This window comes from Melopsittacus undulatus, chromosome Z (assembly GCF_012275295.1).
Source record: "Melopsittacus undulatus isolate bMelUnd1 chromosome Z, bMelUnd1.mat.Z, whole genome shotgun sequence".
NCBI lineage: Eukaryota > Metazoa > Chordata > Aves > Psittaciformes > Psittaculidae > Melopsittacus > Melopsittacus undulatus.
In genome coordinates this window covers 19,111,464-19,183,552 of record NC_047557.1, presented here as the reverse complement: position 1 = coordinate 19,183,552, position 72,089 = coordinate 19,111,464, and the positions used below count along the sequence as shown (strand labels likewise).

General features: G+C 39.9%; 1 protein-coding gene across 1 annotated transcript; it reads left to right on the top strand.

Moving 5' to 3' along the window:
• The first annotated feature begins 26,213 nt into the window (after window positions 1-26,213).
• ANKRD55 (ankyrin repeat domain 55) lies at window positions 26,214-70,448 on the top strand. The gene is made up of 11 exons (XM_031051647.2): window positions 26,214-26,253; window positions 32,376-32,498; window positions 34,369-34,499; window positions 36,577-36,686; window positions 39,904-39,964; window positions 43,454-43,582; window positions 54,667-54,851; window positions 56,618-56,785; window positions 58,337-58,989; window positions 63,870-63,971; window positions 70,180-70,448. The coding sequence occupies exons 1-11, from the start codon at window positions 26,214-26,216 to the stop codon at window positions 70,446-70,448; spliced, it is 1,971 nt and encodes a 656-aa protein (XP_030907507.2).
• Window positions 70,449-72,089: the final 1,641 nt, after the last annotated feature.

Here is a 72,089-nt window from a genome sequence, read left to right as displayed (position 1 = left end):
CTTATATACACGGTGTATGAATATATTGTATGCACTGGAGAGGAAGAAGCAGGAACAAACAATCACACATGTAGATCTGTTCATGGAGGGACGTGGGGAGAGAGGGAGTGAAGGAAAGCTGAGCAACAGCTGTGCAGGGGGCACACAGTCAGGGAGCCGCCTGGGGAGTCTGGTCCCTGGCTCTGCCCGTCTGTAACAGCACAGAAACAATCAATACAGTAAGTTTCAAGACCCAGGCTTGTTCTTCATGAGTGCTCCAGTCATCAGGCTGAAGGACTATTCCTTCTTTGACCCAGTTAGTCTTCAAAGATATCCTTCAGAACTTAGCAGAAGAGCAGTCTTCAGCCTGGGTTTCAGGACATCCTCCTCAGTGGAGGGCAGTGTGTCTTTTAGTGGCTTAGGCCTGAGGGCATTAAAACGTCATTCTTCACATGTCCAGTAGTTGTTCTAGCTGCTGTACAGCTGTATCAAAGGAACGTGCTCTTTCATAACCCCTCTTGTCTTTTTGTTTTATATGAAAGTTCTTTCTGCCACTGCGTTTTATGTAGAGCCTAACCTTGTGGGTATGTATTACTTTGTGCTTTGAGGCTACTTTCCAGTAACAGCAGATGAACTCCTTGTTTGTGCAACCCAGTGGCACACCAGTGGGATATCAGGGATGAAACTGTTCAGACTCCCTGAATCCAACAGGTTTTGAGACTGCTGGAGAAAGGGAAATTCAGGATCCCTGTTGACGTAAGATCTTCCATCTTAAATTTAAGACCTGCACAGATTTAAGCAGGTATTGGGTGGGGGTTTTGAAGCTCACAAACCTCAAGTACATTCTGTTCAGTGGTACGTACAGTTTTGTGAACATGGCCTTACCAGCTGCCTGCCTCACATCACTGTGAGTTAGAAGGTCCACGACATACAGGTGTAAACAGCAGGGCTTGGCAAATAGTCAGCATAAAAATGTTAGGAGAGAAAGCAGAAGTTTTGAAATCAAAGAAAACCCTTTTGTCTTCTTGTTTCTGCTTTCTAAGAAGAACTGAAAGTGTTGCAACAACTGCCATAAAGAAGACTGCTACTACTGGGGTCTTTAGAATCAGAATTAATGAAAGCCTCCTAAAAGCCTGCTGTGAAGCATGCAAAGCCAAGGGCTGCCGAAAAGGCTGAAGGCTGGCTTCCTGGAGAAGAACCTGTGTCCCTACAAGTGAACCTGCTGATTTGCAGTACTTGGATATGTTACGGATATAGAACACACAGCATGCTTGTGTATAAATGGCATACAAAAACTGCTTTTGAACAGGAAGTTTCCCCACTGTAGGAAGCATCTGGATCTAAGTCTGTGTTGCAGTCTAAATAATTATGATTTATAACACTACAAAGAAATGAACACAAATCTTTTGCAAGTAGGCTAGAAGAAATCTGGAGCTCCACAATCAGCCAAGTGGGAAAAAACAGAGGTCCTAAACCTCTCAGGAGATCTCGGTCATCTGGCAGCTATGTCTTTTGATCAAAAAAATGTGGATCTAGAGTAAACAGCAGACAGACTTTTATTTCCTCAAAGAGGGTACAGGAAATCAAGTGGGTAGGATCAGGAAAAATTAAGATCAGCCAGCAGAAGCTCTGTGCTGGTTTGTGTACTGGCCATCAGTGCCCCTATGTGGACATAGGGCCAGATGCACAGACCCACCCCACTGCTGTTTCTTGACTCAGAAAATCAGCTAGTGTGAGTATGGTAGTGTTTGTGCATAATGCTGACAAACTCTGTTTCCTTTCCTACCCTTCCCTCTCACAGCTCAGTCAAAGCAATGCTCTTGAAAAGAAAGTAAAAGGGAGCACTGATTTAGCTGGTAGCATGTTATTGAATTCATGGCTATGAATACAATGCAGCTAACAGTACAAAAGGTTTAAGTATCTCATAAGCAGCAGAACTACATCATAAGGAAGGCTTATGCATCACTTTTTTTCAGTGCAACACTATGTTCTGCTTCCTACATAATAAAAATAAAAACCAGAAGACTTGCAATGTAAATTTCCAAGCTGTGCAGTAGTATTGCTGCTGTTATGGGATGTATTATTTAAAATATGCATACAGAGCAGGGTAGCCAGAGGATGAGAATCTCTCTCACACATTGTCAAGGCTCTTAGTAACCACTTATCAAACGTTAACATTACATGCAATGCTTTAAAAATCAATGAAGAAGACAGAAAATGTTAGACCTGCTTGCCACAGCCTAATCAACCAAGATCATTAAACTAATTATGAGTGGCCAAAATAATTAAGAATTCCCTTCTCATGTGATACTGTTGGAATTCTCTGTTACAGAACAACTGCATGGTCATTAGCAAACACTATGCATGTGCCCAGACATTTGCTGGATTTGATAAACAACCCTTGTTCTTGAGAAACTTTGGTGGCCTTTGTGAGCAACAGTCAGTGACAAGTAAGTAAAAACAAGCAACATATGTTTAGGGAGATTTTCTTGAGAAATCACTTTTGGGGCAGGAGATAAAAGAGAAAATTATAACTGGCACACAAGAGTGTCTATAAAACTGCAGGGTTCTTTGCCAGACAAATATTCTCTCTATACTGTTTGCATAAAGGAAAAGTAACCCCTTATGATGGATTACATTAACTGGATGTCTGCATTCCAGGGATCTTTCCTGAGGATTTTTAATATACCAGGTAATTTGTCATATTTATGGTTAATCTAGAATAAACTCAGAAAACACCTTGCCTTTTTCTGGCAAACATCCAACAAATTCCTAGTGATACCAGTGCAGGTTTCTGAGTAAATTGATACTCATTCATTGTAAATCTGCACACAGATATAGCTACACATATTTTCATGTCCACACATGTCCACACAATCAGCTTGAACACTATTACACAAACTCACTCTGGACCGAAATGAGACATGCTAAATTCTTCATTGTAAGCACTGTGCTTGCTTTTTCCATGTAAAACACAGTTTTGATTTCAGCTTATCTATTATTTTCTGATGTAAAGATCCAGTTAATAACTTTTACCCCTTATGGGTGGCATTCATCTTTTTCTTACACCACAGCATCAAAATTTAGATGCAATGTATATGAAATTCAAAAAGGGTGCAGGTGCAGGAATTTGGCCAAGCCGTAGTCTGAGTCCAGTAAGTGTCTGATAGTATTCTTGACATATTAATTGTGGTTTATATTTTGGAAAAGCCACAGGAATCTCTAACATGAACTTCAGCTAAGTTCCACTGAAGTGGAACTTTCAGCTCCAACCCAAACCATTCTGTGATTCAATGTAAAACTGGCCTTACAGGACTGTTGACAGGATAAAAGATCAATCCAAATATCAGGGCCACTGTACAGTGCTTCAAATATACAGGACATGTTTTTGCTGAGGAAAATGCTACAATCTTAAAATGACTGAGAAGAGAGTGTTTCAGTCGCAGCCAAAGCCTTCTTGTAAATGGAGAATTCTCAAGCAGAAGATGGGGCTACATCTCAGGGTCCCAGTGCACACACCACGCCAAGCCAAGGAGCCCAATCGTATATCAGCTAAGCCTGAGTCCACTGTGGCTTCTTAACATCATTTTCACAAGCGTCAGTAACCGCTGTGGGAATTATGGAAGTTAACTTTTTATTTTCCTTTCCCCAGTTATTGTCCAACTAATGATTAAAGCAACTGCTGGAAAACAGGGAAGATGAGGGTTTCAATTCCTAGGCACTGAGGTGAGCCTACAGCCCTTTCCGGGGTAGTGCTGCTCTAGCTGGGATGAAACAGTAGATTTGCAGGGACAAACATAATGTTCACTTCAGTTTTCATACTAATTTTTATTAACTACATATGACAGACTAAGACAGATATTTTAAATCCAGAAAATACCAACTTAACAATGAGGTTTTAGACCACTTTTCTCTAGGGGTGGCAATACTTTATACAGCAAAGCCATGGTGCAGTGGATGTAAAGCATCCCAGACATCATGATCAGAAAAAAATCTGAATTCAGGAATTTAAAGTTAAAATGTGTTCAGTGTTTCTTGAACTTACAGGCCTGCTTCATACATCAGCGAAAGGAGCACATTTCATAGTTTATTGCAACTTTGGGTTTTTTTCTTCTGAAAAATGACCTTACAGGAAATATAGACAGGCTTTTGCAGAACTACTTAAAAATCACTCTTTATCTTTTGTCATATTTTCTAGCAGCTATGTTTTATTATAAACAGTATAAGTGGAATTTGGGAAACAATGTAGAAAGAGGAGACTGAATCCATGAAAGATTGATGAAATGTGCTATGAGGCACCCTTACAGAAAACTTTGACTTATTTTTGTTTTGCCTTCTTCCACACATAAGTTCATTTTGCCTGAGAAAAAGGGTGTCTCCTTCCAGCTGTGCTCTGACAAGCAAACCAGTCTACAACAGTGCCTCAGTTTTGAAGAAACTATTCAATGTTTACATTTGCATATTTTTTTATAATGGAATTCTTACCACTTTATACTAACACCTTAACACATCCTTAACAAATTTTCACATTCACACAGATCCTGCAGAAGTTAGACATCAAGCTTAGGACTATGTTGAGAAAAACTGGAATAAGCAAATAAGTGGATTATCATTGAGTTTCTTGGGATTCTTCTCTTTCTGGTGTAAAAAAGTAGAACTAGAAGAGGTAGTAGATGAGGAGAGGATCAGACTGAGCGGGATCTGTATAGGACAGTGAAGTACTCTGTTAAACCAAGCAATGACACGTACAAATACCAAAATGATGAAATCAGAAAAAGCTTTTGCAAGATTTAAAAGAAAATAAACACGTGTTTCATTCCACAGGCTCGTGCATATGTATGTAGGTATACATACATAGTACACCTAAAGAGAGAGACAGAGAGAAAGAAAGAGATTTGGTCCCTGTGCAAATCTTCTTGGCATGCCTATTTCTACAGAGTAAGCCGATGTACATGTGAGGTTTAATATTAGCAAGACAAACCACAGTTGAAAGGTATTCAACAGAGATGTCATGGACACTTGCCAATTACATTTCACTTGTAACTCATCAGTTCCTTTTCCCTTGCCCTCCACCTGACATATCTATTTATCAGCTATCTTCCATCGCCTCCACTTCAGCTTGGACACTGACCTTGCAGATGGGTTTAAAAAAATTCTCACATATAAAGCTTTTACATATTTTCTACATCCATCCTGCATGGCAAAATAAGAGAGGATTTGTAATTTTGGTATCTCACAAGTGGTTTAAATTATTTTTACATTATTTGATTCTGTGAACAATTCAAAGAATTATCAGTGTATCTGCTTTAATACAGTAAAAATATTTTGAGATTATGTGCAGTTCATGTATGATATCAGGATATATTTCTTGACCTACTTATACTTAGCCCAGAACTGACAATAAAATAAATTGAAGTAATTTAAAACTACCGTTTCAGGTTCTGCTTTCAGTTAGAAATAAAAAAATCTACTCTGATTATAAGTGCATATAAATTTTCTAAGCAACATAATAGCAATTATAACAAAGCACAAATAGTTCAACAGGTAAGAGAGCAAAGATAAAAGTGCTGTCACTAAATACTTGAGCATCTGAATTTAGTGGTCAGTTGAAAGTGCCCTGGAGATGTGATCCTTAAAGTGTGACTGTCTTCACTCTGCATGTGTATAATTTACTGGCACTGGTGCTAGCCCTTTAATAGACTGAGGAATGTGTTGCTCATAGTTTATTTGTTGACACATACTACTAGGTCAGAAAGGCAGCCACAGGGTGATCTGCCCTGATCTGGAGTGCCCTGGAGTGGAGATGTTCCCAGCCAGAGGATGGAGTTGCCTCCTTTTGCAGGTAGAATTTTCAGCTCTCATCGCTAATTGCTAAGACCAGTAAAACTGTCTGAAGCGATGGGCAAGATGTCAGCAGTGTGGGCTGTCACAAATTAACCTGACAGTGCAGAAGAGTGGAGAGACCTGCACTTTCTGAAAACACAGGCAGGGTTTTATTGTTTTTAGTGGCTTTGCTGAGGGCACTGAATCCTTTACTTCCTCTCTGAAGGGTGTTTTGCTTCCTTTACGAACACACAGAAATGTGTAGATTTGCCGCTTAAAGATATTCTATTGAGCTTCAGTAATGGTTCCATTATAGGAAAAATTTCTGCTTCCAAGGGAAGAGGCATGCTTTGCAGGCTGCATACATTCTTCTTTACCCTCTGTTCTCCCTCACGGGAGCACAAAAACAACGCACTTAGCCCAGTCCATTTTCAATAACACACACTCCCTCCAGCAGATGCTGTAGTGAACAAAATGGGAGAACAACGTAGCTGCAACCCCACAACCTTGTCTCAAGCAGGGGGCTGCACTGCACCCCCAGTGCCGGTGGTGGGGGAAAGGTCACAGCCCCCATGAACATTCAATTCTGGTCAACCTCCATCTCAAAGAGGCTTCAAGTGACTGCAAGCACACATGCATTTGACCATATGCTGGGAGTCCATGCAGCACAGATCTTTAACAATGTGTACAGGTATGAGTGGAAAGCGCAGAAAAAGCTTGAGAAACAAAGAGGAGGGCAGTGCAGCTGCCTGCATCCCAGTGCCACACACCAAGAAAGAGCAGTGAGCGAGAAAATACTTACCTGGGGAAAATTTCATTTTACAGGGCAATGAACGCAACATGAGAAAAGAGAGGAATGCAGGTTTTGACACATATGTCCATGAGGCTTACAAAAGCAGGTTGTAAAGATGCAGGTATGGTCCCAGCTGCTTGCCAGTTCAGGATACCCATGCTACCAGACTACCCTGGCTGCTCAGGACAGGACCTGTGGCTAATAATGGAGTCCTGCAGGAGATTTGGATGTCAAGACACAAGTTTTCTCACACAGCACTGCCAGAAAATCCTGTTTCAGAGCAGCATGGGCAAACTTAAATGAAAGAGTAATAATAATGGTTTCTTGCTTGGCAACCAGAACTGACTAATAACAGTGCATTCCTTTCAGCTTAAAGCTCTATTTTGAGGCTAAACCTATCAGGACAGAAGGAAAAGTAATACACTGAGGTTGCTTTTCTGAATTAAATCAATATTTATGGGTCAATAAAGAGCTAAATTATTACTTGCGGTGCCAGCACAATGCATATATTCATGAAGTCTCCAGGAGAAACAGAGAACAGAAGAACATAACTTCTACAGCACTGCAGTAGGAGTCCCTTAGACAGTATGGTCACACTGTAAAAGGTTTGGCTTCCTTCACCTTATCTCCCCCTCCAACAACACCAGTCAACTTTGTATCCTCACTTCAGTTTCATACTGGTGATGCCATTGGTTCTTTGCAAAACAGTGATCACATTACTTCAGATACCTTGAAACGAAAACCAAGAAAGCACACGAGGAATAATCCTGTGGTCCAGAAAACAGCCTGGGACCCAGAGGACAGAAGGGGCAAATAGTCTGATACGTAGCATGAACACAGCTGGTGGGGGATCTGGTCTAGACCATTCTCTATCTCTGCTTTCTTCACAATACAGACATAGCCAGATAAGAGGCCAAGCCAAAGCAGACATACTAGATCACTGACAACAACCCCAAGCAAGCACTGGGAAAAGGCTATGTGGCAGTAGTCATGAATGAAGAAGGATGTTAGGCACTAACTGAGAAGCATTACAATAACGGTGATGATGAAAATAATGATGCAGTATAGCAGTGCTAAAAAAAGAAATTATATCCATTTTTTTCAAGTAATCTCTTTACACTTAAATTTTGTTATTTAGGAAAGGTGACAAAAAAGTAAATGGCTGGGAACAAAACCTTTTTTTTTTTTTTAATTTGTCTGTTTACTAGGCTGTTTTTCACCTATATCAAATAGAGTATAGTACAACCTGTGCACAAGTCACAGGCATTTTATTTTTTTTTATTTATGGTATGCTGTGTCTTTATCAGTAGAACCATGTAGATAAAGAACCTACAGCGAATGGAACTTAAGCTAAAATATAGCATCTGTTTTATGTCAAAGTTATCTGCTTTTACATCTTTTATCTTTCAGCTAGGGGATCAAGGCCAGCATTTTTAATAACTCACACCAGGGAGAATAAAGTCTGATTCTGAGAAAACAGGAGGACATTATTAATTTGTCCTAAACAAAGAGTGAGTTATAACAGCTCTTTAATCTGAAGAGGATAGATTCTGAGCTGGAATGAAGCACCTATGTGCCAGCCAAATTTGATGGAGAGTGAATAGTGTATATATCATAATTTTTCCTGACATTGTTATTTGTGATCTCTAAGAAGACATTCATTTTGCTGAAGGAACTTGAGAGAGATGGCAATTTGTGATCAGTTGGTGCAATTGCAGTATGTTCTCCCCTTTTGAAAGCCTGACTCCTTTTTTTTTTTAAACATTCTATTTTAATTTGCTCAGTTATTTAATTATGCTTAATTAATAGGCTTCAACCTATTAATTAAAAGCAGAATACACATTGGAGCATGCGTACCACCAGCCTGTATTTAAGAATGCAAATGTGCAAGCTGTTAATGCCTGGGTAAATCCAGGAGTTACTGTGATTAAGGAGAATATCTTAAGGTGAAGATTTAGAGTAGCATTTTTATGGATTTGGTAGGCATTTCAGGATTTGCTTAACCATTATTTGATAAACTAAGTATTCTCTTTCACGATAATTCCATGGAATTCTTTCAAGATAGTAAAAGAGCAGCAGCTCATGATAGTCAAAAGAGGATACTTAGAGAAAGACATACCAGCAAAATACAATGAACATTATGTTAAACGTTCAAAATTACATATATGCAATTCCAATGCATTGCTACCAAAAACGTTACAATCAGACAAAAAACCCCACAATATGACAACTTATGATTTTTTTTTTTTAAAGGAGCAACAAGTCTTCTTATGCTAAAAGAGAATCAAAATGTTTGGTTTATGTATATGTTTTATGGTTTAGTGTGAGGTATCCCTGCCCATGGCAGGGGGGTTGGAACTAGATGATCTTAAGGTCCTTTCCAACCCTAACTATTATTCTATGATTCTATGTAGTGACATACAAGGCATTGTGTTGGTCACTGAGGCCGGTGGTGAAATAAAGTATAACATGTAGGTCAATGAGCTTTTAGACATTCTGCAAGCAGCATGCATCATATCTCAGTGCCACAAAAGGCACTTTAAAGCCAAGTAGAAACACATTTCAAGGGATGTGAAAATGAGGCATTCCAATTTATAAAAACCTTGGCAAAAAAAATCAACCAAAGAACTGAAGTCACCCTTAGGCTGGCCATATCTAATGAACTAAAGTCATTCTTTCAAATGAGCCTTATTTGCCTTCAGAGTTGATGACTTCAGCTTCATTTTAGCAAGTTTCTATGTCTTCATGTTTTGAAAAGCCAAACCACAGATGAAATTGCTTCAGATCCAACCAGTGTGCTTTGGCTTGTAAGTGCTCCAAGCATACTGAAAGCCAGTTAACTCATCATGCCAGTGAGCCCTGAACAATTTCTTTAATGAGCTTACAGATATGGCTAGTTGCATCATCTCCAAAATCAGGGAAGCACAGAGAGTGCAAATGAAGTTGTAACAGAATGTGAAGGGAAAACAACAATACAGATATAATATATGGGTACATTAAGGTTCTCAGTGGTATCTAGCAAAATCCAGTTCAATAAAAATCTGAATAAGGTAGATTGCTAGTACAATACACAGAAAAATTAAGAAACAGTTCTGCATGCTAATGACAGTACATCACAATGAGCTTGCTAACAAACTTACCAGTTACGCAGAAGCAAGCAATCTAGTTTTAGCGAACTGATAAAAACAAATAGAGAAATCAGAAATCATTGTTTGATAAAAATCATGATCAAATACTTATAAACACAGTATTTATTATAAATACTAAAAGCATGCCAAAAATGTGATAAAATTATGAAACTGAACAAATGCAAGAAGAAGCTCCCACATATGTACTGGTGTAAGCCAAGTTTGCCCCTCAGAATTTGAGTTTCACATGAAAACAAGTAGTTTATTGACATTGTAGAAATTGCCTTCAGATATTGAGATCCTAGAACTTACTGAATTTATGACAAAGTGAAAAGGTGAAGTATATATATGAACTGTGAAAGCAAATACCTCCCGACAGATAAGATTACATTGGCTTGCACTGTAAGCTAAATTTAAGGAAACTTTTATCAAGCTGTTCTGGAAATTTACAATGACTTTCCAGTAGCTGCTTGTATTTCACATGTGACTTCAGTGATAACAGATAACATGCTTTCAGGTGTATTGGTCTTTCCAATAATCTTGCACAACTGACTTAACCTGATTGAGAGGCAAACCTCTATCACCCATCATCATTGATTTTTTTTTGTCACAGAAACTGGAACAACACATGACTAAAATACGTTCAAACAAGAAACTGAGAGAGAGAGAAAATTAGTTGAGCTCTACATTTCTCTGTCTGCACAGTGGCATATACCATCAGCCCTCACCAGCAAGTGACCTTCATTAAATCCAACATGGCTGTCTTAAAAAGGCATTCTACAGTCATTTCTGAGGTAAATAAAATAGAGACTTTAGAAGAATGGTAATCTTTTTGTGGCTTTCCTATTTATGTATGTACACACTAAACAGTCTAGTCTGTGCAGAATATTTTATTTGGAGCAATAATGTATGGAGGGAAAATATTTTTTTTCCCATAAAGGATTCGTAAAATGATCAAACATAACAAACCCCATGGTCTAAAGAGACTTACCCTGAGCAGACCTTGAAACTTGTTATTCTAATGTTTCTTGATACTAAAGTATTGCCCTGGCTATGTTAGATATTCTACCATTTCACACACCATCTCAAGTACTGGGAATCCTAGAACCAGACAACTACAGCTTTCTGATGGAACTGAAGTTCTCATGCCAAATTTCTTTTGAACACATTTCTTACCCATTGATTAAAAATTTTGAGCTGTCTCCAGCAATCTGGTACTTGGATGAGCAAGCAAGGGATCAGACAACGTGTACTGAAAATCTAGCAGATGCCCTGTGAGCATGTCAGCTCTCTTTGCCCTGTGCCCCCTTTTTTTGTTGTTGTTGTTCTGACTGCTATTTGGTAATGTGGATTTGTTGGGCAGGATTGCTGCTCTTTCACTGATGTGCACAGGAAGCAGTCACAACTGCCTGCAGACAGCCTGTTCCTCTTCAGACTGCTATTAGGTACTGAGGTCAAGGGCACATTTCACTCACCAGCTATTGTGTTCCAAACCCAGAGTGCTTGGGGTTTGCCCAGCTTTTCATTTTGAGTAAGATTATGTCAGTGATGCTATGCTGGTTTTCAGCATCTGAGGATCTGCCCTGCTTTGGTGCCACTGTTTGGTCAGGAGGAACAGTAAATATAAAACCCTCGAAATAAAATCAATTTGGCAACCTTCACAAGTCACTAAACCAGGTCTATCAAGAGTACCAGACTGACATCTTGCCATTTATGAGTTACAGCCATGGATCTGTATTTGCCCTATAGGAACTAGCAGTTCCTATAGAAGCCTGTTTTAATAGAGCATTTTAATTACAACACAAGTCTGGTTCACTAAGCTGATCTTTTTTTCTGTGACTCTCTCAGAAAGCAGCTGGGCTGCAACTCCAGTCTCCTGTGAGCATTTCCTTCTGAAATAGTAATGTCAGGCACATCCTCAGAGCTATTGAAAAAGAGACACTCAGCAAGTAAGAGCCTTCTGATAGGTATTGGAAGATGTTTTATTAAAACTAATGTAAACGTGGGATTGTTTCAGATATATATTTTTATCAGTCTTTCAGGAGCAGTGGTTCACAGTGCTTTCAATGTCAGCAACCATGGAGGAAGGAAGGAAAAACCTCTATGAAAACTATACCAGTTTTGGAAGACCTGCGGTAGCCAGGGAATGTATTTGTGCTGAAATGTGAGTATTCCATCTGCCCTAGATCAGCACACAGGAGAAATGACTCAGTGAACAGTTACTACTGCCCCAGGCTTGCCGAATGTTCATGGTCACTGTGTGGCAACTGATGTGTGGGTGAAGCACTGAGCATATACCATGTCCCTGCATCTAGCCTGAGCTTCCCAGTGAGGCTCCCTCCTTCCCCCTGCAGCACTGAACAAACTGTGAGAAGACATGTAGAAAAACTGTGGCAGAGATAACAAGAACTGAAAGAGTCGTAGCAGGTGTTGAGCATTAGAGTACCATCTGGGACTGTCTAATTCCAACCCAAACAGTCTCCTCTGCAACTCAAAGGATGGGATGGCATAGTTTTTCAAGGTCAGGCAAGCAGAAAGGAAAGCAGAAGCACCAGCTCAAGTCTGCACATTGTTACAGGAGCCAGCAAGATTGTAGCTATGCTATTTATTACTAGGCAGCATTAATGCAAGTGCTAGCTCACATTCTTTCTTAATTACTTTCACTGATGTATTGTGACATCTTGAAATCACTCTTGCCTCTGACTATGTGAACAAGATTCCAGAAACATGGTGCAAACCACATCAGCAAACACAGGAAAAGTATTGCCCCTCCCTATCTGAGGTTAAATTAAGCTAAAATATTCTTCACCTTCTCAGGCAAAAGCTGAAAAAAACCTGGGGCCACCAGCACATACTGGAACTCAAGCACCTCTCAAAGTCCACAGCGTAAGGCTCGGCAGGTTCCAATTAACCTTTTGAGAGGCTTCCAAGAAACACACACAACTCAGTACAGGCTTCACATCTGCAATTTTGTTTGACAAATGTCCCCTGAGTCTGGCATTATTAACTTATCTGTATTCTGTATCAGGTGCAACTTCCAAGGCAATTTAGGGATCCTCCACTCCAGAATATGACAATTGCTAAATGCTTCTCAAGCAATGTTCAACTGAAATGAACACATTTTGAGGCTGGCTATGCCATGACAAACCGACCAGGAAAAACACCTGTAAATGAATTCATCTGCTTCTGGGGCTAATCTTTTACTGGAAAAGCAAGAACAAATCAACAAATAATTTTCAAGGTATCTCATGTGTTCAAACTAAAATATAGTGAAAATGTAAAATTAGACTTGAGATAAATAGAAGATAATGAGGCTCAGAATTACATTCTTAGCAATGTAGCTGTGCAGTTTTTATTAGGTAAATAAATGCTGCAAATAGTGAAAAGCTAACCAACCATTTTGTACTTGTAGCTCAGAAAGCTGAAAGTAAAGTATTATGACCCCAAATGAAATGCCCAGATGAAGATGAGAATGGGTAGCCGATTTTGGAAAGTAACTTTGTGACTCATGCTTCTGAGTCATACAGCAGAGGATTTATCCAGAACAGATGATGGGTGCAATGACCCCCAGCACATGCCGTGTCTGGCAACACTGCTGGTCATTCACAGTTTCCTCAGGGCTCCAGAGCTGATATGGCAGAAATAAAGAAAGATACGCATTACTGTATGCCATGAATGAGACTTTAAAAAACATATTGTATGATTGCCTCCTAAGTAAATATATAACTCATACTGATATCAGTGAGAGAAGAGAGCTCCAAATTCAAGTGGCCAAAACTGTATCTAAGTTTTGGAGCTTTCTGTTTCATGTTTCTGAAGAGCTTAAGTCAGGAAGCAGCAGGCAAAGTCTTAGGTGGACTTCATGCTTACCTAGCTGTCTGAATGTGGGCTGAATGCTTTCGAAGCCTCCCCCATGTCACTGTATGATCTCCTTCCACTGTGAATACATAGCCTGGAAGTTTTCATTTCTTCAGCTGGCTGAGGTTATGTTTCATCTCCAGTTCTTTGTCCTCTCTCAAACAGATTTTACAGAATCAATTAGCTTTAGGGAAGGCAAATGTTCTTTAATTATGTTCTCCTCATACATGTTAGGTTTTATTTGAAAGAGAGGGAACCAATGTGAAGAGTGTAAGGAAATTCTGTGTGCAAAAATATTTTCTGCACACCTCTGATATTTGTAATTGCCATGTCTGCAATGCTGTGGGTGAAATATTGCTATAATATTATGAGCACAAAAGCTACAATGAGCTACAAGCTCATTCTCATGAGTGTTGTGCATTCAGGCTAGCAGCTAACAGTACTATTATATTGATCACAAAGTAGGCAGAGGCTACATCTTCCACTGTAAGACCTTGTTGTTAATTCTTATTACACTAGAAAAAGGTGGATGTGTTTCTGTCTTATAACTGTGGAAAGGATAAAGCCCAAGTGCTACGAAATCTTTTTTCCATATATTGTGAAAACATACCATGCTTTATAAGTTCCACATGGAGGTTTCTATGGAGGCTTTGGATTTAGTTGTCAGTATCACAAAGTTAATACCCTGCTATTTCAAATCATTATGATTTTTGTATGATAACACGTAGGAGCCAACTGCAGATGGAGCACTGTAAGACTAACTTCTATGCAGATGTGGGCTCACAGTCAGATCCTGCTTCTTTAAGCATGGGATGTATTCAACACAGTAACTTCTCAGCTAGTGTTGCATCATTTCTTAGAGTTTTGGAAAGATTCCCTGTGACTTACTACATATACCTCTTTAAACTAAATCCAAAAGTCAGTGTCTAGGCTTAACTGGCCTACTCTCCACAAAAGAATGCCTTATCATGGATTATAGACATTAGAAAATAAATGATGGAAAAGACCTATGATATCATCTTGTCTCTCCCATGAGCACAGGCTTGTTATCTACAGTGTATGTCAGGCAGCTTTGTTCTTTCTAGTTTAAATGACTCTCAGGCTTTCATAAGGCTCCTTTACAGTCTAATTTATCTTACCATCATGACATCTATCCAGATATTCAGCATACATTTTACTATGCTGTAACAATTCCAAAACTCTGAATTGTTGTCCTTCCTTCTAAGTAAGGAATAAGGATCTCTTTGTGTTCCGTGTTCTTGGGAAACACAAAAAATTCTGGACTTGATAAGACACAAAATGTAAGTGGGTCTCGAGTGCATCCGTTGAAACTCTGTCAAACAATTATGATGCTCAGCAGAATGCAAATATCTCCAACTCAAAACTATTCAGGCAAATAAGTCAGCTATTTTCTAATAGTTTCTTTAAAATGAACTTCCTCATTGTAATTTTTCTGTTGTTTTGGTTTGGGGTTTGGATTTTTTACTGCACTCAGTTCACATCATCTCTTCAAATTCAATAGATACATTTGAATATCATTTGAACAGCAGTTGGATAGATATGATTACTTTTATAAAAGTATGTCTGGTGTGGGTTTGGGTTTTTTTCCCTATTTGTGCCTTTTTCATCAACTCATTTAAAAATCACTTGATGGTAACACTCATGCTTGCATTCCCATCTACCCCACAGCACCCCACCTCTGACCTTGGTCTCACACTGTCACTTGCCCTTCAAAGCATTCTGTCATGCAGCCACATGCCTTTCTGAAAAAGTTTAGAGGACACCCACCCTAATTAACAAGAAGTGTTATCTAACTAATCTCATTAGACACCATAATCCTGATTAAAATGTCCAGGCAACCAACATGTAATGGGATGAGTAAGAACATAGGTCCAGAGGAAATCTGCATTTTTAATTGTCCTCAAAGGATAAAATACTGCTTTTTACTTCCGAAGGCTTTTCACAAATAGCATTACCCAAAAGGAAACAGGAAAATTTAAAAAAAAAATTTAGGCAACTGCATCATATTATACACCCTCGATAGCATTTCAAATAAATGCATTATGTGTTAGACATCAATTGTACACATGTATTAGGTTAGCCACTATATATCTGTGTTTAAATGTAAATGGGGAGAAGGTTGTATACATATGTGCATACGTACATAGAATCATAGAATAGTTAGAATTGGAAAGGACCTCAGGATCATCTAGTTCCAACCTCCCTGCCATGGGCAGGGACACCTCAAACTAAACCATATCACCCAAGGCTTCATCCAACCTGGTCTTGAACACTGCCAGGGATGGAGCATTCACTACCTCCCTGGGCAACCCATTCCAGTACCTCACCACCCTAACATAGGCTAGCTGTTGTGTTTGTGATATTTGAGCACCCAAGAGAAAGAACTATTGTCTGGAACACGCATCTTTCATTCAGCTGAAAAGATTGAAGCTTGAGGAGTGCTGTATCCCATGAAACAACTGCTATAGTCTATCCCCCTTCACCTCTTGCCACTTTGACTCTACTTCTTTTGGCATTGTGAATATATGCTGTCTACTATACACAGTGTGTGGCCCAGTTGGCATATTTGCTCCACCTCTGGTAACAGCTCTATGAAACACTGTCTTCCCTACCTAGAGCAAAACATGGCAGCAGACTGGACAGAACTGGCCTTGCTGTAATCTAGAATTTGCCATTGTTTGCTAAGCAATTTTAAGTACACTAAACTTTCTGGCCCCTTTACAATCTAAGAAAGAACCTTATCTTTTCTCCTTTCTTGAGTATCCTCCCACTAGAAGAAAAGTAAACCTGCTCTAAGGTACTTCAGAAGCCTTTCTGGCATCATGACAGATACTCATGGAAGGACTACAACTTCTGGCTGCTATTTTTCACTTGTTTTAGTAATTACTGGCCTAAATTCATCACTGACAGAACTTCACTGATTCAGCAGCAGGCTCTCCCAGGTAAATCTATCCTCCAAGCTTAAGCAGCTGCTATACCTGCTCTAGCTCAGCTCTTCGTTGACAATGTTGTCCTGAGAAAAATCTCATAGATATCTCTATCCCATGCCATCTGCTACACAAGTGTTCATTTCAGTAAGGCATTTTCATAGTTTCCTTCATTTTATCTCAATTCATGGTTCTTAGTTGTAAAAATCTGACAGACAAAACACATTTGTTTCTAGTGGAAGAAAATAACATTTTGCTGTTCTTCACTGTTACAGACATCCACCAAACATGAAACATCTGCATTACCTGCTGTCTGAGGCAAAATATGTGTAAAAGGAGCCAGACCCAGAACCTCAGAGGAATGTGGATCCCCGAGCACCGCTGACAGAGATCTATAAAATAAGAAATACTAGAGACAGCAAGAATTACTGTTTCTGAAAGTACAAGATCACTGGGCACAAGAAATTTAACCATGTAATTTGGGATGATGTAGAAGACAAAAGCATATGCAAGATCAATAACACAACAGACTGACTGATGAGCAAGAGGCCTACTGACTACAGTTATCTATGATCATCTGGCCACAGCCTCCAACACAGGCAGTCTTTGAAGCGCTGACTGCTAGAAGCTAGAGGGTCACACTAGAGAAAGGATTTTCTCTATCTGCTCTGTTCCTACGCTTGTAATCACCTGCTGCTCACTGTTTCTGAACAGACACTGGAGCAGATGGCCTACTGGTCTCATAAATATTGTAGATCCTATAGCATCCATGAAGATAAAGGCCCCCAGTACCTTTGTCATCATGTAGTATGGATTAGGCCTCATGAAGACCCTCCTCTGACAAGGTGCCCTTCCAGAGAGCCTCTCAGCAGTTTTACCAATTGCCCCAGTCTGTGTTTTTTATCTTAGTTTTAGACAATTGTTCCTGGCTGCAGAGTTTGATGGAGAGATTTAGCATGGTCCCACATGGGCCGAGTTATAAATCTCCCATGGATTAGGCAGAGATCACTATGGCCATGGAGTGGATTGGAGAGACTGCACAGCTGCTTCCCTTGCATGTGACATGAAGCATGTGCAGCACAGGAGGAACGGGGACAGTGTCCTTCCCCTTCCCCATCATCCACCCACAAATCTCCTCCTGGATTAAGCAAGTTCAGTAAAAGGTTGCCTATAATCTGGTTTTATTCCATACACATTTTTTCCTGTCTGAGTCCACTGCAGTAGCTTTTTTGGTGAACTTTCAGTTACAGTAGAGGGCTTCTAGCTGAACACTGGAAAAGGCCCTATTGCTTGTGTGGAAGTACGTGTGTTTGTGTGTATGATTTGGCAAATCTCAGTAGGCAAATAACTGTAAACTACTTGTTGTTCATCTAGTTTGAATGATCATCTAAGGGCATTACGTACAACAAAATTTACTTGCTAAAATGTTTCCTGGAAATTGAAAAGCTTCAGCTTTGCTTGCATAAATTTAAATCCCTGCATGGTCAGAGTTATACTAATATACTTATGTGCACTTATCACTTTAGGGAAAAAAAAGAACAAAGCAAAAGGTGAGCAAGCACCCAAAACAAGAGACACACGGTCTGACAGTAAGGGAAAGCAGAATTAATGGGGTCAGAGGCAACACTCACTTTCCTTTATATACATCCCTGATGTGCTGAACATGCTGTTGACATTTCAGCTCGGTGAAGAGTTTGTGCAAGCAGACAAACATGTGTGATTCAATAGCCCCTTCCTACAAAAATCACACTTCAGCACAGCCCCAGTCTAACGCTCAGGAGGAGGCAAGCCTGGAAGAGTGGGATCTCACTGAGCACTTGCTGGGAGCCTGGGCTGGCTGAGAGGTTGCACTCCTTTTGGGGTGGCTGCACAGCCACACTGCTGCCCTGGCACAGACCACACCGACACCTCCGGCTGCCAGTGCGCCTGCCAGCCACCCACTTGTCCAGGCCAGGCTGGGCCTGCACATATGGCATTGCCAACACTGACAGTTTCTGCCACGAAAAACACCTTCCCAGCCAGCTGAGACAATGCAAAGGCATTTCCTTACCAGAGCTTCCTTATCTTCTCCAAAGAAGCTGTGCACATTCATCTTTTGCTTAAATACCTGTTTTCACTCTTACAGGAGCTCTTTTTACTTCAAGCCCACCTAACCAGAGTGAAAAACATACTCCTTTCTCTAAAAAAAATATTAGTATCTCCATGCCTGTTTAAGCTTTGGGTCAGGATGCCTAGCACAGGCTCTGCAGGGCAGGGAGGAAGCCATGGGGTTGCCTACTGTGTCACAGAAAACCTAACACAATGCACAGCACTGCATTGCATCCCAGGACTGGTGGCACAGCTCCCTGTGCAGGCACTGCAACCTTTTCAGTTGAAATCGCTTGAGGTGCCCTTGGCACCTCCTCTCATCTACTCTCATACTCCTATTCCTGCACATCTACATGTGTAACCTGTCAATTACTTCTGACCAACATATATGGAGGCTTCCGTTACATTTGTAGAGGAAAAGTTCCTCCTTCTGCTTATTTTTAACATGTATGTAAGTGAGATACAGTGAAAAGACACTCCAAGCTAAAAAATGTGTGACTGCATTAGTACAATGCTGGGCTTAAACTAACAAATCAGGCTTGTCTTTGTGTCAGAGCACAAATCGAGTGAGTTAGTGCCTGTCCATCATATGCAGAATAAACACACAGAGTTTTCAAGTGGTCCCAAAGAGTTTCCAGTTTCTCTTGCCAGTTAAAGTATGCACATAGTTTAAGGCCACACTTTGACCCACTTGGATGGCTTTGTAATCTCAGGAAAGGTCCTCTGAAGTTCAAAAATTACTTCATGTAAAAGCCACTTGTCAGCAGCAAAATATGATTTCTACATTTCTATTGCACACTGATTCTACCACAGTAAGAAATGAGCAGACTTTACAACAACCCTCCTGCAAACATCCACTCAAGCATTTAAAAACACATCAGTTCTGTGTAGAAATCCATTGATTTCTATAACTAATACATATTATTACACTATTATTTCCAGTAAACTGGAACAGCAGAACCTATGAAAGCAGACTGCAACAGAACACAGCTATCTCCCAGTTTTGTGTTTAACCAGTAGGATCACCCTTTTTCGCACAGCCAGGATATTGAGTGACCAAGCACTAGCCAGCCATGGCCATTTGGAAGTCATTTGCCAGTCTGAGGACTGCTAGCCAGGTTTGTCACCCTGCTCTGCCCTTCCAAGTGACCTCTACAATGTACCTCACCTCGGTGACTTAGAAAAAGTTAACTTTTAATGTCTTTTCTAGGTAGGCTGGAAAACCTTGGCAGCTCAGGAGAGTTTCAGGTTGGGTTTCAGCCGTGCCTGACACCATGGGAGCACAGTGCTTGGCTGGTCCTCCCAGTGCTACCATAATTTCACAGTAATTACAGTTGTTATTGTAAAGGTGGAGGGGCATCCATAAAGTGGTCTTCTAACTCTGGGAACTATCCTGACTACATCAAAGCACTAATAAATGCCGTTGCAACCCAAAGTCCCACTGCATTGCAGATTTAGTTGCACCTTCAGCAGAGGTAGTAGTGTAAGTCTTAAAAGGATACTTTTTGCCCAGTTGTGCTTGGCTTTCTTCTGAACCTCCCTCTGGTGCTGTGGCCTGCTCAGTGCTGAAATTCAAATTCTGACCATGAGTACACTACACATATTGAGCTACAAATTAAATGTTAGCATTTTTGTTTGAGTTTCATTGGCACACAGTTAAATTGCACTTCTGTCTAAGTATAGTAATACCAAACTACAAACCTATGTGCCCCGTTACTATCGATGCACTTGTCACCTTGCAAGCCTGAAGTAAAGCTCATAATCTGGGTTGAGATATCAACATGAGTCCCACATATGCAAAGAATGCAGGACTAAACCCTTCCTGCCACAATTAGCAGTTTGCATGTTACAGACACCTTTTTTTCTTTTTATCTCCTGTCTGGGGCTTTAGCATATCTTGCCAATGAAATGTAAAAACTGCTAATCAAAGACTTAACAGACACTTACCTTCAATCATCCCAAACACAAAAAACCCAGAAGTCATCAGCAAATTCACTCTATATTACACACCTCACTGTAATCACACTGAAGAGGCTCAGAGGAGCAGCTTTTGCAATATTATGTAGCTATTACATGAAACTGAAATTGTTAGAACAAACATGATACAAAGATATGGGTGTGGGATTTAATCTTGGTTTTGCCTCTGACTTCTGCATTAAGAGGCAGAGAAGAGATTCAAATAAGGTGTGTGCTTTCTTGGCTTGCTGCAAAAAAAACAATATGAAGTGTGGCTGGCTGCTATCAGTATATTGTAAGCATTAATGAGGAACAGAGGAGGCTTGCATGATAAAATAACCCTATAACAAATAAATAGATTTCTGTCTTTTCTACAACAAAAGCTGGATACTTTTTGCCTTTCATATAGCATGACAGTGCTCAGAGGCAGGGGATGAACAGTTTCGTTTTTAAGCAGTTTCTCCAAGAATTGACTTGTCATCCAAATTCACTGTTTTCTGTATACTTGTTCCTAGTTGGATCTGTTACACTGCCAGTACTGTGAGTCCCATTGCAGAGCCTAGACACAGCACGGTTATGCAGGTAGTGCTCCCACAGCTGCTGACATTCCCTCCCTAACCTGGTTTTGGGTGTCTAACAGGAAAACCTTTACAGCAAACACACAAAAGGAGAATAGTGCCAATACCTTTGAAAAGACACATCCACCAGGTATTATAACCCTGAACCCAGTACAAAGATGAGCTGACTTAACTGTCCCAGCAAGTCAGAGGCACAGGGTAAGGGACTACCAATGTGTACATCCCCACCCACTGGGGAAGAGGCAGCTGCCTTCTTCTGATTAAGGGCTGCAAGGGGTGACTTTCTCCCTTCTCCTTTTAAACATACAGAGACCAGTCAGTCTGTTTTGTCCTTCTGATCCATTGCTCTTGATAATGTTTTCAGCCCACCTATAATTTGCTATCTAACTTTCTTGTTTAAGATAGAACATTTTGGAGCCAAAGAAGTAAAAACATGTGTTAAGCTTTTCCTGTATTTTACCAATGCAAATTTAGTGTCACAAAGGTTTACAGCAAGGCTTTCAAAGTTTACCATTCATAGATGATTAGTCATGCTCTGTACTGTTATTCGATATCTGGAATGGCACTTCATTAATTTGCAGACATTCTTAATGCACTGCATAATGTCAGAGATTACCGGTTTCCCACAAATGAACTTTTCTTCCTCCACTTAAAAGGATTTACTAGAAAAACAATGCAAGCATCTCTACTTAAGGGCTGCTTCTGCTGGTTCAAAGAGCCAAGTGCTGATCCCATCCCACCATCTACTGGAACTCTGCAGAATCGCAGCACTGCACTTGAGATTGCTCTGCAGGACACTACCTGAAAAAGGCTGGAGACTAGGGCAGAGCTCTTGTCCTGCAGTTAGACAGACAGCTGCTGGTGAGGGCTATTTAGACCCTGCAGTTACCTGGCTAAGTGAACTTTTAATATGATCTGGAACAGACACCTTTTTGTCTCTTTGATATCTTGTGAAATAAACAATAATGGATTTTTAAAATAATAAAATAATGGAATAAAAAAAAAACAAATAATAAAAAAGCAAGGATTTGCACATAGGTTTCCCTTTACTAGTGTAATACCACAAATGTGTCATGCCCCAGCTCCCCGGTATCACACAGGGGTGTGTACACAGAACACTCACCTTGACTCTCCTGACTGAGCATGTACCCCCACTCACTCCATCGGCTTCTCCATATGCACATCTGGCTTGCCCACTCTGTCAGGGTCTTCAAACCAGCCTTACACTATACCAGAGCTACTGAACACAGCTTTAGACCTGAAAATATCATGAGAAAGTCTTTGGAGGATAACAAGCAAAGCTACAGTATGGCAAGGGTGATAAACTCAGCGTGAGACTTCCCACTCCTTCTGAAGCAGGCACAATTGATCTGAGAAAAAGTATGAATTCAGTTTAGTTAATTACAAACCACTTACCATCTGGGAAAACAGTACCTGTAAAACCAGTTGCTGTTTAACTGCCCTGCTCCAGTTACAGAATGGACTCTCAGGTGTTATTGGCTTGCTACTAAAATTGTCTCACAGATGCTAGGGATGTCCCAGTAAATCGTACCATGGGAGATGCCCTGACCCTGTTGAAGTTAAGGACAAAAATAATATCGACTTAGCAGAGGAGATATTTGGCTTTATGAAGAAACACATCCTCACTTTGTCTTGAATTTCATGTGGGAAGCTCTAAGGTGTGACTGTAACTTTATTCTCTCAAGTCACTCTTATTTGCTGAGATTTCAACATAGATTTTGTCCATTTAGGTGTGCCTGAATCAGTCCTCACCAGAGAGCACAGCTGAATCCTGCTAGCTAGGGCTCTGACTTCCCCACACCTCTGAGCTTGGTACTAGCACTCCCAGTGCAGAGGATGGAGCTCCAAGTCCAGTCAGGAGTTAGTCTATACATAGCATGGTACTTTAAATACTTTATAATCGAGTTGTTATTACTGGATTTAACTGGGAACAAAAAGTGAAAGGTGATGGTGTCTCTGTTCATTTTGACTCCCATTCACTAGATGACATGCCTTACCAGGCAATACCGAGGCTTACGACACATCCGTGAAGAAAGCAGGGAAACGATCAGCTGCTGCAGCTGCGGGCCTGCCGCGCTGGCTGCTGGCAGTGCTCCTTACAGACGGGGGCACTGCTGCTCCAGGCGCTCTGCGAAGGCACAGCATCCTTCCTGCGAAGCTCTGGCTGTGCCAGGGTGAAAATGCATGCAGAACCCTTGCCCACATGCGCTGTCTTCTGCAAGGGCAGCAGAAGAGAAGACGCGTAAGCTGGCAATGGTGGCAATGTGGTACAGAGCGGGTGCTGTCTGCCAGCTGTAAGCACTCAGTAAGATCTCTCAGTCTCTGCGACGTCAGCCTGCTCTGCACCCCCATAAATAACATTTACATAGCATTTGAGTACATGTTTTGCCCATTCTCTGTCATCTCACCACAACTTTTGCATTCACCTAATGAAACAACAGTTAGAAAGAGGAGAGTCAACTACCTGACATACAGTCAAATGCCAATGCACTTGCAAATGTGGGCAAACAAACAAAAACACAAAGAAAAACACTGTTTCTGATACTTGCTTTTTGTCATTTTTCTATACCAGGGCTTTCTTCCACTAAACACAACCCCCCAAAAAACAGCTACTGCTGACAGCATTAAAATTCAGGAGCACTTTGCTTAAATTAAAGAATTATGTAAATTAACAAATTAAAGCTATCATATTTGTCTACTTTAACGGATTAGAGCTGTCATCATGATCTACCTCTTTTGTGGGTTGGTTGTCCATAGCCAGGGTTATTTTCATAGCCACTCAGCACAGGACATCCTGACGAATTTGGAGACATCTCCTTCAACTCTTCTAAAGAAGAATTAAGAAGATAGTTCCAGAAAAGTCAGTGACTCAAGTCCAGCTCCTAAATCTTGGAGTTTCTGGCAACCTCCGAGCTTTGATATGTTCACCGTAGCTCAGACACACAGCTGTGTTCACATGATGCTCATACCTACATTGGGGAAAGCCATTTTGTTCAAGCACTGGCGTTGCTTTTTTTCTGATGGGTGTAGAGGACAGAAGTTGCTGACCCTCAAACACATTTTGTCTTCATGGGCTGTGGACACTTATCTCAGAAGAGGTGCCTATCTTTCCCATAGCTGAAGACAGGCTAAGGCCTTGGCATATGCACACAGTGCCATAATGACTATTCTGTCCCATTTGTGACCCATGAGGAGTCAGCTGAGTACCTGAGTACCTGGCTGTTTCTCCCCAAAATTACCTGGCCTCATACCTTCAATGCACCTTATACCCAGGCAAATGCACTGCAAGAGTAATCTCCAAAGCCCATTGCTTCCATCTCAGGATCAGAATGGAAGGACAAAGACACAATAATAATAAATGGGCAGGTTAAACTGTGAGCATTTAATTGAGCAGACTGGGTAGATACAGTTGGAGCTGACCATCTCCATAAGTAATACTCTGTTCACAGATTGGACTTGCCACATAGTGGATCCCTTCTTAATATAAAACAGGCCTGAGGTGAGCCATAGCACAAACCAGTCAGCAGCAGGGAAAAGAAATGGAGCCAGTCTCTGGCTCCAGTCCCACCACATGCCTCTCCGCAGTTAAGGACACTTGAGCAGCTCACACCACCACATCTTTGAGAATTTCAGCTGTGGTCTGTCATTTGAAGCTGTTGAGGCTGTGTTCCTTCCTGAACCTACTATCTATTCCCAAACACATCATTTAGATTAAGGTTCAGCAGCAGATGCTTGGGATGTGAATCAGCTGCAGATACAACTCCTACAGTGTCCAAATGTACTTTATATGCCTAACATCTGTTGTAGTCATGGGAATTGGTCAAAACACCAGTACAGAATAAACACAGTGAATAAAGCCTAGGGTCTTCTTATGCTGACCAAACCTCAGGTTAGCTTTAGTATAGGTCCTTTTTGTACTTTGAGGTTCAAAAGTGCCTTGCCTTTTCTAATTTTCGTATATTTGTTTGCATTATTCTACAGTAGTTATGTGTTTCTTCCAGTTCGTCAGTGCTAGGCAAGATTGTTCTATCCCTCCCATCTACCAACCCCAAGCCACTGCTGGTGACCCGCTGCTCCAGGTGAATTCCAAGTCAGCCCATTTATTGTTATTTTTCTCACAGAGATAACCCAGCTAAAAGCAAAGCTCACAAGAGTCCCCGTCCTTCCATCCCCCCAGCCCTTTGCAGTACAGAGTCTGAGTCCCAACTTAAGGAGGCAGGGGCCCAGTCAAAAAAAATAGGATGGAGTTGTTGGTCTACTGTTGGTTTGGCAAACACTAGGTTTGGAGCATCCACTGTGAACTATTATACCTATTGCACTCTGTTGTTGGAGCTATCACTATGCACTTCAGCCATGGTAATGTGTTCTCAGTTATTATCCCTTCATGAGACGTTGTACTTTAACTATAACTGGATGGTACTAAACTAAGGTAGAAGGGGCTTGTTAATTTCTGTTCTCTGTGTGGGAGTTAATCAGGAAATGGGTAATCTCTGAAAACATCAATTCACAAGCCTTCCTCAGGCACATGCTGACAGCACAGTGCTACAGACAGCCTGCCCACAGGGCTGTCGGTGAATGGAGCACATGCCACTTGGCTGGCACAGCCAGGATGTCTGCATCCAACCTGCGCTGGCAGCTCTGCACATGCTCTGTCTGACAGCCTAGTCCCACTCACCCTCTGAGGCTTGTTTTCTACGGGCAGTGCTCTGCTGCTGAGGCTGGATAGCTGCAGCATCTCTCAGAGCCGCTCATAGGCAGTTTCACTCACTGAAGCTAAGACGTTTTTCAGAAGCTCAGTTAAGCTTCCAGGGATCTCATTTGAAGAGGGTGCCTAGCAAACAGAACACAGCATTCCCATTAGAATAGTGATAATGTCCTTGCTTTGACAACAATCTTCAGCGGTAAAGCAAGTTCAATTCTCTCACAAGAAGACTGGCGACAGCTATCGTTGCATTATTTACTGTTATATATGGGATTCTTCCCTGAAAACCCTGGAGATGTCATTTGTGTGGTCTGGTTGTAAATAATGAGATAGACCACAATGGATTTCAGTACTTCATCAGTGTTTGATCAGCACAGAGGTAAGTCACCTGCTACTAATTTCAAAATCTTACAGTCCTCCCATGCCTCCCATCAAATGCACCAGGATTACTTGACAGAATTAATAACAATGATTTTTAGAAAAGATTATGTCTCACCAGAGATTTATTTTGGTTACATGTGAAGGAATTTCTTTATTCAGATTTAGACATGGGTATTTCAGCCTATTGCTACAGTATTTTCTTTTTAAATATTTTTTTTTCCAGCAGAATAGTAAGAGCATTAAATTACTTTTCTGCTTAGCATCAAGAGATGTATGTATAAATTCATATTAGGTATTGGTCCTCATGTATATGGAGATATATATAAAAAAAAAGGAAATATTAGCAAATAGAGCAGTTTAAAATGGAGTAAAAATTAATAAAAAATATTTTCCTAAGTTTGCTAGTTTGTATACGTTGAAAGGGCTAGATGCTGTCAAGTGATCAGCTTTGCTTCAGGAAATCTTAGCTCTATAGGTAAGTATTGCTGCAATTGTGAACTTAAATTATTTTTAAAATCCCCAACATGAAGATTTTCTACATGGTAAGGTTGCTATGGAAATACGAATGTCTCTTTGTTTTCTGTTTTTTTAAGTTAAATGTTTGAATTTCATGTCATTGCTTGCCAGTGCAAGCTTTTGTGTCTTACGGCTTAATCTACTCAGAGGAACGTAGTGGCAGTCCTTTTATGTTCCCAAAGCAGGTAGCTGTCATTGCTTGTTTACATGTGTTCCAACAAATCTCTCTTTAAGTCAGCTTGCCAAAATGATTTGTTTGCAGGGGCTACAGTTTCTCTTGCATACCTGCAAAGTGCCTGAGCTGATATGGATGCTTGCCTACAGTTGTACTTTTGAGCTTGCCTATGCCTCTTTGGTGTACCCAGAGTAAACACACTCCATGTACAGCAGTGGGCTTAAAGCTGCCTTTCAGCCACAGTAGTACTCAAAGCCTGAAGCAAGTCTTGAGAGCAGAACCCCCACCCCGACCAGACAGGGAGCAGTGGGAAGCCATCCAGCAAAACTGAGTGACAAAAGACAAAAAATCCTACCAGCAAGGATAAAGGAAGAAAGGAAGTACAACAGGAGAAGGGGGATCTGTACTGAAGGAATAGAAACAGGTGCCCCAAGGTCATGTGTGAATCACGTATGGAGCATTTTCCCAAACAGGACAGAGGTGTGGGGCTGACTGAGCTGCTGCAGCTCCAAACAACCATTCTAAAACTCTCTGTCTTCATGCCCCATGAATATGCTCTGTGCCATACATTGACACTGCAGTGCTCAGATTGGGAAGGGAGAGGGGAAACCCTGCACAGTCAGTGCTACGGGGGTGGCTGCCAGGGAGCCAGTGGCAGTGATGCTGGGAATGAGGCTGGAATGTGATCAGGGCTGGGGAATGAGAAGTCAAGTCTCCAGATGTATGAGGGGCAGAAAGCAGTGCAGGAGACCACTGACCTTAACCACCATACATGGGTAGAAGTAAGAGAGTTAGGAGGCAACATATGCCTGTACTACTCTTGCTACTGATCAGCAACCTTATCTCCTGCCAGGCCACTCTCCATACTGACCTATCCTTATTCCTGTCCAGCATCATCTCCAGGTCCATCTTACAGTCCTCTCATAGCACCTCCACAGCAAAAGAGTCCCCTCCAGTTAAATTCGTCATCACCACCATGCCAGGGATGCTGGCTCATTAAATGATTTGTGACTTACTGTTTGCCTTCCCTGACAGCTGTGCTGTGTGGGAGGTGGATGGAGAGCAAGAGCAGGCATCATGCAGTAATGGGACAGTGAAACCACTGGTTATCATGCAAAGAAAGTGCTATTCAAAATATACAGCTTGTGGTGGATTTTATCTGAACAGCATGTTAGTGTCTCAGCACATTACTGGTTCAAGCAGGCACAATTTTTTTAGTAAGGAGAAAGGGAGTATCTTTCATTGGAATGATTTATAACAGTGAAAGAATACACATGAATGAATGATCATCATTCAAACACATCAGATCAATCTGTTGGTCCAGTAAAGTAATTCAATCCTTCCTACAAACCTCTCTTCACCCCAAATATCAGAAAACTATCCTAGTTACAGATCAAATGAACAGCATCCTGGGCTTGAAAAGCATACTGTCACTTTACAACACTTCCTATGGTACAGCTCATTAATGTAATACCTACCAGTATTAACAGCAGAGCAAGTTATAGTTCTCAAAAACTGCACTTACCCACATTCTGCTGACCCTTGGTACCAACATGCTGAAATCAAATAAACTGAATAGTACTGTGTGCTACTGATGAGCTCTGGGAAATCACATAAGGCATTTGGCTACTGGTGGAAAGAAGAAGGCTTATAGGAAAGAGGGGAGTAAATAATATACACCGATATTTCTCCTTTGCAACGAACATAAATTACACTGTATTCTGGCCTTCTGTTTTCCAAACCTGTTTTAGCAAGGTCTAAATCAATCATTGTCAAGACCATGTAAAATAAGCTACAGCAAATTCCAATGCAGGAGAAAGCACACACTTACCTACCTCCAATGTGCGCTTTGTAAAACAGCACATCAGCCAACACAGCAAATAGTATAAAGCATGCATTCATCACAGGAGAGTCTGAGGAGAATTAATTTCACAAGCAGTGTAATTTCATTGCTCTGAATCCTGTGATAATTCTGCTTGTATCTTTATATAAACCCTTTCCTAACCAAAATTACTTTGCCTTAAAGGAATCATGTACTTTCAAAATACTGCACTTCATTTCAGATAAATCAGCTTTTAAGATTGATTCTTTCTGGGGATTGTGGCTACAAAAGCCGTCACAAACTGTATGTCATTTGGTCTCTTCACTAAGATTCTTCCAGATCTTTCTATGCCACTGTTGTTCTAGCCTGCAGTTTCTCTCTATCCTTGCTCCATACATGGGCTCTCAGTCGGACCTTCTGCCTTCCTGAAACTGACAGCTTCCTTTTACCAGTAGCACAACGATTTTTCAAAATAAAATATGAATGTATCTGAGATGGCACCAGTATTCACTGGCATTTACAGAACTGCAAGACAATAAATTAAGTAATGCTAACACATTTGAGAATGGAGAGTCAGGCATTCTGCTATTCACAATCCCTTTATCCCACCTAGTGCTGATGCCCCAGTCACAGCTGAGTTCCCTAGCAGGTTAAGTGCTTGGTACCTCACTGTCGCCTTCTGCAGAACACCCATTCTGTATGCCCAGGGATGTGTCTGCAAAATTAAATAGCCTACAAGCTTTGTGTCTATGCCACCTTATTCCTTGTTGGGGTAAACTGCAGGAAGATGAAGCAGGAGAAATTACATCCTGGTATTTCCTACTCCCTGCCATCTGAAGCATCAGAATACCACACATCTATCTTCCTCCTCACCTCCTATGCAAAGCCACAAAGGTCATGTTCAAGACACCCCACTTGAAATCATGTCACCCTATAGAAATTGAATTAGTGTCAGTCTGCTTTATGTCAGATGCACAATGTGGGTGATCATCAAGTCCTCCTGGCCCAGTCTCCTCACCAGCAGGGTGACAGCCTGGTTCCTCTGACTTTTCTAGCTCTGACAGCTAGGATTCACAGCTAGGGAAGTCTGAATCTTGGATGTGGTTTCATACCACTGCAGCTTAACAGGAGTGGAGCGCACGATCTGTGAGCGCAGGCCTGGGGAAAGCTTCGTTCATTCATCCATTTATTTAGTTTTGCTTCTTCTCCTCATAGAGCAGGATAGTTGCTCTGGGGAAAGCAGATGCAGCCCAGCACAAGCAAAGGCACAGGGAAGAAGGTGTTTTGGTTTTAGTTAGATGAGAAGGGGTAGAAGGAGTCAGGGAACCACATGCAGTTTTGTGCCCATGTTCTCATCTTCCCACCATCCTGCCCTCTGGGTAAGCACATGCTCTGCTTGGGGGATGGAGAGTTTCTTTTTGTGGGTGAATTGCTCCCTCCTGACTCACAGCAGGAAGATTTAACAGTACTTACAAGGCTAAACAGCAAAAAATATGAAATTTACATGTGTAATGCATGAAACGAAGTGAGGGTCCCTTTGATCCACTGTGTATCTCTGTATAACAGTTTCTTTCCCAGTGCCAGCAGCCTCTTCTCTGTACCATTCCCATATAACAAGCACCACATGCAGCTCTGAGAAGAGCTTATGCTGGTGCTTGTGGCTGGCAAGTGTATCTCCAGAGGCTGGTCAAAAGGAGCAGCACCAGTGATGAACCTCTGCCTTGTCTCCTTGCCTTCCACCAAGCCCATACTACACCCCTCTTTGAGTAAGGGACTAACTCAGACCTGAGCTTGTTATTAACACGTCTTTGCTGAGTTTGCTGATTGTGAGAGCAGTCTGCAGATATGGCATGATAAGGAAATCTGATTAATGGGCCCCGTGGTAAAATCAATTCTTTTTTTTGTACCCTAGTCACTGATGATGACTCTTGAGAGGCAATGACTCTAGTCTCTTCTGATAACCCAAGCACACAGGTCAAAGCTTCTGAGCCAAATGAAAAGTTCTCGCAGTGATAGACTGCCCAGTAGAATAAAAAACAAGTTAACATTTTTAATTTACAAACCTTACCGAAAGTGTTATTTAAAAGATAACTAGAAGAAAGAAAGGAAATCAAATTTTCTTCAGTTGAGAGATGATAGAGAGGGGATCTGTGTGCTGGTGAAGACAGATTTAACATCAGCTCTCAAGTTTTCCCAAGCCCACAATAAGAGCTCTGGCTCTGACAGAGTAACCTTTCCCAGGGTAAGGGCTGATTGTGTTTCCATGGAAGCCAAGTTTTGAAGTCGAGAGTGATTATTGCATCCTGGGGAGAAGGTCACATGTGGGGAATTGCACAGGGCTGTAAACCCCAGTGTGGAGCTCAGACAGGTGCATCTGTGGCAACACCTGGTCACAATGTGAATTGTGTGGCTAATACTTTAAAGTTATCTTTAGAAACCTTTTATCATTCAAATATATATATATGTTTATATATATGAAAATACAATATTTTATTATGAAAAAGACTTTATTAACTTTTCAAATTCTCTTTAAACCATCTCCCATTTTTCTGTATAGTTACGCTATCTCCAGAAGACATGACAGTAAGGGTAAGCCACCAGTCATTTGCTCTGTCGTTCCTTTGATTAGCTCTCTGGTGTGATTTAGGCATTAGTTTCACTTTCTCCTACTTACAAGGCAGTTCAGTGGCTGGAATAATGCTATAGTCTGTAGCTCAGCCACAATGAAGAACACAGCTCACTGCAGCTGTTCTTATTGATTTGATAGAGATCACAAACTCTAAAATTAAATGTGAGACTGAGGCTGATAAAAAAAAACATAGCTAGAGCATTTTACCATTAAGACAGATCTGCCCCTACACCAAAAAAGTCAGCTCTTTTGACTCCTGGAGTTAACAGGTTTACAATCCACTTGAAGCCAAAGGAGGTGTAAGCATGTTGGACATGGGATGATCAGTCTCTAAGGAATTTACAAGCAAAAAAAGACAGAATCATCACATTAATCTCTCTAGAAACAAAATTCTGAGGAGTATCTATGAACAGGTCCTGCAAGGCATCTGCTTTAGATAATACCTCATACTATTACTGCCAAACAAAATAAACCTCTCCCGGGCTCCAACTAATATTCCACCATTCTTTTCTGTAGGAACTGTTAGTACAAACCATTGCTGCCAGAAGTTCACCCTCCTGAGAAGTGAATCCCCCTGGACACTGCAGGGAAAGGAAGTGAAAAGCCTTAGTCTTCTGACTGGTGCAAGGATAACACTGAAACTGATATCAACTGTGTCCTGATTTCATCCTATCTCATAAAAGTATAACAGCAATATTATGAGCTAGTTCAGCTATTCCTTTGTTGTTTCACAAGTTATGTTACATCATAGTTAGGAGAAATGGAAAACTTCCAGAAGTTTTCTTATATCCTCTCACTGTCAATGTCTGACAGTTTTTGGAAGAAGTTATGATGAAAAGCAAGTTTCGATGACTAACAAAAACCACAGGGCTGTTTAGATACACTTTGTTCCACCTCGAGTTATTCAGTCATAAATTTTCACTGTTAATCATTTGTACTTGCTCTCTGCTTACTCATGGACATACTCCTCCCCTGCAGGTGATGCAGCAGAAGAGGGGGACTTGTCTCTGGTATACCAAGCAGCAGCTAGTGGTGATGTGAGCACACTAACTGCAGTGATTCGAGAAGATCCTTCCATCCTGGAGTCCTGCGACAGTGAGGGTAAATGAAGTCTGAGATTGTTCTCATGGGATTAGTTGCTTCAGCTTGCAATGAAATTTTCCATATTTTTTTTATCCATTCTTCTGTTCAGCAAATTATATTTAGTAGCAGAATATGGGAAATTTGAGTTATTCTTTGGAACATCCACTGAAAATGATTAGTTTGGATAATTCTTTCCCTTTAATTGTAAGATTTTTTTGTTATATGGATACAAATACATTGTTGTGCTATAATGGGACAGTACTTTACCATTATTCTATTTTATCTTCTTTAGGCAGATGACAAGAAACTGTTGTCATTTCATGGAAGGAAAAGGAACATTATTTTATCAAATCAAAGTCTGCACAATGCTAGAGCAGGGAATTTCACCCTTTTGCATTTGTGAAGTGTATGCAGACACAGTTTGAATGATTTTGTCATGTAACTGTTTAAATTACAAACTCAAAGGGTTGAGTGTACAGAGTGCAATTTAAATAATCTGTTTTATCTGCAAGACTGTGCTCCTTTTTCTTTGTGTTCAGGAAACTATTTAATGTTAATACAAAGTGCTGTCCATTGCTTAGGTTTTACATGCCTCTATTCCCCAGTTGAATTAGAGCCACAGATTTCTGGATGCTTCTCCCAAAGAAGACCTTGTTTATTCAAAGTATTTTTTTACTGCAGTTTCTTTTAAAGGGTCCGTATGAGCATTATCTATTTTAATCTTTACCAGCTTTTACCAAGTTACCAATTTTTCCTACACTTTAAGCCAGACATCCTATTATCTTTAAACACCTATTGGATCAGCAGGAAAAATACTTAATCAAGCTAAAATGCTCCCAGTCCAGACCCTTAACAGGAGAGGGACTAGGTATGAAGGGCTGTGGGCAGAGAGGGACTGATCAGCAAATGGAAGTATTTCAGCTCCAGGAGAAACTTGTTTACTTCGTTGCACATACAGATGTAACTAAACACCAGTCTTGCAAGACAAATGTATGGCTCACATTCTGCACATATGGCAGAGTCTGCATAACCTCAGGTTGGGTAGTACACGTTTGCTCAACAGTCTTACTGAATGCAGTAAGGATAATTGTTCTTCAATTGTGCCTGAAGTTTCTAGTAGTTTTACAGCTTTCAAAATCCATGTTTATTCCCAGCTTATTAATTTCAAATAGTTTTGTCAGATTCTGAAGGAAAATCTCTTGATGTTATTCAGTAGTTAATAGAATAAAAGGAATATATAAAGGAATATTCCACAATAAAGTGGAAGCAATTGAAAGATAATATTTCATTATTAAATTTGAGTATTAGGCTTGAATGTAGATTTCAGAGTTTTTTCCACGCAGAAATTGTTGCAGAATATTAAAAAAGTTCTCACGACAACACAAAAAAAATATTCTAGAGCAAGCACAGCCTTTAAAATAAGTTGCTATCTACCTAGAGTGTCAATTCACATACATACACCTTTGCACAGGACAGGGCTTGATTTCATAAGTCTTTTGAATACATAGAGACAGGATGAAGCTGGGGTTTGTGAAAATTAGCCAAGCACCATCTGGCTACTAGTCACTCTGAAGAATATCAGCCTCCAAAACGGTATACAAAACCAACAGTTCATTGGAAGCTTGTCAACAGAAAAACACTTTTCCCTCCAGAAGCAGAGTTAATGAGGCAAGGCTTTTGCTAATGAAGTCATGCTCTTTTTAAAACCAGTGGTCAGTAACTGGCATAGCAGTTACTTCCTGCCTACAAAAAGCTGAGTACAACTGTTGGAACAGTTGTCAGCGAAAGGATTTGTTACTTTGCCAGTACTAACATTAGCAAATAAGAAAATAGCTTATGGCTTTGACAAAATAAAAATTGTAAAAGAACATTTGACTTTCTTCTCCAGGTTGCACACCTTTGCTGCATGCTGTGTCAGGACGCCAGGTTGATACAGTGAAGCTTCTGTTGAAGATGGGAGCCAATATTAATACTCAAGATGCTTGTGGACGTACCAGTTTATGTCTGGCAACCTATCTGGTACCAAAGCTTGGGGGAGAAGTATGGAAAGATAGATGGAGTAAAGGGAGTAAATGTGCAGAACAAATAAGATTTCTGCTTATGCTACAGAAAGAAAACAAGTGCAAAATATTTAGTTATAGACAAGAGTGAAATTGTAAACTTTACTATAATGCAAAGCTGATGATTATTGGAAAAGAATCAGGACTCCTGTCAGAGTGTCCTTTCTCTTTCATGTTGTAAAATTAGTGCATGGTATGGGGATCTCACTAGGTCCAGGGTCCTCCATGTGGTTTCAAGAAAGCCACTTTCTTCTGTTGCAGTTGCTGTTGTGCTTGCTTCTGTTGCAGTGGAAAGTCCACTCTTGTTCTTAATATGCAGATTAACTTCTCCCCTCCCACTGTCAGCATCAGATATTTAAGCTCCAGAAAGAGCACTTCTATCTCAAAATCTGTTTTTTAGCAGGCATGTTTTACTGTGCACCACATGAGCCAGAGCATTGGTGGACCTTGGATGGTGAAGTTAAGAATTTGAGTTCAATGTGGTGCAGGCACCAGTGCAGATGCTAAGATCGTAAGCAATCCAGCCCCTGAGTCAACCCACATGCAGGTGACAATGGGGCAGCCATCCCATTTTGAAGTTTGGGAAGGGAGATGTGGTGATCTCTGAAGTACACAAGGATGATCCTCTTGTCTTTAGTCTTCTACTCCTTGCTGGAGGTAATTCAGAAGTCAGAGAAAGGATGGGAACCAGGTTAGTTGGGCAAAGGGCTGCCATTATTAGTTGGACAGAAAGGAGGAAGGAATGTTCACCTATGGTGCATAGTATGAGTTATGGCTGGATGAGAGCCAGTTCATTTAAACAGATACCATGGCAGCCTAATTAAACTACTTCCCTTGCTATGGAAACAACTAGCTTCTTCCTGCAAGTTCAGGGCAAAAACAATCCTTCTGCTCAGCTATGCAATATTAGGCCAGAAAATAAGTATAGAAAATTGCAAAACAGGCAGTCGCATTGAGTGCAAGGAGGATGCCCTATTTTCTTGAGAATAAACATTTCCTCTGCCAGACATTTTTAAAAAATCCCATAATTAGTGTCATGCTCCTTTTTTCCTTCCTCTTTTCCCAGAGGGAAAAAAATATTCTTTGGGAAAAAAAAAAAGAAGAAGAAATGACTGGAAAAGATTTAAACCACCCAGGCCTTGAAATTTCCATTTCTGTTTCTGTGATGGTTATAATCAGAGGTCTAGGGAGCATTTGGCTGTGATGTCTGTGCAGGGAGCTGAATTCAGCAGAGCTCCACAGTCACAATCACATGCAGAATTTGGTGGCCTTGTACTTCCATCAGCAGCTACAACAGGGCTGTTCTGATTCCATTATTCCACATCTCTTCCCTATAAATGCTGGCAATGCCAATCTGATATAGCTCATACAGGAGGGAATGGTCTTTATTGATTGCTTGCAGAGGTTTGAAAAAAACAAACTCATGCTTGATTTCCTTGGGATTTAAGTATACACTGAAAGATTTATGCCGTTGCAACCAGGTTGTTTACTTGCTTTTTTGCTGAATTGATCAATAGAAGGTTTTAGGCCAAGCACTGATTAATCCCATCTGTTTTGGTGCCGTTTTCAGTCTAACGTTGTCACTAGTTCAAACTTTTGCAACAGTGTTTATAAGACATACTCTAAGGCTTTTTACTATTGATTTGCCATTCCTGCTAAAATCTCATCAAGGAAATAAGATTAAGTGCTCATATTTCCTGTTTAATCTAGCATAATTAAATCCACATGCAGGAATATGTGTAGCATTTCCTAGTGATCCTGCAATTAACAGATTTTAACCATTGTTTACTCAGTCAGTATTTGCCCCAGCCTCAGAAAAACCAAAATGCAGTGTAAAGAAAACACCTTATCACAGAAATGAATGGCTGAGATAGTATGAGATTTGTGCTCCAAAGGGAAACTGCTCTCAGTGCTGAGACCAGTTCCTCTGCTGGCAGGAGCAGCTATAGTAACACCCAGATGCCAGAAGCACCAAAGAAAGATCTGTCCTGATGCATTTCAGCTTCCTCGTTGACATGCTGTGATTTCTTTTTTAGGGCTGGCTGGAAGGCTGTATCAGCCTGATCAGAAATGGTGCTAAGCAGAACATACCTGACAAAAATGGGAGGTTGCCACTGCATGCTGCTACTGCAGAGCCTGACGTGAGGTATGTCCCAGGCTCCAACAGCATTTGCTGGTTGAATTTCAACAGGTAGTCACCAGCACAAGCTACCCAGCCTAAAGGGGAGCCCCAGTCAGGAAGGTTAGCTGTTACACTTGTGTCTTGCTCCCTCCTTTAGTGGCTATTATGAAGGGCAGAGAGAAGGAAAAGCACTGTACACTACTCGTGTAGCAGACATATATGGTCAAGGTGAGGAGCCTGGTTTAAGATCAAAGTAGCGGGGGGGGGGGGGGGAAATATAACAGAGGTTGCAACCCTGGGTTTCCCTTCTGCCATCTCCCCACAAGAAATATTACAAGATATTACTCCTTCTCTGAGTAGCATGGCAAATGTGAGGGAAGTTCTTCACATGATAACCTCTCTGAGAGCCCTGACTGTAAAGGGGGTGTTAGGTTTGGTGGGCTGCCTCATTTTAAGCTACTTTTGCTGAGCGTGGAATAACAACTACAGAGTGTCTTCACAAGAAGTCTTAGGAACTTCTTTGTCTCATTCCAGTCTGTGATGATAGGAAGGTCAAAAAAAAAAAAAGAAATAAAAAAAATTATTTGTACATTTGAATAAATTCATTTAGAAAAAGCTTCCACAAGTAAATCATGTCTGGAGGTATAAGATGACATTAGAGACAGGTATAACACTCAGTATACATGAAATTTTCATGTGACGTAATCAATGAGACTACAGTTTTGCTGCTGTCACCCCATCAGACCAGCTCAGACCTCTGCTGATCTTGCTCTCTAGCCTTTCTAACAGCGTTATCAATTTTTCACATTATCATTGCTTTTCATGCATCACTTGGAAAGAATAGCAGAAGTACGGGTCACTGTAATTAAACCAAGCCTACACAGAAAGAAGACAATGTTTGTAAAATACTGCACAAGCTGCTATTTGAAAGGGAACAGTAAATTACAGTAATTTAACAACAATTTAACAGCAGCACACAGGGTTCCCTGAATGATTTTCTCATTCTCCAATGGGTACAGGCAGACCTTTATTCTGCACAGGAATTTACCAGTTACATGATTCTGTTTCCTGTGTCTTCTCACTGAGCTTGCACCAGACCCAGAAGACATGCCTGGAGCACTGAGAGGCTTTTCCACCACAGTCATTGTCACTCTCTTGAAACCAAAGCTGCTGCCAAATGGCATAGGCAGTGGCCAGCTATAAAATGCTTTTCAGCTGAGTTTGAAAGCTTGATCAGCCATTTTATGTGTTGTTTTGGTAATTGACTTACCTGCTTCAGCATGTTCTACAGAGCCTAAGAGGAAAGGTAAACAGAGAATCCATTCCTGGTCTATGCCTTTTAGAGCAGATATCACAGAAACTTCAACTGCATGGTGGAATATCTACATATTGTAGTGGTAGCACTTATGTTCCCATAATCTCTGAGGATATAAGTGACCCAAAGTTTGTTGTTGATAGAGATTTTACCCTAAAAGAATGAGATTTTCTTCACATCACTGGTTTTACTGATGATATCTGGGGTTAAACAGAACCATGAATCAGATTATAAAACTGTGTGATAAATGGATTTTACCAGAATATTATGGTTATCCAACTTCTTTGCTGCTCACTAGTTCCTTTTTACCAAGACCTGTATTTCTGAGGCTCTGAGTCATTGTGCCAAATGACCACAAAATGTGTCTTCCATTTTATAGATTTTTACCAAGCTCATCACAGCAATTCTAAAATACCATCCTTTCCAGAGTTCCTATAGTGTGACTCCATTATGCCATTAGCTGTATGATTCAGAAAAGGATGTGTAACACCTCTTTTCTACAAGTATTTGTATCCATATATGAATGGATTTGAAGTCCTAGCAAAACACTGGCATCTGAACAGTCTTCACCCTTTAGGCATATTCTCGTTAGGAAAATATTCAATTTGGACTTCTGGCACCTGAAGATGATGTTACCAATCACCAAGACTTTCACCTCAGAATTACTCAAATCATCCCTAAGGAACCGCAAATGTCTTTATTTTGAATAAATTAGATTATCTAGTTGTCATTAATGGGGAGGGAAAAAACATGCTTGACTTGATCTGATCCACACACCTGAGCACAGCTCTATACAGAAAACATACTGGAAGATGTTGAAGATTGTCCTGATGAAAAGCAGCACAAGATTTTTATTCTGCCTCTTATAGCATGTTAATAATGCATGCTTGTACACATTTATCTGGGCATTGTCTGTACATTTGTCAGAGTTTCATTCTTGACACTTCATCATCTTTTAATTTCCTTGAAACAGCATGTCTTTAAACATGCTCATATTTTGAAGGTTTGTAGCAAATTTACACCTTCAGATGAGACACTGATTTGCAGTACAGTCTTACCTAGGAATCCATGGAGGATCTATCTTCACATTTGCCAGAATCGTAAGAACTGTACATCCACGTTAGGATCTATGCTATTTGGTTTTGTTATAGCCTGTGACAGGATGGCCCTTTACCATGATCCAAACACTTATAAAACAAAGCCACCTTCACCAAACCTATAGTGATTTTAGAACATCTTCATAGGGATGAAAGGAAAAGAAAAAATCCATGCAGTGTTAAAAGTATTATTGCACTTGAATAATATTTCATTAAACTATTTTATTGTAACTGTTCTCTCCACCGGTCAGGAGTGTTTGTGGTCTACTATTCTATAAAATGTGAACTGATTCACTGCTATATTTTATATCATAACAATGTCCTATCCCAGCACACAAACTGCAAGTCCTTCTACTATATTATTGGTTTGTGTGTATAAATATATAGTATGCATGTACACACACACAAACTTGTACACAGCATCACATTAGTCCAGGAGTTAAGGAGAGTGAAATATCCTCTTAGAAACTGGTCATTAGCATTTCTCTTTGTTTAAAACTTCATAAAATAGTATGACAATGAATTGCTAAGCTACCAAAAATTGCACACATGTATAGTATTACACACTCTGATTCCAGTCTGGCAATCAGCACAAGAATTCTTCCTAGGGGATCTGCTTTTAATTCCCAGCATTAAACTTCCATTGTTACAGTAAGCCATAAAATCCTATTGTCTTTTCTAATATGACAAAGCACAGACCTAAGATTCTGACCTATGCTTACCACTAATACTGATTTTTCTTGAAATTGCATGTTTCGTTTCTCAAAAAAATGTAATTTTCAGGTTTAGTCGGGACAACTGCACACTGATTATGTCATTGCTTCCACAGGCTTCTGAACGTGCTTCTGCAGAAGTCAAATCTTCATGAAATTAATCATCAGGACAATGAGGTGAGTGAGCTTTCTGCTAAAAGTCACAGTCTCAGGCTCTGGGGGCATACAATTCAAGCTGCTCAGAAAAAGTCCACTGTAGTATCAATTTTACAATGAACCTATGCACTAGACAAAAATTTCCAGAATGCTTTTGCTGAACTCAGCAAAGCATTATGTCATTTTTCTTACTATATATGATTCACCATTAGGTTAATATACCTTCTCCATACACTGCCAACTATGAGGTACATTGAATCAGTCTCTTAACTCAATTTGGCAAGATGTTAATTGCTTTTGATTTTTCTGAAGTTAGACACTGGACTAAATAGTCACCTTTACCAGTCATCCTCATTAAACTACTGTTATTAGCAAAAATATTGGCAAACTGGCATTATACAGAACAGTCATGGAGATAAAAAAAATATAGTGTCTTCTGATCTTTAAAAAACTACGTCCTGTATATATATAAATATATATATATATACATACATATATAGTATTCTTAGAGGAGTGTTAACTTCCCAAATGTTTTCTTCTCCAAATAGAGAAGCCAAAACAAGAGACAGACCCTGGATGTTTATTCATGTGTTTCTCTTCACTCTAACAATTGCCCAAGGACGTACCTCTTCTCCACTGTGCCAGAGCTGCCACAGAGGTGTTAACTGATCCCCTTTCCGTGAACTTCCTTATTCAGTGGATGGTTTGCTGACACTGCTCACAGCCTAAACCAGATGTATGCTTTGTCTTGGTATAGAATTATGTTGCTAATGAATTGCATGGAACTGTGGATCATAATTTCAAGCTGTAATCTTTTGCTGTAATGCACAGCTACATGCAATCTGGAACTTTTAGTCTATCCCATCTCACTGTCATTTGGCACTGAGAAGATATTTGTCCGAGTGTGAGTACTAAGCCCCGAACATTCAATTTTTCTGGAAGATATGGATCCTCACAAATTATTTCAGCTAACAGAACTGTTCTTTTGGCATAAAACACATCAGTGTTCCCATCTTACACTTGAGAAAAACACCCTAATGAATGCATGAATGCATAAACAATAAGAAATACATCTGGAGGTTTCATAGTTTTCACAACTGCAGCTTTCTGTGGGTTTACTTATGAGGCCTGTGAGATAACAATGTGAAGAAACATCCACTGAATAAGCTTCAAATCTGGGCAAAACAAGTGCCACACTTTATTTCCCACAGCTATTTCTTCAGTTTTCTCCTTTTATGTCCACTATTATTTACAAATGTTTGTTTGGCTGTCTCACCTTTAATATAGTATTTTGCTAGATCTTCAGCTTTGGCAGTTCTGATATCACTCTCATACTTCCTCTCACCAACAGTAACCTATCTACAGATGCCAGTCAAGGGTGGTATCACCATGCACAGATGGATGGGTGCAGGCTAGACAGCCATTGCCCACTGCAGCAGGTGCACACATGTGAGATGCTGCTACAACCAGCTCAATGTTCTTTGCTCAGATGGGTGCTCCAAAAGAACACATGGAATATATGAATTCTTAGAAAAGAAACAGAAAACAAAACAGGAAGCAGCATTATGCTTGAATGTCAACTGGAGGAGTAATCTGAAAAAAAGAATAGGAGAACAAAAATTAACAGAAAAAGCCTAGAAAGATGGCAGTAGTTTTAGATTAGCTTCCTTTCACGGGCAGGCTAACAACTAGAACAAAAGGACAAAAATAAGATTTTCACCTTGGCAGCTATGCCTGAGGGATTATATAAATCCACAGCATAATAAACTTCATGGGCAAGTTTGAAAGGTAATTATTATTTACTGTTTTTTTTGCATCTAAATTGATGGGGACACCTACAGAAATTATCCAGCAGCAGTTTAAAAAAAAAAATAATAATTACATTTTACTCTTTGCATCTTTAGCCTGTGGAGGTCTGGATTTCATAGGAAGTCTTCAGTCTGATTACCAAATTTTAGGTGACTGTATGTCAAGCCCTGTTTCTTAGAATTCCTCCATAAGCATCTGCTGCTGCCCTCCCTGAGCTGTGTTCCTGGACTAGGGAGAACTTTGATCCCCACTCACAGTTCTCACACTCCTATGTTACAGGTGACTGTTGGTTCCACAGTAGAAACAGAGAAAGTTGATTTTTCAAGGCTATTTTGTCTGTGTCAATAGATGAGAGGATGACAGAAAGCTGGCTTGGTACACTGTAGCTTCTTCTCTTTCACTGATTTTTCCTGCTCTCCTAGACTAGGGGTGAGGACCTATTTCCTAGCTGGAAATAACTTAAGTGAAGCCTCACTTCACAGCACTCAGATACTGAGTGTCCCTCAACAGTAGTAAGTCTCTTCTGTCAAAACCTTGGTCCACTGATGTCAGGTGCAGATCTCCTACTAATTTCAGTTAGGGTTGGATTTTACCCACATTTTTTGTTTTACAAATTCTAGCCCTAACTAAAACCAAAACTGCTCTTATTCAACTGCTCTATTTTGTCAGTGCCTATACTTAAGACATCTGGAGACTTGAAAAGCCCTCTGAGATACCTGATGAGTGAGAGAAATTACTGCCAGGGCATTCAAGCTTTTAGTTAGAAAATCACTTCTAAGAACTTCCAGTATTAATGCACAGATAAACTGTCTGCACCAACATCTTATAGCTTGTACATTGTTGCCAATTGGCTTTATGGGTTCCTATGTCAAGTTTTAATTTAATGCTCCACTCCACATTTTTTGCTTTTTATAATTTCTGAAACCAGACAAAACCCTCAAAATGCATTTTCCCTGACAAGAGACAGTAAAAGAACTATCCTGTCCAAAGCAATATGCTACCACACCTGAACAACAGTAGCAGTTTTTAAGAAACACATCTAAAAAGTAACTTTATACAAAGAATCTTTAATATTATGGATATAAAGTGTATACATGTGTGTAACAGTGGTGATGACAGTGCAAATGCATGCCATGAGTTCTCTGATCTACCAAGACTGAACACAGCTAGGATGGGTTGAAAATGCAGGTCAATAGCTGCTTTGTATTCTCCCTAAACAATAAACATATAAAGTTTATATTGTGACTTTTTTGTTGACATTTTTTAGTGCCAGCTACAATACTAGACTATAATATTTACTTTGGATCCAAGATAAGACCTAAACAAAACACCACACTGTGTCATGTCTAACACCAGTCTAAAATGGGCTTTTCTGACAGGACACAAAATGAGCAGTAAGGAACTACCCCACAGCTGTCATGGTCCTGACCATGCATTATTTAGAATAGGCTACAGTCATGTACAAAAAAGCACATTCATATTTGTATCCATGTTCTCTAATAACTTCAAAAAGCTTGATTCCCCCTTGTGACTGCACTAATTCAGAAGCTGTTACTAATTATTCCAAATCAAGAGCAAGAGGGAAGAGTCTATCAGTCCCAAACGGTTTCAGAACTGTCTAGCTTATCTAGAGACTTGAGGAGAGACTTGAGGGTCCTATTGAGTGACAATAATTTCCTCTTTTGGGTTTGTGGCTTTCAGGGAATGACTTCACTCCACTGGGCTGCTTTCCACAACAGGCCCCAGCACACCCAGACTCTGCTGCACAGGGGAGCAGACCTCACTCTGGTGGACAAAGACCTCAAAACAGCTCTGCACTGGGCAGTACAGGTGAGCCATGGCCATGGTTTCACCAGGCAGTTGCTTGAGCTGAGCTGGCTATTGGGATGTCTGAAATACTTCAAAGAAATTATTTTGGCTGTGAAATCAGGAAAAGTGATGAGAGGAATGCTTACTAAAACCGCAGCATTTTGCCAGTGGGCACAGATCAAGGATCTGACAACTTTGTTGGAGCGTAAGGCATACTTAAAACAGGCTTAGCTCTGTTGCCGTGTACAAAGTTATCATTTATCTCAATGAGAGCACATGTATGCCTCATGTTGAACTCACGCTTAAATTCTTTCACCAAATCACGGTTGCAGAAATCAGCAGCTCAAATGCTCTTGCCCAGGGCCTTTAGGAATAAAATAATGTAAACACAAGTTAAAATGTATTTTAACAGCTATAGTTGCAGAATAATTAGCTGAAGGGTTGAGGCCCTGCTTTTCTGGAGATTAAGGCAGACAAGGAAGCAAACACATTTCCTGTTGAACTGTATGTTTCTATCTTCTATGCAAAAAAAATAAAAGTCAAATTGCTAAAAATTACTCAGGCAATAATTAGAAAAAAAAAAACAACAAAACACACAGGGTTTAATGTGGCATTAAATACTGTACTATGCAATTGGTAGTAAGTGGCATAAAATATAGCCAAATTTACTAAGTTATTCTTAAACTTTACTGCAAAAAACTTCCCAGATGAAATTATATAAATATGTTTTTACTTGCTCACTTGCCATAGCAAGTTCCGGTATCAATGTTCAAAACACCTGCGCAACAGATAACCAGAAATAGAACTTGCATAAAAATCCAGTAACATTTTCCTACAATCACTAAATATTTGCATCCTTACCTTCTGGTCTAAGTTCGCTTGTCTTAAAAAAATATGTCAACAAAGAAATTTAAAAGCTCTGAACTGCCACATGCTATATTTGTAAATGAGCAAGGACACCTAGAACAAATAATCTGTTTCCTTCAGCCATGACCTCACACAGATGGTTCTTGTACAATAGGCTCAGCTTTTGTTTTTCTTGAGCAGAGGTATATTTTGGCCTCTGCAACTGGTATTGTTTCAACATTAGTTTTGTTATTCTTTGACCCCAATCAGTCTGAAACTCAGCTATATCCCCTGTTATTTTGCCTTAGGAGACTAAATGCATCTACTCTAAAACCTGTTCTTCATTTTTACTAGGCATACTACACTGCAGGCTGCTTCCAGAGGGAAATCTCTGAAACTCATGCAAGCTCCTACAGGCTATGCAGTGGTCTGGATCAGAGTACTGGGAATAAGCTTTCTGTCAGACAGAAAGACAATAGGGAATCTCCTTCCTATCATAACCTTCAGAGTTCCTCTCATACCTTAATCTTTCCCTGATTCTGTATTTTGTAAACCTCATTAATGTAATTCCAGGATTAACTCCCACTTCCATTTTTTCTGTCACAAATATGCAGAATAACTCTTGAGAAAGGGGGAAATGAAAACCTCACAAAACCCACTTGGACTAAGATGGAGGCATATCACAATTTCCTTTTCTTTCTCCCCATAAGTTACTCCCAGAAATCAGAGGAAATAATGTTTTTCTTGACAGATGTCTCCTATGAAGCCTTATACATTGCTTCTTCCATCCACATACTTCTCCATATTCTAGGCCCAAAAGGGATAGTTGAAATACCAGAGCATGGAATAGATCCATTATCATTTCTTCTACTCAGGCTTGGCCAAGAAAAATTATATTCAGATAATGCTCTCTGTTGCCCTATTAGACCCAGGAGAAATAGACACCATGGACAGGCATGACTTTCTCTTCTATAACAGAGAGCAGAACAGCAGCTCTGCTAGGTGGGATATTGTTTTGTCTAATGGTCTCCTCTGTGACTGCTGGAAAGGGGGGATTTTTGCTTTAAGAACTGTATTAATATCTTCAGGGCACAAGAGGCTCACATTGCTCAGGCAGTACCAGCTGCAGGAGCTGTTTTTGGCTGAATAGGGCCCTGTGTTAAATTTCATTTTTAAAAATACATCAAGGGGAAGACCAGGCACTGAAACTTGTTGCAGGAAAGAGGCAGTTTGTGCACACTGGGCTGAAACACAGAGCAGGACCACATAAAATCTCCTGGCTGCCATTCGAAACCAGATTCTCAGGCATGTTTCATGTAAAATTATTGTTCCACAATGGCTATTTCAAAGACCATATGTTTGGCACTTGGTCTTCCATCAGACAAATGGTGGCTGTGAAGGTCCAGCCACATAACTAGACAGATCTTGCCTGCACCAAAGTCTGCTCTATTAAAAAGCTTGAACATCCTGTCACTCAAGTTCACACCTTCAGTGCAAATGTGTTATAGCAGTGTCACCATTCTGGTTTGGAGTGAGAATATCTCGTGTCACACATGCAATATTTTTAAGAGCTGGTGCAGACAGGACTATATCAGAAGTGTTTCAGGAGGCATTTATCTCATTTCATTTCAACCAGCAATAATTTCTGCAATGAAAAGGAAAACCACTTTTGTAACAAAAAAAAAAAAAAAGTTCACTGATATTGCAACAAAGTTTAAAGCCATTCTAGCAGATCTAGATAATGGTGTAATTGAAATCCTAGTCGAATGTAGTACGTACTACCTGGTATACACTGCCATACATACTACTGTATCATAATAAAATTAGTAGTACCTTCGAAATAGCTTGAGAAGCTTGGGCATCTTTCTGCATTGCCTTGCCAGTTGTAATAATTTTTACCAGAAATTTCTTTGTCTCCTTTTTAAAACTCTGTTTCCCAAAGTCATATGATTACATTAAAATATCAGCTTTCATTTAAAGAATAAACAAAAAATCATTTAAAAAGTTCTTCACAAGTGAAGGAATGCAAACTCTTCAGGATAAAAAAAGGTAACTAGAAAGAAGGTATTAAAAACAATATTTTGCCATGCAAAACTGCGCTGATGATTTTTTAATAGGTTGATTTGGACTGTAAAGTTTTAAAAAATGACGAGCCTGCATGTTTGCTCCACAGCAACAACGCAGTTATTTCAGTACCCTGTTTCCTAAGAGGAAAACAAAATACTTGTATATCTTAAACACATTGTAAAAGAAAAGTGTAGGCAATAATTCATTTGTGTTTGACTGAGCAAGCGTGGCACGCTCTGTAATGATTTGGGAGGTGAAAGCATGCTTAAATGTCAGGGTCTCTAGGAACAAACCTCTTCATTGATGCTGGGCACCTCAAAGACACAGCTGGCCACACAGCCAAGACAGAGGAAGGGACAGGGAAGGCAGAAGTGCCTCAGAACCGAGGTCTTTTTGAGGGATCTGTGTGCTTTCTGCCCAGCACCCTGTTTTTTTTCTGAGGGCAGCCTACAGTGGAAGGATTCAGAAGAACTTCCAAAAACATCATTAAATTTAGTGGGCGTTTCTCCATGTGACATATTTGTTGTTCAGTTGGGCCAGAAAAAGTGTATTTGCTAGACACTGTTCACAGTCTGGTTGGTTTCAGGCAGATTTCTTTTTCTGCAAAACTGTGCTTGTTTTCTCCTTGTTTCATGCAGTTTTCTCAAAATAGCTAGAAAGAAAGAGTAGTGATTTCTTTATTTATGTCACTAAACTTTAAAGACGATTTTGACTGTTAGCAAACAAATGACAAATAGGTTCTATGTGCATTTGTCAAGCATACCCTTAAGAAATCCCTTTGTTGTATAAATATTGTCACTCCAGCAAAGGTACAGCTGTCATTCCTTGCATAGCAGCAAGGCTCTATAGAGTGAGCTGTCAAGTTGCAAAACAAGGAGGAAGAGAGTTTGCAAATAGCTTTGAGTAAGAAATAAAATTGCTCCAGTACCATCAGAAGCTTCTTCTAAAAAGTGCACTAAACTTTTGTGACAATGTCAGCAATAGCAAAATGAATGTGTTTTAGCCTTGAGCCTGACACCAAGGATAACTATCACAGGACAGCCTGTGTCCCTACCAACCAATCAAGCTAAGCTCTTATTCTCTAAAACAGGATGGTCATAGTATGCAGACCACTTATTAGAAATGGTCTGCAGCTCATGCTAGCTCCTGAGCTACATGCAGGAACTGGTAGAGAAAGTGTTAATTGACCCAAGACAAATCCATGCCAGGGAGGAGTTCTAAAATTTTACTGTATACAGCCCAGTTCTGATGCTCAGGAATGTTCCCTCTTAGTACTTAGTTTTTCGGAAGAGCTGTAGCCTACTTCTCTGGTTCCATTTGTGTCATTTCATTAAAAAAAGCCCCTTTTGTGACTTGTACAGGGTACAGCAGTATTGATATACAAACTCATCAGTACAACGACATCATCAGAAAAAAAATGCCTTTACCTGAAATAACTGACTGTCAACATGCTGTTGACAATCTAATTATTCATGCCAAATCAAATTTCCAAGGAAATCAATTGCAGAACTCCCACTGAGCACAGTCGGAATTTGTCTTAGGCAAAACCTGTAGGTAAGTACCTCTTCTCAAAACAGACTCTGTGTAACTCTGCAAGTGGATGCCAGAACATGAGTAATGTACGTGCACCACACTTTTTGCATATCTATAAATGTCCTGATCTCCTATGCTTGGAAAAAGGCACTGGAAGAGAAATGTTCCAATTTCTCTGCTAGTAGTAAAGAAAAAATCCTTATTCACTGCAGAATAAAAAATGACCTCTTTCTCAAAGCACGTAAACAGCTCATCCGGACAAATTAGTCCTCATGACAATGTACTAGCAGGGGAAAGCTGCCAAGTAATATTAGTCATAGCCATAGTCATTTAGACAGTAAATCACGCACTTATTATAGAAGACTACAAGTGAAAACCATTCTCAGAGAATTGGCCAGTATTTCATGCAGTTTCTAGTTTGAGCAAACAGAGGGTAGGAGAGGGCGGAATATGTGATAACTATAGAGGCATGCCTCCATGACTGCCTTTGTCACTTGGTAGCTTTTTCCAGCACCCACTAAGGCTGTTGAGAGGGTGAGTATTCTAAAAACACCATGTCCCCTAGCTGTACCAGAGGCAGCAGTGCTCTGAGGACCACAGGACAAAGTATTCTGCAGCACAACAACACATTCTGCTTCCAAGAGTACCACAAAGCCAAGCCAAGCTCGGTCACTCCTGAGTCTGCAAGAGACCTGTCCCAGTGGGTGTCTGAGGCTGAAGTACTAGGGTTAGGAGAAGACCAATGAGCTTCTCTCTAAGCTGGCTGAATCTCACCAGTGTTAACTACAGCGGCGTCAGTAGAGTTGTTGTTCATTTATATTGGTTAGCCATCAGAAGCACACCCTGTGAAGTGCCTGGGCTGCATCCAGGCAACTCCTGGCAAGTTTCCCTGGCAGAGGGAAAGCTGAAGATGGCATTATGGATTGTTCCTTTCCTCAGTATAGGGCCCAGTGACCTCTATCCCCTGAGAGCAGAGAAACCACAGGGTGCTCTGAATTTGTAATCTGCATCTGCACTGCCAACATAGCCATCCTTCAACCAGAGCAGGGCAGCAGTGCAGGTAGAGTGAACATGCTTCCACTCCTCAGCTTTCCCAAGTCTGGTGTATGCAGGGGGATGCTGAAAGTCCTTAAAAATGGGAGAAAGCTTCCATGTGTGCAAAACCCTTCCGCAACCCAGGCTGCCATACTTACGTACATTTCTCACTGTGCTATGTTTGTGGCAGACTAGAGGTGTTGCAGCATGTCCCTGCTCTTGAGATTGGCATTCTCTGTGTTTGAAATAGAAGATTCTTCATCTGCAGTGAGACAAAGATGTGAAATAATGCTTAAAATGTCAAGCCCTTCAGTGTCAGAGCAGAAGGACAACAAAGAGAAAGGTGTGGGATTGAAAAAAGAGGATATAGAAGGAGAGGGAACACAGATGGCCTTAATTTAGCCTTCAATGCTAACAATAAGAAGCAATGTCAAGAGCTGCTAGTGGGGAATTTCCATTCAGCAAAGCTGGCTATAGATACAGGAAGGTTTTAAACTGCACACTAATACAAAGAGACAGAAAGTATAGGAGAACTAATAATACCTAACCACATAATCTCTGGAGGCATTCACATGGAAGAAAAGTACTTTGTCAGGGTTTCCTGAAAACAGTTAAGTGGTCTATAGTCTGTCCCTCTCCTCCTCCCACCTCTACATTAGTGGTAGCCACAAGCGAGCTTAGCAGACTCCCTTCACATGATTCTTCTCCTTGACATTGAAATCTGTAGTTTCTTAGAGTATTCTGACAAGGGGAGAAAAAATAACCTTATATACAGTGCAGTGAACAAAGAAAATATTGTATTATGTACAATTGGAGACCTGGCAAAACAAATGTAATGTTATAGTAGAATGCTACAAAACTGACAATAAACTTTCTAAGTAAAATTACTATTCTGCATATCAGAATGGCAGAAGTGTAAGAACAATAGCCATAACAATGAGGATAAATTAGGTAGAAACACGTGAAAAATGTACTGAAACCATAAAAGTGCACCAAATTTTCATAATTCTCCTCATGGTTCATGATTCAGTGAATACTTCTTGAAGAATTATTTCCTTCAAGAAGGAGCTGGGCTTTTTATTAACAAACCTGAAGAAAATTGAGTTGTAATGAAGTCAAAGTTAAGAGCTAACAACAAATTCACTAATGACCCTGTTATTGAATTTATTTGCCACAGTCTGGAGAAGACACAAACCTCAGACAAAATCTTGCATAAAGCACAATGACAGCTTGCCTTACAAGGTCTCCCAGCTTGAGGCTTTAGGACATTTCTCCTGAATGAAGTAACTCTAATTTAGATGGGTGATCTAAGAAAGAAAAGTTCACTGAAAAAAATGAATACTTGGTGGAAGCAGCTAAACGTGTGAGATGGGATAAAAGTGCAAATAAAACTGAGTAGGGAGCCCTGAAGAATTATATAGAAACACATAACAAATATAACTAATAATCTCTGAGAACACTGGTGAGAGGAATTTGTATACGAAAAGCAAAGATGAAATATAGGGATACATAGAGTAAGGTTACAAAAACGTATAATTTTCCTATGGTAAATTTACCACTTAACATCCTCTGCTCTAACAATAGTACAGTGGCTCATGGTAAATTTACCACAGAAAGACTACATTTTTGGTGACCTCAGCTCAAAGCTATCAATCTAGGAATAAGGGCAGTGTAAGCATTTTAGGAGAACTTTGTGTGCAACTTAAAAAAGCCAAGATGTATGTAAAGATAAGAAGGCATTCCTAAGAAGAGAGAGCTGGAAAACCACAGAACAGCTGGTCAGAGATCTCCTTCAGCAGAAGAATCAAATATTCTTTAAACAGGACAGAAATTTCACAGCCATCTTCAAAGCAATTATTGCTTCCTAAGATAAGAGGCTATTGGATATAGTATGGTTATAGTTTGAATGTCAATTAGTCAGTCTAATACCATGTATTAAAACATAGAAATACTGGCAAAGTGCCAACAAAATAAAATTCATCACATGGCACAGAACCTTTCTTAAGCAGGTGGTGAATAGAGTGATCATAGAAAGTCCAATTCTTTGTCTCTTTCTGGTTTGAGCAGTACATACTATTTTGAGCACACTGAATGATCTGAACAGAACAATACAATCTTCTATAATGGACTCAGAACTCAGTCCAAAGTGGGGAAGAAAAAGGAGTAATGCAATCAAAATCAACCCAGAGACTGGGATGATATATATGACTCAATATATGATTGTTCACACATCCTATATTCTCTATCAGACACATTCAAAACAGTTCAAATAACCTTTGGATGTGGACATCTCATAGAGAGTCTAACTAGGGATTTATCATAAGAATGCTTTTATTTGTTCCATAATAAGGCAATAAAATACAGAATATGGGAATATACATATAACCTACATCTAGAACCAAATTAGAGGGACACTGAGTACTTCATGGGTTAGGATGATATTCAAAATTATTTTGATAAATTTTAGTATTGAACTGCAATTAACAGAGTAGCACAGTGTAAAGCAGAAGTGAAAGACTGAAGCTGTTTGCACAAAATTAAGAGAAGTGGATTAAAAAGTGAGTAGAGGTTTAAATTACAGTGTCAATATGAATCAAACTAACATCATTCTGGGACATATTAACAGAAGCGCAATATATGTGGGCTACAGGAAGTAGCAATGTCATTTTCCATGTTAGGAGAGAAACCTCAGCTGGATAATTGTGCTGTTTGGGATGCCATAGTTGAAGAAAGCTGTACACAAGCTGGAAAGAGGCCAAAAGCAAGCACCAAGTATAAGTGGGTTGAAAAACCTGACCCATGAAGAGAGGTTGAAATGGTTTGTTTAGTCTAGAAAGTGGAAGATTAGTGGGAGACAGAACTGTCTGTAAACGTATAAAATGCCGGTAAGAACAGTGGGAAATTTCTTACGCAAATGCTGAGTGTTGTGCAAAAAAACTGGGGGACTGAAACTGTAGGTGCAGATGTGAAATTTGGATTTAAGCAATATAGCATAAGATTAGAAGAACAGTAGTATCATTAGAACACAAATACAGAAATACTAAGGTAATGCATATTACTAATTTTATTCTTTTTTATCAAAATAAGTTGGAGAAGGATGGCAATAGATAGATATTTATTGTGGTAGTACTAGCAGTGTATAATAGACATTTAAATTCTGTTAGCCCTGAATGCAACCAGGGATTTATATCTCTAACCAGAATTATGCTAGTATGGAGGACATTTGGTGTAAGGACTGGAGAATAAAACCATTATTCATAGGGCATTGGTATTCTTGAAAATGTCAATCAATGCCATTTTTTCATTAGATATTCAAGCATCTATTAATTATTAACAATTTTGTCATGGTTAATAAGGGTATTATAAAATGCCTGGTCATAGAAAACAAGCTTGGATGGCATGATCATGAGTAGACTATAAATTAGGCAGCTAACTAAAAACAATACATACAAGACAAAATTCCTTATTTCAGAGGAACACATTTCAGTAAATTGTGGGACTGAGAATCACTGGGACCAGCAGGTTCCAGAGACCTGGATTGTATCCTGCCAATGGTGCAATATGCAGTAGACATCTGTGTCCCAAAAGCAGAGAAGAAAAGTGTGTAGAAAAGACTTGAGGTATAATGGATGTCTCTCCATCTTTAAAAGACATATTTAGTATAAGTAGACACCCTACAAAATAATAAGCAAAGTATGGAGAAGCAAAATAACTTGTATCTCAAAATCGAAAAGTCAAGAGTAATAACTGCATGTTGAATAATGCCTGAAAATAAATTACTTTCAGGAATAAGGGGCAGAATCAATCTTGGTTAATATTTTCATGATAACTTGGCACAAAATACAGAGACTTTCTGATGAAATCTGCCAAAGCAAAAAAACCTGGAAGACATTAACAGAAAGGAATAGGGGAAAATGGAATACCTTCAAATCTAGAGTAATACAAATGGAAAAAAAATGCATAGAATAAAAAACTTTAAGTCATTCATTTGGGCACTAATAACAGAAGGTTCTCCAAGAAACTAGAAACTGTTTGGAAACAATTATGGAAGAGAGAGAAGTACTGAGTTGTAAAGAGTTATTCCAAAATGACTAGTAGCTTCTATTGAGACACAGCTGTGAATAAGGCAAATGCTGTTCTGTGACATACCAAAAGAGGTATTTCTAACACAAATAGGGAAGAGCTAGTGTCACTGTACGAAGACCTAGCAAAAAACGTCTATCATAGAATCATATAATAGTTAGGGTTAGAAAGGACCTTAAGATCACTTACTTCCAACCTCCCTGCCATGGGCAGGACACCTTACACTAGACCATGTCACCTAAGGCTCTGTCCAGCCTGGCCTTGAACGCTGCCAATGATGGAGTGCTTACCACATCTTTTGGCAATCTGTTCCAGTGCCTCACAACCTTCATGGTAAAGAATTTCTTCCTTGCATCTAACCTGAACTTCCCCTGTTCAAGTTCAAACCCATTACCCCTTGTCTTATTTCTACAGTCCCTCTCCAGCATCCTTGTAGGCCCCCTTCAGATACTGGAAGGCTTCTATGGGGTCTCCACTACTATGCACGACTACGTATAATTTTATTCACCCCTCTCCAAGGACACACAACTAAAGCATAAAAGGAGAAGGGTTAGTAGGTTGATGATAGAAATAGAAAGTGCATTTTACATTTAAAACTTAAAAGGCCTTGATTAATTAGAGCAACAAGAGAACTGCTCAGAAACAATATGAACATTGTCTGTAAATAGATCTGAAGAACACATACAAGGTAAAGAAGTATTTAATCTAAATAATAATGCTGGCACAGAACCAAAAGGACATAAACCAGCCATGGGTATGTATACAAATTAGAGATATTAATCATTAAAGCAATCAAGTTCTTGAGCTGACTTCCTTTGGGAGTAATGGAGACTAAAAACCTAACTGCTTTTATTGGATACAGTAAGTTTATGAAACAGGTGATGTAACATAGCTGCTAGTGATCGCAGAGATTGAACTTGATGCCTAGTAAGGCATCTCCAGCTGTGTGCTTCTCTGTTGTTATAGAAAAAAAAACTCATAAATTCTTTCTCTCTGTTTCCACCAAGTTAGGATATAAAATGTTTGGTTTCATTTGCAGATTAGAGAACAATTTCAACTTACTATTAAGGTACTGGAGCATACTAGCTAAGAATATGTTCAAGAACCACTTGAGCAAATATTTGACATGGCTTTTCTAGGTGTAGCTGGACAGGCTTACAGAATTGGGTTGGTCTTTTGAGGTCCTTTCCAATTTCTATGAGAAATACAGGTTGCATCTCTCTGTACTCTGGCTTAACAAAACAGCAAAAACACAAAGTTATTTCTGAGAAAGTTGTTGAGTAATTTACACTCGTAACTTTTGGAGATGTTTGCAGTGGTACATTATTTATTATTTTTGCAGTGTTCAAAGTGTTCAAGGAAATTCATAACGCAAACTCAGTTCCCAGCAGGAGATCGGAAGCTTTTGGCTTTCATAGCTGGGGAGTCTGGTATACACAAAACAAAATACCATTATTGTATGTAGCCTTTTCTAGCAGAGAAAATGCAATTTGGTGTAAGCTCCATCGTAAAATGATTTTCTTCTCTGAACTTCCTCCCAGAGTGGCAACAGGGTTCTGTGTTCCATCATTCTAGACCACTACCAGGGACCATCAATAATAAACTACGATGATGAGAATGGCAAAACATGTATGCACATTGCTGCTGCTTCAGGCTACAGTGATATTATTAGTGAGCTGGCTAAAGTCCCGGGGTGCAACCTGCAGGCCCTTGATGTGGATGAAAGGTAACCATGGAAACTCTGACTGAAATTGCTGCTTCCTTTCTATTAACCTGAAACTAGCTCTGTTTATTCTATAATGGTGTTTCCTGTTTCACAGGCCATGGTCTAGTGCACCAGACTAATGAACCACACTTAGGGAGAGCTGTGCTTGCTCAGAAGCTGTGCAAAGCAGTCCAGCCCACATGTATCATATCTGGTATAATAACTGACTAGTAGGAATGTTATTTAGCTTTGTGTTTCTGGTAGGAAATGATAAGATTATGTGTGAAAGGACTTTGTCACTATTTGATTTAACTTCTTTCAATCAAAAGTGGACATTCTTTTCAAAACAATAGAACAGGATCCTACAATTTGACGCTAGGATCCTGTTGCTATTTGTATTTAAGAAATGACAACATTCCTTGTTTCATTTAAGAATTAAACACATTCTCCTGTGTTTCATAAGAATGCTAACACAGTATTCCTTAGACAAAGGGAACTTCACCTTCCATTTTGATGATGCGTTTGATTTCTTCTAGGATGACATCCCTATATCATAAGTGCACAAGAGTCATCTTCTTTATTGTTTTTCAGCCCACATCTACCTCTCTTAGAACTTTGCTCTAAAATTTATTTAATGCAAACAGAACCAACTGACTGTTCACATTGCTTAGCCTGCTCAGTGGAGCAAAAGCCAACGTTTTCTTGGCTTAGGCCTTCAGGTACTTAAAATAATAGCATTCCTCATGGAAAAGTGCAATAAAATGGAACAGAAATAAAACCAACAGGGTTCTGGAGAAGTTTCTAAAAATCAGTAAAATGTAGTTGAGAAGGCTGTGTTTCTATGGAAAGAAGGGTGAAGGGAGGAGTTTAACTACAGTAAAGAGCTCAGTAAGACATGACCTCCTATTACACATTCTCAGATATTTCCATAGAAGATGTTATACTTGAAGAGAGGAAAAGATAAGCTGTTCACTGTAAATACAGAAAATTTCCGTTCTATTATGTGTCTGACTGCATCCATCTGAAATCACTGGGATTGCAAAGAAACAGGCAGAAGAAAAGTCAATTTTCTTTTTCATTCTCATAGTTTTCTTATGGTGTTTTCTGTGTTTCTGTATTTTTCCTAAGTGCAAAGTATTACAATTTGGAAACTTCACATAAGTTTCTAAAGACAAGATGCAAATCTTCTGCCAAGCAGAAAAGAAGTTTAATTGTCATACACAGGATCAATACAATTATATCTGCTCCAGTCTGTGCCTGTCAAACACAGAAACTGACAAAGAGCCAATAACAGCCTGGCAGATGTGTCCAGTCCTTCTCGTTCACCCAGAGGAGGCTTCTTTTCCAGCTACCTCCACGGAGATACCTGAGCCAACCATTGCTAATTGTGTTTGGTGTAAAGATGAGAAGACCTTGTCCCTATTCAGGAGAAACTATGAAGATTTTTTCTTTTTAATTCTGCTTTGAAAACTTCAGGGACTCCTCCCACTCTGCAGCTCCAGCAGTTGCTATTATATAGGCTATTATGTGGCATGTATAGGCATTTTGCAACCACATATCTACTTTCTTTACAGCTAAATAGTCGCACATAGATAGAAGCCAGTTCTTCAGTGGCCTTATTACCACCACTGGCAACTACATCAGCATGGGGTAAGTAGCTGAAGAATTCCATAAAATGGATGTTGTGGATCTGGATAAGTAGCGTAGGAACACACCTCATTATGTCATTAATAGTTTTAATAGTAAATTTAGCCATTTATTTTAATTATACTCCTCCTTTTCCATAGGACACCTTTGCACTGGGCTGCAGCAGCAGGGAAAGCTGACTGTGTACAGACACTGCTAGAGCTGGGGATAGATAGCAACCCTCGAGACATCAATGAAAACACTCCTCTGACATATGCAATGTACTGTGGGCATACAGCATGCATCAATCTGCTGTCTCAGGAGAGCAGGTAAAAAAAGTTCACATTTTGCTCATATATTGCTACTGACTAGAAAGCAAATATATTGCTTTTTGTTTGCTACCGCAGGGTTTGAGCCCTAGGTGATGTCTTCTCGATTCATATGCAATATTCAGTTCGAGTTTTCCACTGAAGTAGCAACATTAGTATTAGTCATCTACTGAAAATTCATCACTGAGGTTACAGTGCTAGTCTGCCAATCAGCAGAGGATTCTGAACCAAGAAGATGGGAGTATAGATCTTGCTCAGTCACCTTCATGCAGAAAATTTATCTTAGAGAATAATTTCAGCCCTCAGTATTAGGCCTTCCACTTCCTTGAAATCTCTGTGCACTAGCTGTGTGTTCATTTAATCTGACAGAGGGATAGACTGAACACAAAAGCAGCTTTGCCAGATAGATAATAAAATAAATTTCAAGTTTGCATCCTCAGGGTAAATGTTTGGGAGTGTTTTCCTTATTTAGTTCTCTATCTTGATTATATTATTGAATTCTTCTTATTCTTTTTTTTTCTGTTATAAAGTATGAGCCTTTTACCACTGCTTATGATCTTCCTCTCTCTTCGTATTTCTCATGTTTCAGCAGTTATCATTTAATTAATTTTAGTTCTTCAGCTTTGGTAAATGAGCATGCACTTACACTTATCATCACATTTCTTTGTGCTTTCCCCTCCTTTTCAGTCAGCAGTTAGTATTAACTTCCTGCGTTACAATTTGCGAAACATAGGTAACATTTCCCCTTCTCCTCCTGCACTCTGCCTGACAGAGTAGATATGAAATGTTGGCTAGCAGAATCCCATCTAAAAACCACTACTAAAAACACTACAGCATCATTACTGTAGGTAATTATCTTGATAGATCTGAAACTACACCAGACCTCCTTAGTACAAGCAAGGCAAGGGAAAGGGGGAAGGAAAAGGGAAAGAAGAAAAGGTAAAGAGAAAAGAAAAATGAAAGGTAAAAAAATGGGAAAGGGAAAGGGAAAAGGAAAAGGAAAAGGAGAGGAAAAGGGAAAGGGAAAAGGAAAGGGAAAAGGAAGGGGAAAAAGAAAGGGAAAGGGAAGGGAAAGGGAAATAAAAAATGAAAGGGGAGGAATGGTCAACTAGTGCCTTTGTTACAGTGTTAGCAATGACTGTGCTGTTGGAAATATGATTTTCCAAATATGACATAATACAAAGACCACTTGGTTTTAAACATCCCATCACGTTATTCTTGTTATTATTGGATCTTGCTTCACCAGTAAGAATAATAATTCTGCAGCTGGTAGATGCTGAAGCCAGGAAAGTTTGTTTATTTTTTTTCCCTGATAGCTGCACTGAGCCTACATTAAGATGAGTGTAAGGCAATGAACCCCATAAGAAAGAGTGAAGTAACATGGTATCATTTATAGTCTCTGTTAATTACAGACCTGCATTCCTAATTTTCTGCCTCCTTGAATGACTCCTGCAAATGTGTCTGAACAATACATACTCCATTTCACGGACAAACACAGTATTTCTGTATTATTTGGCAATAATGACATCACATTTTGATTTGTAATTCCAGTAGATCTGAGCCAGTTCAACAGTTTCCCTCCCAGAACAACAGACCCCCAAAGAAAGAAGGACGATTCAGTATACTGAACCACATCTTCTCTTTCAAAAAGAATAAAAATGATCAAAAAAACAGTCAAAAGGAGAAAAGCGGAGACCAAAATCCCAGAGAAGAGAGGTCAGATGTAGATGATATCATCACCACTTTTGATTGTATTATGGACACAAACTGCAAAGATAAACATGTGACCACCATTGGCTTTAAAAGAAGGAGCACAGACACAAAGTACCTCATACCAGAAAAGAAGCAGCCAGAGTGTCAGGGACTTCTGCCCATCAGAACCCAGAGCCTTCCCCCCATCACTGTGGGCAATCCCTTCCTAACTGCTTCCCGGAGCACGTCAACCTTCTCCTCCAGCACTAGCACCCACCAATTTGCACACAAGTCTCTGAAGAGGCAGAGTGAACACAACTTGCTGGACCCCAGAAGCAGCTGCCAGGCTTTGTTGGGTGATCCCTGGAACACAGGCTCTAACCAGCTATTCTCCTACACAGCCTGCACTAGAACTCCTTCAGACAAACTGATAAATGGCTTAAACTCCGATAGATCTCACCATGTGTGTTTGTGCCCTCCCCACCTTCCCTCACTTCCCAGTTCTTCATCAGGTAATTTCTTTTCTATCTCCCAAATCCTATAATGTCTACTGATGTAGCAAGCTGAGTCAGAAAAAATTGGTAAGTCTGACCCATGGCATTTCAAGTTTTCAATACATTTTCCAATTTCTTGGAAATTCTATGCAGTAGCAAATGAAGATAGCAATGTACAGAACATCAGCTGACAGTTTAAACAAGGTGCTTAGGGGTGAAAAATAAGATTTAAGTAGGTCTGATGAGGAAATAAATATACAGGTAGTCAGGAAGCATAGAATGTACCTGAGCAAGGTAAGTGCCTTCAGATCATATATGTGGTTTGTGAATTGCATGGTTAACACCCTCAGCGACACCTGTTGCCTTGTGTCCACATTTAGTCCTGGAACTAGATGTGCAAGGGAATAGTACTGCACTCAAATCTCTGACTCTGCTGACAGCTGCTTCTGGATCCAACCAGGTAAGCCCATGTGTGCCATGCTGGACAGCTCTGCACGTTGTCACTTTTAGACTGTAACATCACCCCTTCCCACCCTTCCTACCCCAAGTGCCAGCATTTTGGTTCAAAGGTGCAGTTTTTCCAAAGGTGAGTTCAGGCTGCTAAATTTACAGAGACAGAGTAAATGCTTTTATGTTGTGGTTTGGAAACTGTAATGCAACAGTAATGAAGAAGAGCATCAGAATTCTGTAGTAAACTCAAAACCAGGGGTTGACTGGATTTGAGATCTAGTACTTTGTTTGACTCATATTAATGTTTAAATGAATCTGGCTGGCTAGCCTGCTTGCTGGAGTTTACCTCAACATATCAGTGTCTTCAACTTCATCTCCTTTGGGATTAGTCCCATGCCAAAATTAAACACATCTAGCATGCTTTCCAACCACTGTAATATCCAACAGAAAATGAAGCAAACAAAAGCAATCCCCAAACTTACCAGTACACCATTACAAGAAGTAAACATTACACAATAAGTTAATCTACCCTCACCCCAACAAACATGAGCTGCTGTCTTTTACAGGAAATAGGAATGAACAGAAACCCTCTCTGAAAAGAACACTCTCAGAGGTCAGGTCACTATCTGAGCTTGCATGATAGTGCAAACTGTGCTGACTTCTAAGTGAAGGGATATATAAAATAGCAAATCTTTGTTCACATCTCTAATAATGAGTAGAGGTGGCAATTTCAGAATGTTTGGTTATTCTATGTTGTGCAAATAAAGGCTGGAAATTTTACCCTGTTTCTCGGGGTAAAATAGTAGCTATTCAAAAAGTTCCACTTCCTGAACATCAGGCCACATTCCTGAAAACTTGATAGGCCCGGTCCATAAGTGTCACTACTTTTTTACTATGCACTCTTCAGCTATTCACTCTACCATACAAACCCCAGACTCCATATGGCTACAAGGATTGCTCCAGCATGACTCTTCCTACACTGAACTCTTCAAGGTTCAGCTCACACGTGGAAGACAAGAAAAACTGCAGGGCTTCTTTACAACCCAAATACAACAGAGTACATTGAGACTGAGATATTTGAGGACTGTTGACAGCAGAGGAGGAATGAACTCAAACTGGAAAAACAAAACCTGGGGATAAGTATAGAAAAACATCTCTTCATGGGATTAGCTAGACCATGAATGCATTTGATGTGGAAGTAACAACAACGCTACTTAAAATACGACTAGATTTTTCTTAAGACTGTGGAATACTGTATGGTTAAATCCTTTTTTCCTCTGGACAGAAGGACAGACAGTTTTCTGTGAACATCCTATGATAAAATGTTGCAATCAGCTGAATCAGGACAGACCTTGAATCAGGACAGACCCTGTGCATCCATTCAGTGCTCCATTATCTGCACAGAGACTTGGTACAGAACCCACCATCCACATGCATGAATAAGGGAAAAATTGTACCAATTATGGGAAATCTAATTGTTACAATGGGAGCAGTCTTTGCATGTGCAAAGGAAGAGCAAGTAATTTTATCTCTAACAGTTTATTGTCTCCCTCAGAGAAAATAAAGCCTGAGTCTGCTTTAAGCCGAACTCTCTGTGTACCAGCTCCCTTTAACAAAACTTTCCAACAATAAAAAGATTCCTGTAGCTGGCAAAAAAGACTTCCACTGAAGCATATGAATTAAAAGCTTTTAAGGACGCAGGGAGTGTCTGACAGGAATACATTGCACAACCCAGATACTGCCTAACATTTCTTCATGATAAAAAGATCTGCTTATCCTCCTTCATGCCTGTGTGTGTGGTTTAAATCTGTCTGCCCCAGTAATTACAGCCATTTTTTTACCCAATTTTTACACCCATTTTTTGATCACCCTGAAGAAGTGTCAAAGACTAAACAAAGAGCAAACATGGGGAAAGGAAACTAAAGTCTGTTCATAACAGACATAGCTCATCTGTAAGAAATTCTTCGTCCAATACACATCGGCTTTACGCATGAGATCCAGCAGATTGAGCCAATGGCTATCAACTGCCGTGGTCTTTGGAGCAGAATTCTGCTCCATGTTCAGCTGAAGGATGCACTACAACATGGGAATTTCTCCAATAAAGACCACGTTAGCTCCTTTCATAAAGAATCCATTTGGTAAGTAACACAGTTACAGCAGTCTTGACAATTACTTCAGTGCACTTCTAGGAAACAGTTCTACAGCTATTTTCCTATAGCTTTATCATGCACAAGCCAGCAATATACATGTACTTTCAAGTAACTACAAAGCCACAAAGGCAATTTGCATAATTCCATTTTTAACTATTGCCTAAGATGTCCTACTACATGCTGTGTCTCCCTTTCTCTCTGTGTGCCAACAGAGCATATGCTTGATCTGCAGTGAGCTATGTTGCAATGCCATGCTGGATGAGCAGCTGTTTGGCAAGACAACCCAAGACTCCTTACACAGCTCATCTCAGCTCTGGCAATAACAAAGAAGAAAAATTTGGGGACTCAAACATCACTGAATAAGATCAACTCAGGAAGATGATCTGGGGAAAATGTTGATTTGGTGCTTGAATTTCCTCTTTATTTGATTTGTCATTTATGTAGCAAAATGCAATACATCATCTATTGTATTTTCTTTTTTAACAGTACTAGAACCAAGTTAATTTTAATCATAGCCAGTGAAATGCCACAGTTAGCCAATTAACCTTTCATTTTCCCGTATCTGTTCTTGGAAAAATGTAACTGCCATTAACATAGCTTAATAAGGATCAGTAACAGTTTACATCAGTTCTGTTATGTTTTCATCTGTGGTAAAACCCTCTCAGAGCTCATCTTTACTGCTGATAGACCTCCACCAGTTTCACTTACCAACCAGAAGTTTAACTCTATTTGTGTTGTAGTATTTAGAAAGGCTGAGACCCTATTAGGAAAGTTTGCAAATGAAAGTTTTGATTCTGAAATCAAATCCATCTAGTTGAGTATTTCTACAAATTTAGTGTCTAAATATTCTCACATGGACCTAGCTACTGGACTGTGCCTGTTTTAAAACCATTTATTATATTATGTGCAAAGTGTTCGACACTGTCCCACATGACATCCTTGTCTCTAAATTGGAGAGACATCAGTTTGATAGGTGGACCACTCGGTGGATAAAAAACTGGCTGGATGGGTGCACTCAAAGAGTTGCGGTCAACGATTCAATGTCCGGCTGGAGACCAGTAACAAGTGGTGTCCCTCAGGGATCAGTGTTGGGACCGGTCTTGTTTAATATCTTTGTCGCTGACATGGACAGTGGGATTGAGTGTGCCCTCAGCAAGTTTGCTGATGACACCAAGCTGTGTGGTTCTGTTGATACGCTAGAGGGAAGGAATGCCATCCAGAGGGACCTTGACACTTGTGAGGTGGGCTGATGCCAACCTCATGAAGTTTAACCATGCCAAGTGCAAGGTCCTACACTTGGGTTGGAGCAATCCCAGGCACAGTTACAGGCTGGACAAAAAGTAAATTCATTGTAGTCCTGCGGAGAAGGACTTGGGGGTGTTAGTCAATGAAAAAATGAACATGAGCCAGCTGCAGTGTGCACTCACAGCCCAGAAAGCCAACCGTATCCTGGGCTGCATCAAGAGGAGCGTGACCAGCAGGTCAAAGGAGGTGATCCTGCCCCTCTACTCTGCTCTCGTGAGACCTCACTTGGAGTATTGTGTGCAGTTCTGGTGTCCTCAACATAGAAAGGACATAGAACTGTTAGAACAAGTGCAGAGGAGGGCCATGAGGATGATCAGGGGACTGGAGCACCTCCTGTATGAAGACAGGCTGAGAAAGTTGGAGCTGTTCAGCCTGGAGAAGAGAAGGCTGCGTGGAGACCTCATAGCAGCCTTCCAGTATCTGAAAGGGGCCTACAGGGATGCTGGGGAGGGACTATTCATTAGGGACTGTAGTGACAGGACAAGGGGTAACGGGTTCAAACTTAAACAGCAGAGGTTTAGACTGGATATAAGGAAGAAATTCTTTACTGTTAGGGTGGTGAGGTACTGGAATGGGTTGCCCAGGGAGGTTGTGAATGCTCCGTCTGTGGCAGTGTTCAAGACCAGGTTGGATGAAGCCTTGGGTGATATGGTTTAGTGTGAGGTGTCCCTGCCCATGGCAGGGGGTTGGAACTGGATGATCTTGAGGTCCTTTCCAGTCCTAACTATTCTATGATTCTATATGGAAGGAAGTGATAAGGTTATATTGGTTATGAATGTTATATTAAATCAGTCACTCTTTTAAATGAATGCAAATTAAAAAAAAAAAAAAAAGAAAAGCTTTTTTCCATCAGTGGTTTCTTGTTATTACATATGTCTGAGAATTACTAAATCTCGGTCTTTTTCTAAAAGCCAGAGATCTACAGTGCATCATATTATTAACAATTATTTTCATATTTTCATATGGTAACAGATAATTTTTTCTCTTCCACAGGTAAAAATTTTCAACAGATTTTCACAGACCAACCAAAAACACAAAATAATACTCCTGTACAGAACAACCTAGTTCCCATGCCCAACCACTGTGCTCACAAATGTAAGTACAGTCAAGTCTCAGTTACATTATCATACCTGCGTGCCTCCAGCATTGGCATCTGAGGGTTTTGAGAGAGGTTTCATGTTCATTTTTTCAGAGCACCTTAGAATGGCTGGGGTTGGAAAGCACCTTTGGAGATTGTCTAGTCCAACCTCCGTGTCCATAGAGAAGTCACCTACAGCAGGTTGCTCAGGGTCACATCCTCCTGCTTTTTAAATAACTCTAATGACGGGGACTACGCAACTTCTCTGGAAAACTTGTTCCAGTGTTTGAGCTCCCTTAGAGCAAAAAATGTTTCTTCTTAGTTATTTGCCCATTGACTCCTTTCCTTTCTTAGGATACTACTGAGAAGAGTCTGGCTTCCTCTTCTCAAGGCTGGACAGTCCCAGCTCTTTCAGTTTTGAGGTTGGACACTCCAATCCCTTAGTCATCTCCACCACCCTTTGTTGGATTGCTGCTCCAGTATGTCCATGTCTCTCCTGTACTGGAAGTCCCAGAATGGGACACAGCACTCCAGATGTGCCTTATCAGTACTGAGCAGAGGGGAAAGATCACCTGCCACAATCTGCTGGCAATGCTTTTCCCAATGGAGACTGTTGGCTGTCTTTGCTGCATGGACACATTGCTGGCCATGCAGCAAAGACAGCCACATTGTTCAGTTCATTGTCTATCAGGACTCCCAGGTCCCTTTCTGACGAGCTCCTTTACAGCTGTTTGATCTTCAGCATATATCGGTGCAGGGACTTACTCCTCCCAAGGGGCAGGACTATATATTTCCCTTTATAAGAGTCTTGTCCACTCATTTCTCCAGCCTGTGAAGACCATTCCTCCCAGTTTCATATCATTTGCAGATGTGCAGGAGGTGCACTCTGCTCCCTCATCCAAGTCACTAATGAGGGCATTAAATAGCATTAACCCCAGTATCAGCTCCTAGGGTATTCCAGTAGTGACTGGCCCACCTCCAGGTTGGGCTGCTGGTCACAGTCCTTTTCTCCAATAGGTTTCATAAGCTGGGCTAGTAGAAGTGATGTACACCAATACAGATGAGAGCATGGTTCTACCTTTGCTTTCCAGAGCAGAGGTGACTGGAATTCTCAGAGACAGGATTTTTTGCTCTTGGTTTTACTATCAATTGCATATATCTGTATGACTCTGGAAGCTTTTCTTAGGGGGCAGGATGTAAAGAGATGGATGACAACACCCTAATGACTGCTTGGCAAAGAGAGGTAAGACATGTGAGATGAAAGCCAGGATAAGTAAAGACTCTTCGGCAGACAACATGAAAAATATGACACAGATTTTTGTTCCTTTTGCTAGCAAAAACTAGAGAGAAGATGACTAGAACAAGAAACAGTCATTTTCTGAAGGTTACACAGATTAAAAGATTGTCTATCTCTCACTGACTTAAGCACGCCAGATAGAGCAGTTTTTACCCGAGGATGGGAATCATTCATTTCTCTCATTCTAACAGCAACTGGTTTGGGTAGCTTCTATTAACACAGGAACAAAAAAAAAAAAAAAAAAAGCAATCAAGAGAGCAGCAGCCTCTTATTTCTCTGTATTTTCAGCTAGCTCCTCATTTCCAAGGCAGTGACCCAAGGTCCCAAAGAGCATGGAAAGCTTCAGCCCACTCCCACAGCCCCAGCAGTGTCAAGAACTATTGCGTGTGCCAGGCTGGATCCAGCCAGCAATTGGGGTGTTCTTCACACACAAACACTAGCCCAGCAGGGTCCTGACCTCACATTCTTGCTTTCCACAAGGCACAAATCCCCCAGTGTACTTTGGATTAGGATTTCCAGTTTACTGTTTGTTATCCTACATATCAGCCAGGTCCTAAAGCACTCATACTTCAGAGTTAAACTTAGGAATCATTGCCTCTTATGACATGAGTTTCAGAAGCAATTCTGCAATTACAACAGTACTACTAAAAACGAAACAGCAGAGATAGTTTTATGGGGAACATCAGACTGGATAGGGGAAATACAGAATCCTGCACTGCTGCTGCACAGTAAGTAAGAGAGGAATAAGAAATACTCAGTGGAATACTGAGGTGGTATTCTTTGTCTGCTCAGAGGAATGAAAATAATCTCACTGCTTTCAAATCCCCAGTTCCAATATTCCTATTTTTAAGTTTTCTACTAATGTTATCTGTGTTATCTAGTTAAAACATAGTTGTAAACAAAATTCTAAAAAAATAAAATAAGATTATTTCGTAATCACTGGTGTTCTTGCAGTAAGTCATACAAACAGTCAGGATTTTAGTTCTAGTCTCATGCAAAAAACTTGTGTTTTACAAATAAAATTCAATTATCACAGTTGATAATCATGGTTTAATTGACTAACAAAGCACAGATACCCAGGTGCCCATTACTGCTTGAACATCAGTTTAAGCCTATAAGAGAAAAGAAATTAAAAAAAAATAGAAAATATAAAGTTATTTGCAAAATAGATTTACATTTCCTCTTTGTTAACACAAATGACACATTTGATCCTGGAGTTTTGCAAATATGTGTTTCAGAGCCAAGATTTTCCGCATCCTCCACGCAGCCTTAAAAATATTACTGATTTGGGCACAGGCAAAATGATTTGGACTTCCAGGCAAATGGCTCCAGCAACGAAGTTTGAATATAAACATTTTTCTAGCAGTTTCATTACACAAGATGTGTGTTAAAAGCATGTAACAAAGCCAGTGGAAAACAAAAGCAACAAGGGAGTTAGAACAATAACATAAGCATAAACCAGAAAGAGAACTGAAACTGCTTAGAGAGTAACAGAAAGCAGAAACATCTCCCAGAAAAGGAAGGGCAATGAACAAAAAAGGAAGAGATACTTTAATCACTAAGCAAAAACATTTAAAAATACACATTAGACAGATGACAGAAGTAATTAAACAGTAGCCTAGGAAAAGAATATTTGAGTGACTTTAAACCACAATTTATAAACTTCCACCCTCCAGACACTCCCAAGGCCTAAAAGGTCCCTCAAAGGCTTCTTGAGTAGCCTCAGCACAGTCTGGCATCTCTGTTATTCTGCATGCTGTTGCTTCATCCCCTGCACGCACTTTCTATCTCACCACATGACTCTGGGACACCTGGAAAACAGACTTACAGCTATCACACACTGCTCACACAATGCCAGAATCATTTTCCAAACAAACATGGGACTTCTAGAGAACTCTCTGATGCTCTCATTTCTTCATGTAGCTTTCTAAGCCTGGTCTAAAGTCTAAAGCCATAATGAGGATATTACTTGTTGGGAATCTATTTCTGCAGGTCATTTAACAATATTTTGGGTTCATCAGTGGTTGATTTTCTTGTTATTCATCATGATTTGAAGTTTCTTCTTTCCCAACTCAAAAGCAAAGGACTTCGCAAAGCACCATCCTTTCTGCAGAGGGTCTACCATGGCCTACCATGGTCCACTGCTTGCAAAAGTAAGAGAGTCTAAGAACCATTCCTTCTGCTGAAGTACATACTCCTTGGGCAATGACTCTCTGACTCCCATATTATTACCTCTACAGTTTATAATAGTAACTACTCAAGAGTCACTACTGGGTGGAAAAGGTTCCCTGAATTAGTAGTTCTTATTGTATCACTAGGTCTTTGGTGGTTAATTCTGCTCTCTTTGAACAGTTACTGGTGCTTTTGCACTATACAGCTTGTAGATGTATGGTAACAAGCCTTAAGGATTGTGTCTGTCACACCCCAGTGCTGGGTCCAGGCTCCTGTGTTTTGCTACGTATATTAAAACTAGTCACTATATACATTATTTCAAAGCCATCCAGTTCTGATATCCTCATAGAATACCCTAAACTGAGCACAGTCTGTAAGACCATGTAGAAAGCCTTGATATTTGGATGCTGGTTTTTACTTCTTTGAATGAGCATGGGCTTGTGATGGCTATCTGGCCATGGGAGTGAAGTTGAACTACCCTACATTTGTCCTACTTAAACACATTGTTAAAGGTTTATCTAGTACAGAAAGTGTTCTGGAGATGCTTTACACAGGTGTAAACTCTAATACTGTGCTCCAAAGAGGTAAACAAGTGAGCCTCTCCATATATATTTGGTTTGCACACCAAAATTTCAATGAACTCAAAACATTCTATCATGTGCCAGAAAACAAATTAACTCATTTATTGTATTTAACCCTGCCCAGTTCACAGAAATTCAATACAAAATAAAGCAAACTATTTACTGGGGGGAGGGGTGCTGTTGCTTTTTGTTGTTTTGGGTTTGTTTTTTTTTAATGGAAAAGAGAACTAAGTGATTTCATGAAATTTTGAACATGAATGAACTTTGAATATGACCCACAAATTACACTACATTGCCGAAGTTCTAGTAAACATCACCTGCTCAGGCCATCAGAACTTGAATTGTACTGAAATTAGCATGAAAAAAAAAAAAACCACAAAACCTACCTCATTTTTCATGAAAATTTGTGAGAAAGTTACTAACCCTTCCTTATTAAAACTACATTAGTTCTCACTTCTCCTGCATCCACTCCACCAGTATCCCAGTTATTCTTTTTGGTGTTACTTGATGAGCAGTGAGAAGGCAGACTTAATAGGTTCAAAGATCCACTTCTGAAAAACATCAACTGTAGGCAGAATTCCAGGTATTAAGGATTTTTTAAGGTAGGTTAACTAACTTGAAATTCCTTATGTCCTCTTTTCTTGTCTTTTTATGCTACAGCCGTCAATAAACTCCATCCACTATTCTACATATGAGATCAATTAGTGTACTGAATATTTAGTTGGGTTTGGGGATCATTTTTGTAAGCTCAAAACTGGCTTGTGAAGTCCAGCTTATCACAGGTGTATTGATTGCACCTGAGTAGTTACTCAGTCTGTTATTCCTAATAAAAATTAGTTCATTTATCAGTTTATCCTGTATTAAAATGGTCCAAACACAGGTTAACTTCAGATGTTTCTCTGGAATCACACAGGATTTTAATTGGGTTAAGAGAGAATACTCTTCTCGAGCCCTCATTTCTGTAGAAATTCCCTGAACCTGCACCAGAAAAATTTCTGTCAGAGGCTATGAAATTGGAATAATCAAAAGAGCTGCCAGGAAAAATGTAAAATTAAGTCAAAATTAAGATCCTCTCAGGTACTTAGCACAACAGATGCAGATGGATAGAAATCACAGCTGGAATGAGAATGGAATCAAGGAAAAATCAATGTGAAAAAATTCAAGGAAGATTCTGTGGTGTTAACTCCAGTAACAAACTCTTCATATAGTTAAACTGAAAAACCCAAACTGTTTGTATACAAAAAGCTTGGGAATAAAACGGAGAATCAAATGAAAAGAAGCTAATACAGTTCACAGTAAATTCCAAGGCAGAGAAAAGCAGGCCTGCAATTAAGATATTGAACTCTCCTTTAAAAAAAAAAAAGAAAAAAAAAAAAAAAAACAAAGGAAATTAGTTGATAAGTTTCCTGAATGAAGGAAGTTGAGGATTTTGATTTAGAGAAGATTCAGAATTATGTGAAATTTAAAGTACAAACAATGCTACACTGCTGAGTGTGAGATGGAGATTAAGGATGACCAAATCCTACAGTTTCTCAAAAGATTTCTGACACTTATGAGACATACAACAGCTGTGGTTCTTGTGTTTCAGTGCAGGTTTTAGTGTGCTTCAGGGTAATGGTCTAGCCTTGTGGCCTGTGACTTGCAGAGCATGTGTGGATCAATGTTCATGATTGACTGTGCCTAAAGCAACCTAGACAGTGTCCCACATTCTTCCATTTCATTTTCCAAAGAACTTACCCTGGGTAATAGAGCATCCATACACACAGGTTTTGTTAAAATAATATATTCCCATGGAACATTTCTGTTTCTGTCAGCTTGTGTTTGTGATGAAAAAAATATCTTGTGTAAATCTGTTCAAACAGACCAAGTCTCCTTCAGACAAACTATGGATTCTCTGCTTATCAAAAGTAAACCTTTGAACTTATCAAGTCTTATTGATCACCAAACATAAAATAAAACACTTAGATTTACTGGAGCACTGGAATTTTCTTCAGTTGAAGATTAGCTCTGCTAGGCTTTAGAGATTTTTTTTAATCACATTTTGATCACATTTTTCAGATGCAGGTTTGAGTACACACAATACAAGACAAACAAATAACGTAGAAAATTAATTTGTTAAAATGTCATGCTTTTCACTTTTTGTCCACTCTTTCTCTCTTTTTCTTTTCCCTCTAGTTCAGCTACCATCGCAGGGTGCTAAGATGTTTAAGTCACTGCCTTTAAATTCCCCAAGGACTGGTGCAGTTATTCTCCCACCAGCCCCAACCTCCAAATCCCATAAAAGGGGACATTCTGAGAATCATTTGCTCTATTCCATCTTGCCTCGTGTATCAGGAGTGCCTCTGAAACCAAGCTGTGTTCTACCTGCTATCCCAAGCCAGAAGAGATCTAACCCTGCAGAAGACCTTAAGAAATCTCTCACCAAACCAGATGCTGAAAATTAACTCATTACACTAGCCTAAATCAATTGAAATATATCTAAGAGCTTGCTACAGGATAACCATATAGTAAAATCTCATTAATTTGCACTGGAGTGTAAATGAACAAAACCCAAGAAAGGGTAGCACATCACAAAAGCTGCACTGTGTATTTATATAGGCATTTTCATTGTAGTTTTCATTTATGAAAATTACTAAATCAATATTTAAAGTGCTGTAAATCTATTTTGTGAATGGAATCCTTATAACATGCAGTCTTGTTGCAGCAATGTGCTGTTAAGCCTTTCATAGAAAATAGGATCAAAGAATAAGATTTTCTGTGTGACTTAAAAGCTGGAAGTAGGGAAACAAACTGACAGGGGGTCTTTGTAGTCTGTAAATGCAAAGGTGCTGATTCTGAGGCTGTGTGCCACCAAAAACATCTTTTTAAAATTATAAGACCAAAATAAAATGCAGTCTTAGAAAATAAGGGGTTTTGGCTCTTTGTTTTTCACATATTTTCTACATTGTAAGCTTGTGGGTTTTGAGAATTCAACAAGCTAAGTAAGTACAATGAAATGCTAACCCCTTTGGGACAGACAGGGCTGTTACACACCCTTCATTGCACTGACAGATTTACGTCTCTTTCATTTGATTCTTCACATTCCTCAGTGACAAAAATGCAATTATGCATTGTTATTTTCATAAAACAAGGATTTCACAGTCCTGAGTTATTCGGCATTATTTACAACCCTTTGATCACTGAACTGAAGAAGGAAATCTATATCTAGACTACTGTTCATTCAAGAGCCTTGGCAAGTGCTATAAGCCTTTGACTAAAATTTCACAATACTGTCCTTTCCTTGAGGCCAACAGAGATGCCAACCTCTACTTGCTTCAGAATGCTTACCTAAATCTTGCTGCTATTACTCTGGAGACTTTCCCATTTCTTATTACAGAAGGGCTGTGACCATTACTTTGGGTGGGGGTAAAGGGAGGATCGTCCCCTTTCATAACATATTCTGTATCTCCATTTCTAGTAAACCTGTCTTACAATAGGTCTCCATCAGCAGCTCTTTCAACCAAGATATAACATTTTTAGTTATCTCTAGATAACTTTTTATTAGCTGTAAATTTATTTTGCTGTGTCACAGTAAAAGACAAACCTGACATGAAGGAGAAGATAATCATGTCCCAGTAGCTGAAGTTTCCAGTTTCCTTGTGGTAATCACTGTAAATAGAAGGATGGCTAGTGGCTGTTACAGACAGTCCCAGAAACAACAAAAGCAGAGCACAAGAAGTTGTTCTGATGCAACACAGGGAAGAGGGAAGTTTTGCACACAAATAAAAGGATATTTTATTTTTAAACATCTAATCCAAATGTAAGGGTATAAAGCCCAAATTCAACAAGTGATGTAATCCTCCAGCTTCTTGCTGAAATCTGTGAAAGTAAAAAGCTCACGTGTTTGGGCCTGACAGGCAACCTAGTCCCTAAGGCTGGACAGAAAAAAATATTGCCCAGAAGAAGCGTTCTCTGCTAATAAAAAATCAGTTCTGCCATGCTGTGTTTGTACCTGACCAGTCCTGCTCAGTCTAGTCTCACTGAAAAGTCCAGAATCCCTCCTACTGTGTAGCAGACTCATATTTATTCTACAGGCCCTCAAGCTC

Coding starts and splice junctions, on each gene's coding strand:
- ANKRD55 (XM_031051647.2), top strand. CDS start 26,214: ATGGATTTCAGTACTTCATCAGTGTTTGATCAGCACAGAG. Junction 43,583..54,666: donor CTCTGCACTGGGCAGTACAG/GTGAGCCATGGC, acceptor ACTTCCTCCCAG/AGTGGCAACAGGGTTCTGTG. Junction 56,786..58,336: donor CTGCTGTCTCAGGAGAGCAG/GTAAAAAAAGTT, acceptor TTGTAATTCCAG/TAGATCTGAGCCAGTTCAAC.